The 70,062-nt window shown below is 53.9% G+C and overlaps 1 long non-coding RNA gene across 3 annotated transcripts; it reads left to right on the top strand.

The window, feature by feature from the left end:
* Window positions 1–36,537: 36,537 nt before the first annotated feature.
* On the top strand, window positions 36,538–68,423 carry LOC139704656 (uncharacterized). 3 transcript variants are annotated; one of them, XR_011706517.1, is made up of 7 exons: window positions 36,538–36,624; window positions 39,132–39,212; window positions 39,422–39,989; window positions 40,079–45,944; window positions 46,222–46,373; window positions 54,538–54,620; window positions 68,118–68,423. It is a non-coding gene; the product is annotated as an uncharacterized lncRNA (long non-coding RNA). The 3 variants fall into 3 exon arrangements; XR_011706518.1 differs by having other exon boundaries at window positions 39,422–40,157; XR_011706516.1 differs by having other exon boundaries at window positions 39,422–45,944.
* The last annotated feature ends 1,639 nt before the right edge of the window (window positions 68,424–70,062 follow it).

The following is a 70,062-nucleotide window of genomic DNA, read 5'->3' as shown; positions in this document are numbered from 1 at the left end:
CCTAGCAACCCGAGAGGCCCTGGGTTGGATCCTCAGCACCACATAAAAACAAATAAACAAAATAAAGGTATTGTGTCCAACTACAACTAAAAAAATAAATATTTTTAAAAAAGAAAAAGGAAAAGAAATTGACCCTAGCTGGGCATGGTGGTGCACAACCGTAATCCCCGCAACTCTGAGGCTGAGGCAAGAGCATTGCAAGTTTGAGACCAGTCTGGTCCATTTAGGGAGACCCTGTCTTAAAATAAAAAGTGTTGGAGGTGCAGCTCAAGGGTAGAGTGCCCTGGATTCACTACCCTGAGTGAATCACTATCACTAGTAAAATTCACTATCACCAGTTTAAAAAAAAAAAAATGTTGGCCCTGTCTCCCTCAAGTCTTTCAGCCACGTGGATGTCCACAGTCCTCTGGGCTCGCACCCTCAGCCCCCGCGGGGGGAAGACCAGGAGGCCTACCTCCTGCCTCTTCCCTCCATCTCTGACCGCATCCTCTGAGACCGGCGATTCCTGGAGAATCCACACAGACAGACTCGGTTGTGGCCAAGCCATGTGGTCATGCTGTTGCCACAGGCGTTGGCCAAAATCCTTTCTTAGAAAGCCATGGGCTTGGTGTTCCCCCCGAAGCAAGGCGCCACCCGGCCCAGCCTGACACTGCCTCTCCCTCCCGAGATGCTTCTGGGGTACAGGGGGTCCTGGGGATCCCCGCCGGGATGGCCATAGCAGGGGTCAAGCCAAGGGCACTGCTTGCCTTTAAATGAGCCCACTTTGGTCAACAGATGAGGGCATCTGAGCCAAATCTGGACGAAGCCGGATGCTGCCCATGGGTGCCCATGTTGCTAGCTGGGACAGGCAAAGGCATGAACTTGCAAAGTCTGGGCTTAATTCCTGGCACTCAGAAGTCCACCTCCCTCCTGAGGCTGGTGGCTACTGTGCTAATCAGATAGGCCACAACGGCAATTAGACATGACCGCGTCGGGAGCCCTGCCAGCCCAGCGGCCCAGGGGCTGCCTCAAGCTGCTCCCAGGGTACCAGGTGCTCCTGGATGGTGCCCACCAGCGGGATCCACCCTTGGAGGGAGACTGCTACCCCCGCTTCCATACTCAGGGGTCCCAGGCCAGGAGCCCTGTCCTCATCATGGCACAAATGGAGATAGTGAGGCTGGGCCACACCAAAATGTCCTTTCCTCTGTGCCTGGAGTCTCAGTGGGGCACGGGACACCTCAGTGCTCAGAGGACGCTGTGGGGTGGCTGCTTCTAACACCATGGTCTCCTTTTTCCCTGACCTTTGCCTCTGCTGGCCTAGAGTTTCCCCTGGCATCACCAGGCCCAAGGCCAGTGCCAGGGCTGACCGGTGCCATTCTGGCTGCAGTGAGCATGGTAGTCCACCTCCCAACTGTGTCCCAAGCAGAGCAGATGTCCAGCTCTGGGGACCCCACTCACGGCCCCTTGAGGCCTCCCTTTGGAAGTCCAGGGCTCTGGGCCATGATTTCCCACTTCCCCAGGACCTGCTCTGCAGAAGGGCCCCGGCTCCTTCCAGCACTTTCTCTTCCTCATGAGGCAGAAAAAATTCAGAGTCCCCTCCTGGGGGTCCCTCTCCTGCCTAAGCCTCCCTCAGACCCTCCTGGGTATGCTTGACAGGGTCTCCTCTCCCCTCCTCTCCCCAGACCCTCTCCTCTCCTTCTTTCTGCTTTTGGTTTAAACATAACAGACATCCAGAAAAGTGCTCAAGGCAAACCCGTCAGCTGTGGAGCTTGGCAAGTGGACACACCCATGCCTCAGGAGGGCCACTGGAAGGGTCCTGGGCCAAACCTCCCTCTGCTCCAGCCTGGCCCCACCTGGGGGAACCCTGGGAGTGGGACTGTGAGCTGCAGAGCTACGGTCACAGAAGCAGGAGCAAGTGGGCAGGAGCGGAGGGACTGGGTGCAGGTGGAGCCCTGGCCGGGGTGGGGGTCAGGGCAGGGGATGCTTGGGGCCACTCCAGCATTTGACTTTTTTTTTTTTTAAGGATGTTTAAAAATTGCGCTAAAATACAGTCACATATCATTTAACAGAGGCCACATTTGGAGGCCTGTGTCCTGGGGCACTTTGTGGTTGCATGAGCATTGGAGAGCATACTGGTGGGAACATACTGGTGGATGACCTGATGCATCCCTGGGCTCCGTGGTGGAGCTGGTGGCTTCCTGGCTCTAGACCTGCACAGCACAGCACCGTGCTCAATACTGTGGCAAACGTGACACAATGGGCCGGACACAGTGGTACACACCTCTGCATCTGGAAGGCTGAGGCAGGAGGACTGCAAGTTCAAAGCCAGCCTCAGCAACTGAGCAAGGCCCTAAGTGGCTTAGTGAAAATAAAAAATAAAATAAAATAAAAAAAATATAAAGGGCTGAGGATGTGGCTCAGTGGTTTTGCATCCCTGGGTTCAATCTCCAGTACAAAAACTAAATAAATAAAAAATTTAAAAACTGATGTAATGGCAAATAGCTGAGTATCTAAGCTCAGGAAAGGTATGGTAAAAACACTAGGTGGCTGGGCGGGGTGGAGCCCTGACGTAGATCCTATGAGGCCCTGGGTTCCATCCCCGAGAAAAACAAAAACAACTCCAAACCCAGGCATGGGAGCGGGACTTCTCAGCTCCCTAGCAGTCGATCCTATGGCACCTTCCCACTCGTGGCCATCTGCTGACAGGACCCTCCGTGGGTCAGGCCCGGAACTCAGCATTCCAACATCACCTGAGTCCCAGTCCCAGGGCATTAGGCACCCCCACGCCGTCTGCACCCACGTTCATCTCCACGTTCCACCTCTAGTGGAACCCACCCTGTTGCTCATGAAAGCCCCCAGCCCCTGGCCACCCGCTCTGCTTTCTCCCTCTCTGACTCCTAGTGTCACGGGAGAGGGACTGCTGGCTCTGTCCTCCTGGGTCTGGCTTGCTTTGCTCAGCATCACTGTGTCCTGGCTGAGTGGCATCCCGCTGAGCTACCTACCACGCTCTGCCCAGGCCCCTGCCCACCGCGGATGCTAGGGCTTTCTCCACCTTGGGGGCTGCTGCGAGGCGGCGGGTGAACCAGCATCTGTCAGAGTCCTTGCTGTCTTCTGGGTGGATGCCACCTGAGCATTTTTTTTTTTTTATTGGTTGTTCAACATTACAAAGCTCTTGACATATCATCTTTCACACATTTGATTCAAGTCTTTTTTTTTTTTTAAATTTATTATGAGCATTTTATTTTATGGCTGTGTTTTCTTTCTGGTGCTGGGCATGGAACCCAGGGTGTCCAGCATGCTAGGCAAGTGCTCCACCATGGAGCCATCCCGCTCTCCCACCCGAGCATTTAAAATCACCGAAGAGAACGTCCAAGTTTGCACTTTGGAAAGCCCAGTTAGAGGTTGTCTTGGAGGTGGGTGTGAGGGGCAGACGCTGGAGGCACAGGGCCCCAGGGGGTAGGACCTGGCCAAGCCTTGGCGAGAGACAGTGAGGCCTGCAGTAGGGCAGGGAGAGGGGAGGGACACAGGACAGGGGTCTTTTCTGAGCTGGCCTGGGTCTCTCATTGGCTGTGGACGGTGATGAGAAGAGAAAGTGAAAATGGCCGTGGGCAGCTGGGCCGGCTGAGTGGCCGATAATGACACCATTAGCCCGGATGCAGGGCCCTAGGCCTCCCTTTTTTGGCCGGGAGGAGGGGGATAATGAGTTCCATTTGGCTGATTTAATCATTTCTTCCGCCACGGATTCAACGAACGTTACGTGCTGAGCTCTGGGTTGGGTTCCCAGAACCCGGGGCACAGGGAGAGAGGTGGCTGGCCCCAAGGTGGAGGCGCCTGTAAGCACGTCTAGGGTGCCCTGAGGCGAGGGAGAAGCGGGGAGGGCTGTGGCAGCTCGTGGGCCAGGGGAAGGGGAGAGGGCAGGACAGGGGCCTGCCCCGCGGCAGAGGTGGCCCTGAAGCCTGGGAAGGGCAGGGACCAGCCTTGAGGCAGCAGACCCTGTGCGAGGAGAAGGCGAAGCCAAGCTCCTGCGGCCTCCAAGTCAGGTTGAGGACTTCTGCTTGATGGAGGAGAGAGGGAGCCATTCTTGCAGATGCTGGTGTGCGGGTCCATTTAGGGAGACGAGAGGTGGAGAGCCCAGCCACAGCAGAGGAGAGGACCACCAGCCCCCCAACTCCCCTTTAGAGACTTGACAAGGCAGGATCCTGCCCGCTCAGGACCCTTTACCGTGAAGGGAAAAGGCTCGACAGGAGGCTGCTGCAGCCTCTCCCAGGACTCCTCTCTCTTCTTAGGAGCCCCAGGGGCCTGCCTTCCCCGTCTGCCTGGTGTCGGAACAGAGCAGCAGCAATGGCTGGAAGGCCCGTGGGGCCCCTCCACGAAAGGCCGCAACCATGAATCCAGGCCCTCTGGGAAGGGGCAGCAGAGCAGGGCTCAGAGAGTGGTTAGGAGGGACAGCCGGTGGTTACCGAAGACTGATTGATTACCCAGGGTCCACTGACCCGGAGGATGAGTCTCCAGGAGCCCCCGTGTGCAGGAGGCACACCTGCTCAGGAGCGGGTTTGGACCAGGACTGTGCGAGGTGAGCGGGTGCACCCTGGGCGGTCGGGGATTAGTGTGGATTCAGAACAGGTCAGGTGCCCGGGGGCTTTGTTCAGACCTGTCTGCCTTTGTCCTCTGCCTGCAGAACGCCCCGGCTGCATGAGGTCACTTCAGACGCTCTAAGCTGGAGCAGCTCAAAATTGAATAATTAATTACACTCAGCTCCACTCGCAGGGACTAATTGATGGGAGGCTGCCAGAGGACACCTGGACGGGATTAACTGTGCACAATGAGGGCTGTGGGCAGGTGGTGCGGCCCCCAGGACCCCAGTCTCTGTGTGTGTCTTAATTAAGGCTGACTTGATTTCTCTATTCTTGCTGGAGGTTTGGGGGCAGGCCCTAGCCAGGACCAGGACTGTGTGCAGGCGAAGCACGGGCGTGAGTGCAAGTGCATTGGCCAAGGGCTGGAAGGACACGGGCCGCTGACCACTCAGCTCGTTCTGCTGCATGCCTGCATCCAAATCCGGACAGGTAGTTTCGTGACCTTGGGCAAGTGTGTAGTTGAGCAAGTTGTGCTAATTTGAAGTTTGCCATGATGCACAACTGCATAATAAGGCCCCTGGCCCCTGTTTACTCTGCAGTTCCCTTCTCTCTGTCTCTTTGCAGCTTCCTGATCTTTACAAGTCCAGGAAGCCTCATTCTCTCTCCACTTCCTCAGCCCCACACCCAGAATCAGACCCTAGTTGGGACTTCCAGGCAGCCACTGCAAACCCCAGCGCCAGCTAGTCCATGTGGAGAGCCCTGTCTTCTTGTTTCTGAGGGTGGCCTGGAGCTTGCGAGCGGCTGGGTCATGGGGATGTGCCTGGCCTGGGGTTTTGCTCTTGCCAGGTCCTCAGCTCGTCTTGTTTCCGGCCTGTCCAGCTCCTCTGAGAAACGAGTGTCTGCTTTTGCTGGCCCAGGTGCACCAGGCCTGGCTGGAGGCTGGGAAGGTGGTGGAGGCAGGATGAGGAGGCCAGTGTGGCCTCAGAGGGAGATGGGCTGGAGCCCCCTCGGAGGAGGCGAAGCCCTGGCATCCAGCTCTCCAGCCCTCTCACTTCTGGAACATTCTCCTGCCCCAGGAGCCCAGAGGCTCTGGGGGTGGGAACTACCCCGCAGCATGGGCTTTGCTGTAGCCCAGACCAGATGCCACCAGGGATCTGGCCCTATCCAGTCGTCCAGGCCTGGTGTCCTCTGCCTACTCTGGGGACCCCTGTGGCTCTCCCCACCTTGGTGCTGCCCCGGGGCCTGTCAAGACAACTTCCCTGTTTTTTTTTTTTTTTTGGCAAAAATCAGAGGCAGCTGGATGTGGATTTCTTAAGACAGAGGAGACCACAGAAGGGAGCCTTCCTTCAACTATGTGTCTTTGTCATGATTTGACGCTGGGCGGGGAGAGCATCCTGTTACCCACAGACAATGGGGTCCATTATCCCTCTCTGGGGGGACTTTCAGAGGCATCTGGCCCTGCCGTGCACCCACTTCCAGAAAGAAGGAAGACGCTGAGCCAATCTAAGCAGAGGCCATCCCTGGTCGAGGTCCTCCCTCGTGCCCAGCCCAGCCAGCAGACAGGGGCCTGCTGAGCCCCAGGTCCATGCCCAGCCTTGTGGGGAAGCCAGGGAGCCCTCCAGGCACCCAGTGGGCCCGGCCACGCACCGAGCTGTGGCCTCTCCACTTGGAGGCAAGGATGTGGCCTCGGTGGGCACCAGGCCAGGGAGGACGGGGCATGTGCTCCTGGGACAGTGACTTTATTCCTGAGTAATTTGTTGTTAATCTGTATTTTTTATGTGACAGAAGTGTCCTGTTGTAACAGATTCAAGTGCAGAAGCATGTACACACGCCCCAAAATCATCACTCCTAACCGGTTGCTGTGGCTTCTTCCAAATATTTTTCTGCGTATAGTCATTTAACTAAACATGTACATCCACGCGCTTAGAGTCAACAGATGGCATCAAGTGACGCTTATGTGTCTTCAACTTGCCTTTGCTCCTGATGACATGTGCAGGGCTCCCCACTCCGCGGCCTTCAGTCCATCAAAGGAGTAGTGTCTGGTGCTCCTGAGGGGGTGCGGCCAGCATCCAGACATCTGGCCAACACTGGACAGAGAGGTCGTTGAGAGTTTTCAGATACAATAGTGCCCAGCCCAGAAAGCCCCCAGCCACCCCTTCCATCTGAGCAGATGGAAAGGCATTTGAAATGTTTCTTCTAAAAAGGTCACACCAAGGTGCGCTCCAAGACCAGGTGATTTTTTAAAATCATATAGAAACGGAGCTACGGAATGGCCCCCTAGGCAGAATTCACCCCCTTCTCTGCCCTCGAGGTCCCTGGGGGCCACAAGCGGCTCCTGCTCTGGGGTGAGAGGTCCAGGGTGGCAGGCCCCCCGCAGTCTGGGTCAGAGAGCCCCACCTGGCCATCGGACCTCTCATCTGCCCACACACCCATCGAGGCGACCCTGCTGCGTGCTCTGTACATGTGTTTCCTAAAAGGCCTTTTCAAGTGGGACAACCACCAAGGGCCTGGGGTTTCGGGGGAAACTGCTGCTCACCCTGAGAGAAGAGACCGAAGGCTTCCCCCTCATTTCTTCCCCTGACTGTCCCCTCCCTGAGGCACATCTGTGGGGGGGGCAGCTCCACCTGGCGGGGGTGCCCCAACACTCTCTGGACTTCCCTCCCTGAAAGCATCTGGTTTGGGGGACTCAGATGTCAAGGAGGGCTGAATCCCTCCCTCCCTCCTCCCTCCCCCCTCCCACCTTTTCTCCCCCACTTCCTTCCTTCCTTCCCTCCCTCCCTCCCTCCCTCCTTCCTTCCTTCCTTCTTTCCTTCCTGTCTTTCTTTTCAGAGACACAGATTTATTTAGAAAAGCAGAAACACACTCAAAGGAGAACGCGGCCATCTCTAGAAGGAGAGACAGACAGGGACTGCTTTTCTGCCGGTGCCCAGTCTGGGGAGAGGGAGCCATTGCTGCGCACTGGAATGTGGGAATGGTGGCTGCCTGCCGGGCCATTGGCTGGCCTCTCCGCCTGCCTGCCACCCTAAGAGGGGCCTCAAAACTAGGGTCTTAGCTGCAAGCAGAGGCTCACAGGGCCCTGGCCTTAGATATGGCTCGTGCAGAGGTCAAAGGCCATTCAGGCTCCTTTCTTGCTACTTTGGGTGGGACCAGGGTGGTCTGAGGCAGCCCATGCTGATGGAGGACCAAGCACCCGCCCCACAGAGCACACAGAGGCCCTAGGAATGTTCTCCATCTTGGAGAAGGGCCCTTCTTGACACAGGTTGCCGGGTCCCCTGCCGTGGCCTCTCCACCTGGGAAGCAGAGTGGCCATTTTCTCTTGCACAGGGCCGGCCTTGGGCGCTCTCTCTGCATCTCGTTTTCTGGCTGTTCGTCCCCCACCCTAAAGGGGGGGCAGTCTGTCTTGGGGAGTGTGCACCCCAACACTTCCCAGTGCTCTCACCCTTTGTAAAGGGACAAAGAAATGAACTCAGACCCTGCTACCTCCAGCCCACAGAGAGACCACACTCCCCCCGGCTCCTGTTACATACGCCCCAGTGTCTTGGGCTCCGGCTACCTACAAGCACAAATCTTCCACACCTGCTGCTGAGTGGGGGCACACGGGCATCCCCCTCCAGGGACACAGAGGAGCCATTTCACTAAGGCAGCATGAGTGGTTGGAGGGGGAGGAGAACTTCTTCTTCCTCCATGTCAACAGCCCCCACCGCCCTGGGCAAGCCCAGTCTGGCCCCAGGATCCAACTTTCTTATGTATTTATTTAAACCCTGGCTCATTCCAGAGAGAATCTAAGGCCTCACCATGAATGCCATCTTTGTGTGGCCTTCCAGTGCCACAGGCCAGGAACCCCTGGCAGGCCCGGCTGGAGGTGGGGCCCTGCACAGCCTGTGGCCCAAGTTCTCGCCTGCTCATCTCCTGTGGGACCCCTCCAGTGCCATGCACAGCCCCTCTGGGGCTCCCTGGACCTGGGGGAAAAAAGACCTTGATGAATTCCCCTTATCAGAGGAAAGAAAATGGAAATTCTCTTTAAAGCCTGTGGAAGAGCTGGGTGTGGCTCAGTACAGAGCGCTTGCCTAGCAGGCCCAAGACCCTGGGTTCCATCCCCACCACAAGAAAAGAAAAAAGAAGGCCGCGGCTGAGACTTGGTGCCAGTGGCTTTGGGCACGCAAGACTGCCCGCCTGGGCCTGGCTCCGGGAGAGCGTGACCGCAGGAGAAGGGGCTAGGGGTTCAGGTTTCTCTGCAAGTCCTAAGGGCCCTGGGAGAGGGGCTTGTGCCTGTCTCCAGCCAGCGCAGGGCAGGGGGAGGTTGGAAAGCGTCTGTACCTGTGGGTTCTTTGCCTCACACCTGCCCACATGACCTGGTGTGGCGCCCTATTGCCTCTGCTCCCTCCTGTCTAGGTCCATCACCTTAGTTTCCTGGCTGTCACGGGGATCCAGGAGTGGCCCCGAAGCCCAAGGGCTACCAGAGTTGGTGACTCCTTAGGGCTTAGGGTACATGAACAGGACTCAGCCATCTCTTTAATCATAAGAGAAGGTTTGTGTGTAGCTGGCCCCCAGGAAGGCCAATCCTGGGCCCAGGGAATCATGGCCACTGAGGACCTCTGTGGGGAGGTGGGTCAGGGTCCTGAACAGGCTGCACCCAGGAAAGGCCCTCATACCCTACCCCCAAATGGATGGAAAGGAGGGACCAGACAGCCTTCCCTTCAAAACTTGGCCTCAAATTTCTGAAATGCTCCCGCGCTCAGGCCTGCGGCTCTCCAGGACAATTGTGGGGGTTTCTAAGATCTTCTACATAAAAACAGAACTTCCAGAGACCCCAAATAGGAGATTTCTCCTAGAGATCTTGCACCCCAACATTTTTTGGTCGGAAAATGGAGAGAAGTCTGCAACCATTAGATTTTTTGTTGAGCTTGGTTCTGGCGGGTTATTAATAAAACAAGTCACAATGCAGGTTCCACTGGGGAAGGCTGGGCTGAAACCAGACTCCAGGCATGTACACATTCCAGTCTGCGCCCGGCTCTGCCCTGCTCTCAGTGGCGCCTGTTCCACTTGTGACTGGGGGACATTGGGTGGTCCCGCCACCTGTTGGAAAAGCTCAGATGCTGGTAACCAAAGCAGGGCCTGAAATAGCTTGGGACATGGTACATCACGTTGGCGCTGCTCTTGACCGGCTGCTGCTAGCGGGGCAGCTTTGGTGTGGAGTTTGAAAGGTGGACATTGCTAAACCCCCAGAAAGATCAGCTATGGGTTTGAGACAGAGAAAGACCTGAATTCCAAGACTCTGGGCCCAGGTCAGCCCCTGGGGCCTTGGCACTCCCTTCCACAGAAGGGGGAGGAGACCTTCCTTGCGGGATTTTACAAAGCCCCGGGAATGACATGTGTCAAGACGGTAGCACATAGTCACCAGCTCATCCCCACAGGCCAAGGCCCCCACCCTTCAGCTCCTGCCGCCCCAGCCTGAGATGGAGGACAAATGAGGTCCTGTGGGGGGACTGCAGGTTGGGGTGCTTGTCCAAAGAGTCACATTAGAGCTAAGTTAAAGCCATCAGATTTTCCAGAGAGAGGATCAGCTACTTGGCTGGCTCTCCTGGCCTTGAGGAGGCCACCACTTTAGAAAGGCCTTCCAGAGCTGTCCAGAGGTTATGATCCATGGGCAGAAGGTCAGGGAATGATCACGGTGCCAGTCACCACACCACGGAGCTCCTCAAAGACAGGTTATCAGGTGAGGACATTGTTCCCCTTGTCACTCGCCCACCAGGCGCCAGACATGGGTCTTGAGGTGGGCTGAGTAGTGCCAGCAGGCCGGAGGGCCGCTCCGGGGTCCTGGCCACATTCTAAATGTGCACGAATTCCTGACTCCTAAAATAGCCTAGCACAGGGGACATGGCGCCAGGAAGCTCTTGTTCAACATCTCGGCAGCTGGTGGCTTCGGGCTGAGAATAAGGAACCATTATTAGCCGTTTCTATGGCCCTGGAGGGGACAAATGCGCTGTCCAGATGGAGACAGAACTGAGGAAATGGTCAGATCTGATCTGATCACTGCTGCTAGTGTCGATGGGAGCCCAGCATTGCCAGCCTTAGGTCTCAGTTTCCTAAATATCTTGTACATCTCCTAAGACTCAGGCATAAGGTTGTGCCCAGTGAGCCATCAATAAAGGCCAGGCCCTGTCTCCTGCCAGACTGAGGCCCTGCCTGGCCCCCTGATCCCCAAGTCTGAGAAGGATGAATCATGCATTTTGCTCGGAAACACAGGCGGCGGCAGCTCTGCCCGGGGTACGTCAGCTGGGGACACTTAAAACCAAAGGAGGACAGCGGCTTTAGGCAGAAGTGAATCGCAGGCTTCAGAACCTGGGGTGAACCTGTACACAGTGGGATTCTGGGTGTCCTGGGTGGATTGAAAAAATAAGCCTTGTCTGTGGGCCTTTGGGAATGAGAAAGATGGCGAGTTGGGACGCTCGGAAGGAAGGCGGGTCTCCAGGCCCCACAGAGGGAAGGGCAGAGAACATGAACAGACAGAAACATAAGGCTCAGAGGGCTTAGGGGCCTTGCCCCAAACTCACAGGTAACAAGTAGCTGAGCAGAAATGCAGGGCCAGGCCTGCCTGGCACCTAAGCTCCCCTGATCCGCCATAGGCTTGGGAACAGGAGGGATTAGCCCTTGAGGCTCCCCCAAAACCCTGAGGCTCCTCAGCAGAGGTAGGGCACTGTGGAAGCTATGCATCATGTCCTGGGCTATTTTAGGGACTCTGCTGAGAGCACAGGAATCCAGCACAGGGCCCAGGGGCTAGGACCACCTGTCGGATCCTTCCCGGCTGAAGGCAGGGATAGGTATCCAAGATTGGAAAAAGTCAAGACCATCTCTGCTCCTTCCAATTTTAGACCCACACGTATACTTGACCAGGACACAGGGCTGTTGTGCCAGGCGCTCAACATGTCCTATTTAGGACAGACCCTCGCCCTATGCCCAAGCCAGCACCCTCTCAATCCATCATTAACCGCCACAGCTGACCAGGGGCAGAGCAGCTTTGTTGGACTTATAAGGCATGGAGGAGGGTGGAAAGTTCTTCCACGTCACCATTCTTACAGGCAACGGGCCAGAGTTAGGGTCTGGGGTCTAGATGCCCCTCAGGCAAGAAATTTCAGGAATGGGGGTTCTGGGACCCAGGAAAGTGAAGGGGCAGCTTCTGGCTGGAGCACAGAAGGGCTCCAGGGCGGCCCTTCCTGACCTCCATCTGCCCGCTGAGCATCTCGGGAGCTCTGCTCTGTGTAAGATGGGGCCAAGAACCCACCCTTGCGGCCTCTTGTAGGGATTAACTGATACCCTGGCAGCTCCCCGGCCTGGGCAGGACTGGCTGTGTGAGGCCCCAGCCTGCCCTGCTTCAGCCCTGGGCTGGCTCTGCTGTCCTGACCTGGTCCCATGGGGGAGTGGGGGGGGGGGGCTTCAGGCCTCCAGGCAGCTCAGCAGAAAGACAGTCCTTCAGGAAGGAGTGTTGCGGGAGGCCCCGGCCCCCGCTGCCCATCCAGAGCCCAGCCCCCACCCTGGCTGGAGCCAAAGAGCAGTCGGAGTCAACCTTGACTCTGCAAGACCGTCCCTGTCACTCTCCCCGCAGTCTCTACCCCAGGGCAACTGCCTTTTGGGTGTAAAAATCTCCTTTTGGGGACTGTGCACATTTGTCATCGTCCCCATGCCACCATGTCCCCCTACTCCTGTCCACCCTGTCACCAGTGCCCTCCTGGCAGTTTGGCTGAGCTCCAGTTTGTGTGCTTGTGACTGTCTCTCCCTTGACAACCTCGGATCCCATGACCTGGGTAGCCTCTTGGTTTTCCAGAGCACGTAAGGGGGCCGTCTGCATGGCCCAGCGGAGGGGGGCTCCAGCGGCAGGTCCCGCCCTCCCGGTCAGGCTGGGTGGGCTGTAGATGTATATTTAAGTACATGTATCACTGAAGCTGTGGGCATGCTGGCCAGGGTGGCCCTTGGGGAGGCGGGGAGTCATCTCAGGAATGTGGCTACTGAACTTCCATTTCTGGTCAAGACGGAGTGACTGGGAGTGGATTTGCCCTCCCACGGGAACCACCTAGAACACTAGATGAATCAAGGAAATGGTGATCTTCAAGACCCTAGATGCTGCGGAAAGATGGAAAACAAATGTCAGTCCTGTGATTGCCCCGAGCTCACTTCCTGGGGTGCGATTCCAGGCCTCAGGGAGAGTGGCACCTGGAGGGTTGCTGGGCTCAGGTGACAGTGCAGTATGGTGGGGGACACAGGCACTCGGAACTCTCAGGATGGGGAGAAGGCCACGCAGGAGGAAAACGCCGGGGCTGGGGTTGTGGCTAAGTGGCAGGGCGTTTGCCGAGCAGGTGTGAGGCCCTGGGTTCGATCCTCAGCACCACAGAAAAATAAATAAAAATAAATAAATAAAGGTATCGTGTTCCTTCTCAATAAAAATATTAAGGAAGAAAGAAAACCCTGGGGAACAGCAGGAAGCCCGGTCAGTTGCCTGGCAGAGGACCGGCAATGCCCACAGGGAGAAAACTACCCAAGGCTGTTCAGATCCAGTGATAAAAACCTGTTGGGTGCTGAGGGCTGTGTCTCAGGGGTGGAGCACTTGCTCAGCCAGCAGGCAAAAGGCCCTGGGTTCTGTCCCATGGATTTGAAAGAAAACAAGCAGGCAAAACCAAACCAAAACCAACACAACACAACACAACAACAGCAAAACACTTGTACAACAAAAATTTAAACATCTAGAAAGATTAGTGGTAACAGTGCCCAGGGTTTCTGTGGGTCTGGGAGTGTGTATTTCCGCCAAGTAGCCTGGAAGAGCTCACATTCACAGGGGCGGGTGGAACTCTCAGGCAGGGTTGCCTTAGCTGTGGGAAATACTGGACCCTAGACTGAGGGCTGCTTCCTCTGACTTGCCTCTGAATGATAAAAACCAGACCGGAAAGGATCATATATTTTTTTTTTTTCCAGGTAACTTAACTGTCCCAGAACAAAGCTGGAGCATGTTTATGGAATACAAAGCTATCCAGTACATAAACGATGTGAAATCTGCAATGTCTGGCAGCCAATTAAAGTTTACCAGGCAATCAAAGATGCAAGAATACACAACCCACAATGAGGAGACTAATCAATGGAAAGCAACCCAGAACTTACCCAGATGTTAAAGTGAGCAGAAAAGAACATTGAAACAGTTATTATAGCTGTATCCCATATGTTCAAAAAGTTAAGCAAAGACACGGAAGATATTTAAAAAAACACAAATTGGACTTTTGGAGATGAAAACTACATTGTGTGAGGTGAACATCATAATGGGTGAGGTCACCGGAAGATTAAACATGGCAGAAGGAAAGATTAGTGGAGGGCAGGGGTGCAGCTCAGGGGCAGAGTGCTAGCACAGCCTGTGTGGGGCCCTGGGCTTCGTCCCTAGCACAGGGGGAAAAAGAGTCGAGATTAGTGAAATTGCAGATTTTGCAAAGCATTCAAAATGAAACATACAGAGAAAAAAAAAATCCAAATAACCAAAATACTATCAATGAGTTGTGAAGCAATTTCAATAGTCTAACATGCAGTTAATTGAAAACCCGAAAGAGAGTAGATGGGAGGTGGTGGGCAGAACAGGTATGTGAAGAAATAAGGGCTAAAGTTTTTCTGAATTTGATGAAAACTATAAGCTCTCAGATCCAAGGAACTCAACGAACTCCAAGCACAAGAAAAAAAAAAATTTATACCAATGCACATTACCTTATAATTGAATTGCTCAAAACTGGTAATGGTAAAATCTTAAAGGAACACAGTAGTTATAGAGGAACAAAGATATGGATTAATGCTGATTTCTTGTTAGAAACAACACAAACAAGAAGACAGAGGAGCGGCAATCTTTGAAGTACCGAGAGAAAAGAACTGTCAATCCAGGATTCCATCCCCACTGAAAATATGTTGCAAGAACAAAGGTGAAATGAAGCCTTTTACGGACATACCAGAGCTAAAAGAGTTCACCACCAACAGATCCACACCTCAAGAAATGTCAAGGAAGTCCATCAGGCATAAAGAGGATGGTTTTAGGCAGAAATAGGGACTTTTAACAAAAAAAAAGGAAAAGCACCCCAAACGGCAGCTATGTGGGCAAATGCTCAAGATGGCTTGTGGGTCTTTAAATTTCCTTAAAGCATAATTGATGAGTAAAACAAAAATATTGGCAACTCAGTGTAAAGTTTATGACGTATGTAAAAGTGAAATGTGTAACAATAGCACAGAGATTGGAGGAGAACAGGAAGCCGCCACGTGGGGCTCTTGTGTGGGAGGTGCCCTGGTACATTTCAGAGGGCAGCCTGGGGCCCATTAATGGTGTTCAGCAGACCAAAAAGTGAACAAAACCGAGAGTTATAGCTCATAAGCCCACAGAGGAGACAAACTGGTATAATAAAATACAGCAATTAGTCCCAAGAATGGGAGCGGGAACGGAGAAAAAAAGAACCAGTGGGGAGAATGGGAAACCAAGGGAAAGATGATAGGTCACACTTAACTAAAATCCATGACCACGCGCAGTCGATAAACACCCCATCGACACACAGGCAAGTCCTGATGCTGAGAAGCACACAGGCCAGGTAAAGACGCAAGCAGGTCGAAGGTAGCCGGTGGAAGGAGACACACGGAGCTGACCCTCATCAGGGAGGAAGCTGAGCGGGGGCCGGAGCTCAGTGGTAGAGTGCTTTCCTAGCAAGCCCAAGGTCCTGGGTTCCATCCCTTACGCTAGGCAGGGAAAAGCCAAAAGACTATACTAATACCAGGTCAGTAGTCTGAACAAAGAATATCATCAGTGATAAAATTGTTCATATCATAATGATAAGGGGTCACTAACCAACTGGACACAATAATCCCAAATGTTTGTGTCTCTAACAGAGAGCCTCAGAATATTTGAAGAACTGGCCAGGTGTGGTGACGCACACCTATAATCCAAGTGGCTCTGGAGGCTGAGGCAGGAGGATTGCGAGTTCAAAGCCAGCCTCAGCAACTTAGTGAGCCCTAAGCAACTCAGTGAGACCCTGTCTCTAAATAAAATATAAACAAGGGCTGGGGATGTGGCTCAGTGGCTGAGTGCCGTTAGGTTCAATCCCCAGTACCAGAAAATAATAAATAAAATAAATAAATAAATACATGAAGAACTGCATGGAGAAAATAGCCAAATCTGGAATCACAGACAGATATTCCGTATCTGGCCTCAGTACTTCGTGGAACAAGTAGGTAGAAATGAGCTTGGGTATGGAAGGCCAACACGGGGCTGGCACTGACACTTTAGAGAGCACCTGCCCGCCCCGAGCAGAATGCACAGGGCTTCAGAGTGTGCAGGGACCTTTGTAAGGACAGGTTATATTCTGCTCCATGAAACAAGTCTCAGGATACAAACCATTCGAAGTTTATCCTCTGACCACAGTGGAACTAGTTACCAATCGTAGAAAGATATTTGGGAAATTCCCAAATACTTGAAAATAAAATAGCCCACTTTCAAATAACTCATGACTCAGAGGCATATAAAAAGGAAAGCAGAAGCTATTTTGCATCGAATGCAAATTAAAACACAACTTATCAGAATTGTTTCCTAAGCTGTAGGAAGGCAGAAATTTACAGCAACCAATGCCTAGATTAGAAAAGAACGATCTTAAGTCAATGAGATCCCCCTCCAAATTAATAATCCAGGAAAAGAACAGCAAATTAAGCTCAAAGTCAGCAAAAGAGAGGAAACAATTAAGATTAAAACAGGAATCAGTGAACTACAAAACCAAAATGATAGAGAAAATCAATGAAAACAAAAGCTGATATTTTGGAAGATCGATAAAATGGATACATCTCTAGCCAGGATGATTAGGAAATCGAGAGAGAAAAATGCAAATTAACAATATCAGGAATGAGAGGTAACTTCACTACATATCTCCAGATATTAAGAGGGTAATTAGGGACTATTAGGAACAGCACTATGCCTATAAATTCTATGTCGGAAATCTCATGGAATTGAGCAGAGCAAAGCCACTGGAATTGATGAGTGAGTCTAACAAGACTGCAGGATACGAGATCAATCCAGAGGAATCAATGGTAGTTCTACATACCAGCAGTACACAGTCAGAATTGAAATAAAAATACAATTTACGATAGCATCAGAATGTATTAAGCACAGAGGCACAGATCCGAGAAAGGTGGTAACCACAGAATGTTGTGAGGGAAGGTAAAGGTGTCAACTCAGAGAGAGAGAGAGATGTCTCTGGTGTGTGGGGGACAGGCTCAGTGCTATTAAGATGTCATTTCTCTGCCAATGAGTCTATAGGTCAGCACAATTCCAATTAAAATCCTAGAAGGATTTTCAAAATAGAAATTGATGAACTTATTGTAAGTTGATTCTAAAAATCTCATATGGAAATGTGAAAAACTTCAAAGAACCAAAGTCACTTTGAAAAAGAAGAATGAATCCAACACTGCTTAATTTCAAAACCCTTTATACAGTTACAATAAAACAGATCTGGGGACGTGGCTCAGTGGTAGAGTGTTTGCCTGCCATGGCCGAGGTCTTGGGTTTGATCCCTAGAACCAAAAAAAAAAAAAAAAAAAAAACACAACCCCAGGAAAACAGTGTGCATTTGGTTAAAAAGAGACAAAACAGATCAAAAACAGATCAATGGAGCAGGACAGACAATCCAGAAACAGACCCACATGTATACAGTCCTGATTCTGTACAGAGTGCCAGGGCTATTCAATAAAGAAAAGACAGTCATTTCAAAAAATGCCATTGGTGCAATTCGATATCCATATGCAAAAGAAAAAAAAAAAAAAAAGCAAAGGGCTGAAGTCCTATCATACAGCCCCAAAATGCATCCACAGGAGAAATGTGAACTGGTTTAACGTTTCCTAATCATCACACCATAAAACATCAAGTTGATAAATCGGACTTTATTAAAATTAAAATGTTCTCTTCCAAGAATGCTTTTCCGAGAATGAAAAGGTGAGCCCTAGACTGCAGAAAATATTCGCAATGCATGTGCTTGGAAAATAACTCGCTCCCTAAACACACGCAGTCTTTTAAAGCTTCATCCTAAGAAACAAACACCTCGGTTTTTTAAAATGGGCCAAAGATTGGCTCATCCACTTCACCAGGGAAGATAGCTGGGTGGCAGACGCCGCTGGAAGACAACCTGGCAGTTTTTTAAAAAGTGAGGGGACCCGTCACCACCATTCTGCTCTCGTGGATTATGCATGAGGCAGAAGCACAGATCCACACAAAGCTCGGGCGGGAATCCTCTCACAGCAGCCTCATTGCAACAGCCTCCGACTGTAAACAGCTCCCATGTCCACCAACAGGTGCACAGAAGAGCGCGGGGTCATGTGGTCTCTCCCTGCGGCGGAATTCCACCCAGCAATAAGAAGCAATGAACGGCGGCGGCTACGTAGGTGAGCCCCTACCTAACGGTGCCCGGTGGGAAAAGCCAGGCTGAAAAGAGTACATAACTCCGTTTTCTGAAAACTCTAGAAGATTCCAAGGAGTCCATAGAGAGAGAGCAAATCAGTGGTGGCCTAGGGAAGAGGGTGTTGTAGGCAGGAAAGATGGAGGGGAATGAGCACACTGGGGGGCCTTGGCTACCACCCCATCTTCATCGTGGGAAGTGCCAGTTATGTGAGCTACCACGCAGATCGCCTGGGACAATTTAAACATGTGCAGTTCCGTGCAGGTCCAGTGGCCCTCAGGTCAGAAACAGTAGAGCAACAAAACCTCATCCTCTGTGTTCCTTGGGATGGAGGCAATCAGATCTCTGGTTTTTTAGTGAAAAAAAAAAAACAAAAAAACACAAAACTTTTTGAAACTGGGTGCAGTCGCACATGCCTGAAATCCCAATGGCTCTGGAGGCTGAGGCAGGAGGATCACAAGATCAGAGCCAGCCTCAGCAACTTAGCAAGGCCCTAAGCATCTCAGTAAGACCCTGTCTCAAAATAAAAAGTGAAAAGGGCTGGGGATGTGGCTCTGTGGTTAAGCGCCCCCCGGGTTCAATCCTGGTACCAACAAACAAAAAGACCCACAAAAGCTACTTGAAAGCCTGGGGTTTTAGCTTGGGGTAGAACATGAGCCTGGAAGGCCCTGGGCTCTGGGTCCACCCCTAGGTCCGCAACCAGACAACCAAACAGCATGGAGAGTGGGAGGGACGCTTGGGAGAGGAGTTTTGGGGTTTCAGAACCCCATTCTTTCTCTTCCAAGTGGGCCCATAAACATTGGCTTCATAGGTAGTTATGGCGGGTTGGGGCTTTTGCTTGTGGGGGGCAGCTATTTTCTCAGTGTTCTCTTCTGCCTTGTTTTCTTTTTCTTTTTTATTTATTTTTTTGGTACCGGGGATTTGAAAAATCCCTCAGGGGCATTTAACCACTGAGCCACATCCCCAGCTCTTTTTAATTTTTAATTTTATTTTTTTTGTGGTGCTGGGATTGAACCCAGGGCCTTGTGCATGTGAGGCACGCACTCTACCAGCTGAGCTATATCCCCGGCCCTTTTTTTTTTTTTAATTTTTATTTTGAGACAGTTTCTCACTAAATTACTTAGGGTTTCACTAAATGGCTGAGGCTGGCCTCAAACTTGCAATCCTCCTGCCTCAGCCTTCTGAGTCACTGGGGTCATGGGTATGCACCACCAGGCCTTGCTCTCCAAAGGATGAATGATGTCAGTAAACTTAACTACTCCTGTGGGGCTGTCAAAAGGCCCAAGTGAGCTATGGCTCCTACCTGGCTTGTGCCAGGCTGTTTGGAGGCTGTTGGCACAGGTGGTTTCGGCCCTGTGCCTTGGCTGTGTTCACATAGGACTGGGGAGGCCCCTGGGCCAGGCAGGAGATGAGGAAAGGACCTGTGTCCCGTGAGGCTCAGACAGTGGCCCAGGATGCCAGATGGCTCTCTGTCACCCTGTATGGGGCCTGGGCCAAAGGGGTCTTCCTGGCAGTGTCTGGGCTGCCCTTGGGTGCCCCTGCTGCTGAGAATCTTCCTCAGGGCTCCTCCCTCAGGGCCTGGTCCTACTGTCCTCTAAGAAAGCCCCCAACAACTCTTCTTCCCAAAGTCTTCTCTGTCCAGGGTTGAAGGATCGTCCGTGGGCCAGGGTCGTCCACAGGCCACGGGCCTGCATGATGTGCCCATTACTGGCTGCCCAATGCTCACCTTGGGCCCTGGGGGCTGAATCAGTCGTGGCTGTCAAACCTGCCCCAGAGAACCCAGGAAAGCTGTAGGCAGAGCCACGGCCTGGCCTGGGCACGTGGCCTCCTGCTCCTCCTCGGAAGGGCACCTGTCCCCATAAAGTCAGAGACCTAGGGAGAAGGAGGCGAGGACGTGGGTCTGGGGCTGTGGAGGGGGATCTGGGATGGGGTGGAGGAGAAAGGGAGGGACAGGGTGAGAAGCAGGCCCTGAGAGGAAGGAGTTGTCCCAGGCCTCCCCAGGCTTGTCCTAGCTCCTGACAGCCACGCAGATGGGAAGAACTGGGGTCAGAGCCCCAGGACTTGGGTGTGCTCAGCACCACGGTCTCCTCCTAAGACTAAGGACTTTTGTTTCCTCCTTGGTTGAAAGGGAAAGCGCTCCCCAGACACTGTGAGGCCCAAGTCGACGCCCCTGAGAGCCATTCCAGCGAGTTCCAGACCCAGGAGGGGCCCATCAAGAATCCGTCCCGTCTCTTTGCATTTCAAGAGAGCAGGTTAGCAGGGAGGGTGGGCAAGGTGAGCTGCCTAGAGGGAGGTGCATCCCCCACCCTGAGCCAATGAGGGCCCCCAGCCCCAGATGCATTTGCTCCGCAGAGCTGGCCTGGGAAGGGTGTCTCCCGAGGCACAAAGGTGAATCTGCCATCTGCCCCCTGGTCCTGCCCTCGGATCACGCGGAAAATTGCCATCCTGAGCACGTCCCCGACCCTCTGGAGGAGGCCTTCCCTCCAGGAAGGCCTTTCGTCCCTGCCTCGTCCAGGATACCAGAACCCACCAGCCGCACCGGGTCCGGGAGGCCTGGAGAAGAAGAGGGGTAAGGAGCCCACTTCCGTGGTCACACACCATTGCGTCTGTTGATTTTTGTTTTCTGTTTTGTTCTTCTTTTTTTTAAACAAGAGGCAAGAATTATTCCTGTAATTGTCTTAAAGGTTAAAATATTATGACAGCTCCCTGATTGGGCTGTTGGGAGAATTCAGTGAGCGGGGGCTCCTGGGAGCGGCAGTGAGGCGTTGAGAGTTTTCTGATTGTGCGAGGAGATGGCGGCCCTTCTGCCACGGGCTCCTCTGCCTCGGTGGACCCCCGGGGAACTGTTGGGCCCCTAGGCTCGTCACTTGTCAAATCCTGGCTACTGGCATTCTCCACACACCAGAGCCTCACCCGTCCTCCAGGGAGGCCCTGTTTACATTTTGATGGAACACAGGAGTCCTTTGGGGGCTCAATTCTTATCAGAATGTTCAAGCCGTCTGGACCCCCAGGCTCACGGCCCGGCGAGGATTGGACCCCAGGCCAGCCCACCGCCCCTCTTCTTTGCTGCCCTTCTCAGCCACGTCCCAGGTTCTGTGCTAGGGGCTTTGGGTACCCCGACTTTGCAAACTTGGCAGCACTCGGAGGCCTGGGATGGCCACAAGAGTGGAATCCAACCTGGGTGCTGGCCATAGAGGTCCTCGAGACGCCCCAACTTCCCTGGTTTAGGCACCCAGGATATTGAGGAATCAAAGTTACTTTTAAGTTCGACGAGGCAGGGCCGGGGTGTAGCTAGGCAAGTGCGAGGCCCTGGGGTTCATCCCAGCAGCACCACAAAGCTGTTCGATGACGTAAATGCCACGTCAGACTCCGGAGTTTACCGAGACCCAAGAGCAGCAGCAACTAGACACCAGGGGTCTCTGGAGAGACCCTCATAGCGGTGTGGGAAGGAACCCCTCGACCAAGTCCCGGAGACTGTGTGGAAGATGCTGGGCCCAGAGCTGGGGAGACGTGTGAGCTCCCTCCGCAGCTTGGGCTGGCGTGTCACTGGGGAGAGTGCCAGGCACCGCCTCCAGGCAGGGTGGTCTGTAGCCGAAGGGATGCTCCGGGCTTTTTCTTTGAGAAGGGAAAAGCTCATCGCACTATCTGAAGCCGCAATCAGAATTCACGTTTCCCTCCCTGCTACCCGCTGGGCTAGTGTGAAAGTGTCTGGAACGGTGGGCTTGACCTGGGGAGCAGGGACGCTGTGGGGTGCTAGGAGTCTGGCGCCCGCTTCCTCAGGCACAGCCCTGAGAGATAGGGAATCTGGCTTTAGGGTCTTAGACCTGCAGTGGCCCTGCAGACCGCCCCTTGACACTTAGGGCTCACTCCCCACACTCACTCTTTGAGCAACTAGAAGGACTTCAGTGACCAAAAGTGTGGTTTGGTGGCCTGGGGAGACTGGAAAGGAGAAACATGGAGGTCCCAGGACCCATAGTAATGTCCAAATGTGAGGGTGATTGTGAAAAGTAACAACCTGGTGGTGCCGGGGATCACCGTGGACCCCTTGTTGAGATGCGCCACGCACCTGTGCCGCGGTGCACCCGGTTCCTGCTCTGTGCCGCGGTGCACCGTGGAGCCGTGCCGCGATGTACCACTGCCTCAGTACACCGTGGACCTGTGCTGCAGTGTACTGTGGGGACGTGCCACGGTACACCGTGGACCCGTGCTGTGGCAGTGGGGCCGTGCCGCACTACCGTGCCGCGCCACCATGCCGCGCTGCCCTGTGGAGCTGTGCCGCGGTGTCCCGTGGAGCTGTGCCGCGGTGTCCCGTGGAGCCGTGCCGTGGGTCACCAGCAGAACTTTTCAGCTCACGGCGTGGTGCAGGCTGTCCTATCATTATTCACGGTGTCGCGGTGTCCTGGCTTCCCATTATGGGCTGTGCTCTGGTACCCACACGTGGCTCGAGGTGTCTGGTTAAATTTGGCAGTTTCAGGATCCCCCAAGATCTCCAACAGCTCTGAGCCCAGATTGGGTGGTGAGGTGGCTCAGAAGTAAAGAGGACTTTTATGACCCAGACCTCAAATAGGGGAGGGAACGGCAAAGTTTGCAAAACTGTGTGAGGCATTTCCTCAGCCGTGGTTCACCAGTGGCCTGTGGTTTGCCCTCGGCCCGCGGTTTGCGGCACCGCCGTCCTGTGCATCCACCAGCGAAGCTTGCTGGGTTTCCTCCCTGCTGCAGCTCGGCCTGAGTGTGCTTTCAGTGCACGGCACACCACGTGCTCACCAGCACTCACTGGGGTTCATTCACATCGCTACTCCCCGGAGTGGTGTGCGGGTGTTCCCCACATTGAGGTGATTTTGCCAAAATGACTTTCCTTGCCGACACTGAATGTCCATATCTGCTCTGTGCCTCTCTCACCAGGGAATGGAGGCATTAGAATAATAGCAAGGACTACCCCTCCCCAGGGTGACCTTGGTAAATTATATCCTTACAACAGCTCTTTACACCCTGTTTCTTTAAGAAAAGAAAGACCCAGAGGCTTTCCGGATTCGGGAGGAGCTTCCTTGCTCTTATTATTTTGCAAATGGCTCTCTCTGTCTGAGGCCTGAGCAGCTGGGCTGGTGGAGCACCTTCTCCCCTTGCTGTGCCGTATCCCTCTCTTTTCAGTCCTGGGGTTCAAGGAATTAAGTTTTGGGGTATTTAAGGAGATTTGGCACCTGTGGCTTCACGCTAAGCTACTGGTTGGACCAAGAGAATCGAATCCTACTACCGAGCTGGGATTTGCCAGATGCCACGCACAGATGTCCACGATTCCCGTGGCGGTCCACGGTCGGTGTGTGTGCATGCTCTAATTTGCCACGGACCTCTTTGGCCTCCTGGCTGGTCCTTGCTGAGAGGCAGGTGATTCACGACCATTCATCCCATTGATGGCAACTAACTAAATGGGTCTGGGGATCCTCAGATGTGGTTCCTGCCTGGTATCTTTATGAAATGATGCCAAGGTTAATTTTGTGGCAAACTCTGTGCACCCCCTCGAGTATTTGCTGAAATTGTGCAGTAGAAATTGCTCCAGACCTTCAGCCTAACTTAGGTAAATCGTTACAGGACTGAAAACCCACTTTTGCTAAGAGTGTGCCTGTGACCCCCATTCTTTGGTTGGATGACGTTTGTGGACAAGGCCCAGTCAATGAGTGGGAGATGCCAGGTGGTGTTCCACAGAACCAGAGAACTCAAGTCGCATGTCCTAGCATTGTTGAAGGGAATAAATAAAATACATTTTATGGCCTTGTTCCTGAAAATACTGAGCGTTTTGCTACCAATTTTTCTCAGAAACCACGAAATTCCACGTGGATGGCCACGTTGGCTTTTTTTTTTAACCCAGAGGTGCTTTACCACCGAGCCACGTCCCCACGGTCTTAGTAAGTTGCTTAAGGTGTGAGCCCTAGCCCACGCTGACTTTTTGTCAGGTCTGGGAGGACACAGAAACCAGCGTGGCTTTGCTTGGGTTGCTTCCACGTGGGCGAGGGGGATACAAAGAGCAGCCCACCCCTTAGAGCTGTTCCTTACAGCCTATGCAGGACTGTTCTGTTTCTTTAAGAAGAGAAAAATACTCCGGAGGTGAAAGATCAGTCTGCCTGGAGGCTCTAGGAACCGTGCCGCCCCCCACGTGGCAGCAGCCCTAGCTCTGCAACGACTCTCCCCGGCAGAGGCCCCCCGCACCTGGAGGCTGGGCTGGCCCCCCGCACCTGGAGGCTGCTGTAACCTTCTCTAAAAGAGACTTTCAGGTCTGGGGGCTAGATATTAAATTTGGGGGGCCCTGGGGGAGGTTTGGTGTCTGTACTTCACCCCAAGATTGCTTGGTCCAAGATGCAGGGTGTGCTGCTGGGTAGCTTGAGAAGCAGGCAATGTTTATGCTTCAGGTTCTAATTAGTAATTGCTGTTGGGGTCTGTGAGAAGTGACTTCTCTTGTTAGTCTGAGTCATGCCAGTTGCCCGCGGTCCGCCATTTAACTGCGGTCCGCCAATTACCTATGGTCCACGTTCGCGGCAGACGGCCAGTTGCCTGGCCCGCCAATTACCCGTGGTCCGCCAGCGGCCCACGGCCTGCCAGCTGCCAGGGTCCACCAATTGCCCACGGCCCGCCAGTGGCCCACGGTCTGCCAGTGGCCCGTGGTCTCTCTCCTGTACCATAATTCCGTGGCGCTGTAACTGACCACAGCCTATCTGCCCCCTTTGGCTTCCCAGCCGCACTTTGGCCAGATGCAGTTCTCTGCAATGTAGATTCCTGTGATCACCCCGATTCGTCAAGGTTTGTGATTTCACGGGTCTGTGAGCCTCAGACAACAGGTTATCTCTGGTCCTCCGGCAACTTCACGCATGTCTTTATTTAGTGGAAGACACACAAAACAGCTACTGAAAGGCCTGTGCCCTTCACCTCCCCCACCTGAAAATCTGCATTTCAAGAGAAATCTCAGCCTGTCGACTAGCCCATCCTCCTCCCCGGCTCTCAGTTCCCAGCAGAGAAGCCAGAACCTCAGCCCAGGAAATCCCTGCCGGAGGCGGGTGGGGGTGGTGCAGTTCCAGCCGGGGCGGGCGGCTGCGCACGTCCCCCCTCAGGAAACGGCTCTCCAGAGCTGTCTGCCTGGAGGGGCCCAAGTGTGGTCCTAGCATTGTGTGTGAGGCCGGCTTGGCGTCCGCTGTCTGCAGGTACAGCTGCTTCAATCAGCACACAGGGTCGCGCCACGTGTGGACGCACACGTGGACGCAGATATGTGCACACATATGCTTCTGTTTGGGGCAACTCTATCCCCAGGAGACGGACCTTGATTATTTCCTGGCTCCACGGGTGCTTAGGCTCAAGCCCTGTCTTGTGACAAAAATGACAGCAGATTTTGTCCCATGATTGAAACAAGGAAAGGAAGTGTCTGAGTGATTAGACCCTAGTCTAATTGCCTCTGCCTTTTGATCTTTAGCCTTTGACCTTTGCCAGTGATGCCAGAGACTGTGCAGGACTCTGCATGATAGGGCCCAGCCCCCACGGGATCCCCAGGCCCCAGCACTGGGGGCCCCTTGTCCCTTCTACTCAAGCCAGTGACTTTCCTGAGAACAGCAAGGAGAAAGGCCTGAGTGACGACGACGAACGTGGCCAAGTCTCTGGACCTCTTCGAACCTGGGGGTGGGCATCTGTAACAGTGGGAAATGGAAACTTTGTTGGGTAGGATTTGGAGACAAAAGGAAGACCCCAATACCAAATTACAGTTCCCCCAAATCGTAATAAATAGTAAAAAGCAGCTCTGTATGGTTTTCTAGGACCCCAGAAAAATCCCTCCTCTGGTCCTGATGGGAAGTAGGCTCCTTTCTATGCCCCTGGAAGCCACGTGGAAACCGCCTCGCAGGGTGGTGTCTATTGAGCCCTCAAAGTGAATGCAACAAGTCCCCCACTCCGGGGAGAGGGTGGTCTTGGGTCCTGGTGGCTGCTCCCTGCTGGGGAGGTTCTGTTCCTTTAAGAAGGGGAAGAATTCTCCTGCACTTGAATTTTCAGGCCCCCCATCAGGTCTTGCAAGTTTGCAAATGATTGTGTCTGTGGTGGGGGATGGGTGAGGCCAAGAGCCTGCCCAGCCCCTGCCCTGCACAGCCTTGAGGACTCAGGAAGGGACTTGAGGTCTCTGAGTTTCAGAGGAGGCTCAGTACTGGCATAGTCTTCCCCAAGGGGCACTTCTTAGTGGCGGACCTTGCTACTCTGAGCTGGTGTAGAGAGGGCTTTGGGGTGCACACGTGTGTGACGGTGTCTTTGAAAATAGGGCCAACTGCGAATGAGTGATTGCAAACCATCTCTGAGCCTTGAGTGGTGCAGTAATGTGGCTGGGGCTAAGTGGCTTGCCAGTTTGCCACGCTGTGGCGTGCGTGGCAAGACCTTCATGGCTGCCACAGGGCCACGTGGCCCTGAGATTGATGGCGGCACAGGTGATGGTGTTTTGGTGTGCACGATGACACACAGTGTGCCCTCAGCACTGTGGGCCAGGTGCCCTCCTGCACCTGGGGCCACCACACGACCACACCACAGGACCATGGCCTTGTGTCTGGGACAGTGATGACGTGGTGTGCTCCACCAGGGCTTCAGGACGTTGTGCTCCTCCTGGGTGTGTGCTGGAGATTGGGCCTTTATTCCAGGGTCAACTTGAGCGGTGATTTCTCCATCACCCACAAGCTAAGTAAACCAGGGGACGATGGCCTGGGGGGCTTCACAACGCCCCTTTCCTGAGCTAGGAGGGTGGGTAGGTCTCATTTCATCTAGAGTGGCATTCCGGGGTTGGAAAGTGTGTTAGTGAAACACCAGCTTTCTTTGTGGTTCTGTTATCAGGGTGGCCAAGAACCGAGTTCAGTGGGCTGAACCTCTGTGGTGCCCTCCCCATGGGCAAAGACCATGGGAAAGTGGTGACCCCAACTCGACAGGGAGATGTGTGTCTTGCTAGCCATCTCCATGCCTCAGTCTCCTCATCTGTGAAGCAAATGCTTATTCCTTGGGTGACAATGAAATGGGCCACGGCTGAGTGTACACTCCTGGGACTTTGCTAGGTCTACGCTAGGTGCTCTTTTCAGTTTGCCGACAGACCAGGCCAGGCCAGAAACAGTGGTGCTTCGCATCTTCACACACCGTGCTCCCCCTTCTGCAGGGATCATTTCTAGAGAGGAAATGGCTGAACTGAGACTCGTGTGCACTTAAACATTTGGTCTATGTTGCCAGATGGCCCTCCTGAGAAGTCAAGCCCGTTTAGACTGCAGACATAATATAAAGTCAATGAGAGCCGCTGCATGGGGTGGGGTGGGGTTTTAATGGTATATCTCTGAATAGTTGAGCAAAAGTATCCAGATCTTAAAAAATAAGACAAAAGGCTGCAGACATTCAACGTGGTTCACATGAAGCCGGTACCCTCTTTGCTCTCTGTCAGTGTCCTACAGAGTGAGGCTGCCCCTGGGCCCCAGCCTCCTGCCTGGAGGTTGGGGTTGAGAGATGGATATTCACCAAGCTCAACCTGGCCGAGCCTGGGTCTAAAGCAAAGCCTGGTGGCAGAGTGAGAATTTTGGTGGGATGGATGGGAGCTTTTGCTTTATTTAAAGGGAACTTGCGTTCCCGTGTGAAGATCTTGATCTCAGGGAATATGGCTTGGCCTCCGTGTTCTGTTCAGCATAGACTTGCACTTGGGGGGTTGCTGGGCGGCCTGAGCTGAGATCCTGGTTCAGAGGCCCCGCCCAGCCTGCCAGGAATGCGGCTGTGGGAAGAGGCCATCCTGCCTGACTCCCGGGCCTCTGCAGCAGATGTTGGAATCATTCAATCTTGTTTCTGCCTCTCACCACCTCCCCCAGTGTTGGAGCGGCGGGCACAGCCTTACCTCCGCCATCTGGAAGCATGGTGCTGACTTCTGCCAGGCACCCCATGGCCCCGAACCACACAGCCAAGGGCAGCCTGAGTGGGGACCCTTGCAGAAGAACAGCACCAAGAGGGGTCTGTGTGTTCCTACAGCAAGCGCTCGATCACCTCAGTCCTTTTGTCCTCTGCCATCCTCCTCTCCCCACTGCCTGTGCCCACTCTCAGCCGGGCTTTCTTTCCAGCCTGGTGGGAGAGAGAAGCCTGCACAAGGGCCCCGGCCATTTCCCGACTTCCCCCGTGGGCCTCCTCAGAGTTCTCCACACCAGGGTCCTGACTTGGGCAGGGAAAAGGCCAGCTGGGCAGGGTGTGTGTGGGCCCTGCAGGGAGCCCCAGAGCTGGGGCTGGGACATACACTGAAGCCTTTCAAGGATAGCTCTGCTGGGCAGCGGACAGTTTTGCTTGGATCTCTGAGGCGGCCACGTGGCCATACGTCCAACGTTCTGAGATGCCTGTGCCCTGAGCCAGCCAGAAAGTGACTTACAGCGGAAAACAGGATTCGAATGACTTCTGCTCTGGGGAGGCCCCTCAGTATAAACAGAGAGAATTTCTGGGAAATGTACATAAAGCCAGGCTTTCGGGAAAGGACGTGGGCCCAGGTTCCTGATACTCCCACCCCGGCCAAGATGCCAGCCTTTCATGGGCATCCCAGCCCCCTACTGGGCTCGCCCTCCTGGTTAAATGACAATTTCCCACTTGTTGATTCACCTCCTGGGGAGGTGGGTTGCGCTCACTTACAGAGGCTGGACGGAGCCAGCTGCCCACCTGAGATCTAGCAGAGGCACTCAGAGCAGAGCCCTGCGCACAGTAGGAGCACGGACATCTTTCTGTTGGCCCTGAGCATTTTTTTTGGGGGGGTGGGGGTGCTGTCCCATTCTCTGTCATCTTATCCCAGACACCTAGAGTAGGGGGCCTCCACCCTCAGTGAGTTCCTTGAGCTGAATGAGGAAGGCACTGTATTCTCCTTTAAAGTTGACTGACTATGCAAAAGTGAACTGTGAAAAAGCTCAGCTGGTGGATTTAGGGGCAGCCTGTTCTGAGGGTGCCAGTCCTGGCTCAGTGATTGGCTCAGAGAGAGCCTCTACTTCTCCAGCTGCCAGGGACGCTGACCATGGGAGTCCATTTTCACATGGATAATGCAGGAGTTTTTTGTTTGTTTGTTTGTTTTTGTGTTTTAAGTCTATTTTTATTCTGTGTTCAGAGCAAACTGGTGGCATGAATATTAATTTTCATCTTTTTGCAGAGGGGACACCCAGGCTCAGCCAAATGAAGCAGCATCCTCAGAGAGTAGGTCCGACCTTATTGACCTACCTGCCCTGGGGCAGGGTTGGGAGCTGGTGGGAGTGGGGCAGCCTTCCGGAGGCGGCCTGTGTTTGCTCAGTGCTATCGTCAGATGCGAGGGCAGCTCCGTTTACCCAAAGGCAGGCGCCTTTAAACTCATCCTTTCCGCAAACACCTAAAGGGTATGTTGAACATTGAAGTCGTGTCTCAGAGGGCGCGGCGTTTGCACAGCATAAACCTGGGCATCTTAGCAGACAGGGGCAAAGCACAGAGACCCCAAGTGACCTGTGGCATTCTGGAATGACCCTCAGCACCCCTCAGTCAGGCCTAGTGGCCCAGGGTGGTCAAGTCACGCCACCTGGGAGGACATGCAGCTTTGGGTGGGCTGCAAGATGTGTCTGCAGGATAGCAATAAACACATGTGTGTCCGAGGTCAGCATGGAAGGAGAGAGGGCTAGCTTTGGACTCTTGGCCACTGTCCTGACCCTGGGATTCCAGGCAGGGATGGTGGTGGAGGGCCCAGAGGCGCACAGTTCTTGTTCTTGACTGCCAGGCCCAGATGTGTCATTCCATCCAGGAGGGCTTGGTAAAGATTCCATGCTCTGCATCCTTGGAGGGAAAGGGGGCACCTCTGGATTGCCCTCCCTGGAGGCAGCATCTTGGGCTATCTGCCTGAGCTAGAAAGGTGGCACTTGGGTCAGTGGGGTTCTGGGTACCCAAGCACTGCTCTGAGGGCTTCAGACACATACCTCAACAGCTCTGGAGGACAGCACTGATCATGCCCATTGTACAGATGGGGAAGCCCAGGTCCACAGAGCTGGCAAGGAACTCAGCCAAAGTCGAGCTGCTACTCACTGAGGTCATCAGAATGCCCACCAGCTTGCCTGATCTCAGGGCCTGAGTTCTCACCCACCCGTCTTTTGTTTTGTTTTCAGTTTTGGGAATCGCTGCTCAAAACCAGGGCCTCAAGCCGTCTGAGCAACGTGGCACTGCACCGCTGAGCACGCCCCAGACCTGGGACTTCTGTTCCCATCTGGAAGATGTTTTCCCACTGAGCTTACAGACTTTCTTGCAGACCCCAGGCTCTGGGACAAGAGGAGGTCCTAACTAGGAAGAGAGTCTAGCCACACACTTCTGGTGGGTGGCTATGGTAGGTGGCCACTGAGAGTCCACCAGGCTGAGCTGAAGAGCCTGGGTGGGGAGGCTGCTTCTCCTTTCTCTCCAGGACGGTGGAGGCTGGCAGGGCCCATCCCCAGACTGCAGGCTGGAGCAGTTTTGCACAGGCAATTTGGAGAGAAAGACCTTGGAAGTCATCCCACCGATGTTTGAAGGGAAGGGAACTGTCAGGGACAGGGCACGGATGATACTGTTTGCTCATTGACCTAGCTGGTATGTAGGATTAACTTTTTAAAAAATTATAACAGCGCTGGGTGCGGTGCTGTGCACCATTAGTCCCTGCTACTCATGAGGCTGAGGCAGGAAGATGGCTACGGCCCAGGAATTTGAAGACTGGGCAACATAGAGTAACCTCATCTCAGAGAAAAAAAAAGTATGGGTATATATACGTTTTTTATATATGAAAACTGTATAATATATATATATATATATATATATATATATATAATATGCATACACGAAATACACTTATGCTTCTTAGAAAGTCATTGCTAACAACGTGGGAAACGGCAAGGTCTCTTCGCTCAGCCTCCTGGCATTCAGCTGTGGATACGGGGTGTGTGTAACTAACTGAGTGGGTTCAGTGGACACACATTCTTTCCCCCATTTAGTCTCTGATGAGGGAGGCAGTTAACCCCATTGTATGGATGGAGGTTCAGAGAAGTTCAGCAACCACCCCAACAGTTACACAGGTAGCCAGTGAATTTACGCCTGGATCTGACCTCATGATCTCAGGTCTGAACCCTGAGCCGCTAGGCAGGACTGCTGGTCTACCTGCATACTGGGAAGAAAATCAGTGATGGACATTGGCCACCTTGAGCTTCTTCGAATCAGGTATGTGGCTTGTTGTCACCAACTCCAGCAGCGGGCCCTGCTATAGTGTAGCCCCCGCTGCTGTGCTCATGCTGCCCTTGGTGTGTTTCTTAGTCCCTTTCAGTGCCAGGATAGGCCTCTCTATGCCCAGGGTCTCTAAAGGCCATCTCCCAGCATCCTGGACTCTCACAGGTGTCTTCTGTTTAGCTTTGAGACGTGGCTGTCACCGGGTGTGGCTCAGAGAGGCTGCCTGTGGGCTCTGGAGGGATCTGGATCCTGAATGTTTAAACGGAAAGGGTGCCCGGCCCCGGCCCCCTTCATTTTGACAGTAAGACATTTCTAGTCTTTGGTGAAATGTATTAGAAACACAAACATCTTCTCCGGGAGCCTCTTGGGTGGGGTGGCAGTTTTTCAACCGTCAGCAATCTTTTAGTTTTTTTTAAAAAAAAAAGGCAGAGCAAACTTTCCAGTCCTGTTCTACCTGGAATACATTTTCTCCCCCAGGGGCCCCTCCTCAGACCTGGGCTGCTCTCTGTCAACACAGTGAAAGCCACCCCCCTCCCTAGCCGCAGGCAGTTGAATGAAGCAGTTCTTTGCTCCACCGAAGGAAATATTTCCATGGAGTGGGGCCAAGAAAACCCCTAGCTTGAATCCGGGGCTGGCCCCTGCCCAAGGCCAGGGGGGCTGGGGTGCTAAGGGAGAATAGGGCAGCGTGGCCACCTTTCCCTAGAGTGAAGATGTCACTTCTAAAATCTAACCCAGTGCCACGGCCTGTCCCCCCTAGGCCCCATGCCTTGTGTTCCTCTAGTTCCCTCCTGTAACATTCACTTTTCTTGCTCTTGTGGGCTAGAAATCACTTAGGGCGGGTTTAAGAGCTCCTTTCTGAAAGTGGGGCACAGTAGCGTGGCTACACCCCCCATACCACTGCCCACCACCCACCGGTGAACTCCTGTGTTCAGTAGGTGCCTTGTGCTGTGTAGAACATGAAGCCTGAGTCCCTTGATTTTTATTTACTTATGAGAAAAAATATTTTATAATCAAAGTCTTTAAGGAAGAGCTGAAATGTGAAATGACCGGTCTTCTTGAACTGCTGCATTAAAAGAGAGAGAGAGAAAAAAAAAAAAGCATATCGTGGAAATGACACATGCCACTATGGAAATTCATAAAAGTAGAAGGACAAAGAAAAACCACCCGAATCCACTCCCCAGAACAACTAGGGGGGCCATTTTGGAAGTGCTGCCTTCCAGCTCTTTCCACCGGCCCTCATTAGGAAAAGTATCCCTGAAGAACTGGCCACCCTCTCCCCACAGCATGCACACGGCCGAGTCAGGCGGAAAAGGGCAACTGCTTATTGTTGAACATTTACTCAAACATATGTGCAGCCGCCTCCTGGGAAGTCAGCTTCGTCCTTGGCCTTCTGCAGGAGGCGCTGAACTTTATTAATTTTTTTTTTTTTTTTTTTTAGGTTCTGCCATTTGCAAACTTCTCTGTGCCGAGTAGCGACTGCACCCAACTCAGGGAGTAGAGCGCTTCTGACTCTAGGGAGCTGGGGTCGGTGTGCTTTCTACAACAGCCAGCTCCAGGACCCCAGAAGAGGAGATTGTCGCGTGATCTTTTCCTTTAAATCTTGCACTGTTTGGTGCTCAGTCTTGCACGTTGTGGGAAGCACAGTGGATCTATTTGGCAGTGCCAGACTCTGTCCCCCAACTGCCCCCAAACAAACAAAACTACCTAATAGCCTCATGGGAATCAGGGGAAGACCCCCTGTGCACGCTGCAGCTTCTCTAACTTTGGTTTAGGTTTTTCTATAGTGGAATGGGGGTGAGGGGGGGACAGTTCAAGGATGTGGGGTCCTGGAGGTTTGAATTGCCAGAGGCTGGCGAGGGAACTCAAGTGTAGGATTGCAGCAGCAGGCCTGGTACTAAAGCAGATTCAGCTGTGGCTGCAGCCACCCAGGGCAGAAGAGTGCGCTAAGAGATCTTTGGGGAACACTAATGTTTTAAGGGACTTGGAAGACAGGGAGACTGCTTAGAGAGGCAGGCACTCAAGTGTGCTGTTTTGCAATAGCCCTCAGTACGGTTTTTGAGAAGAGAGTGCATTTACCCATGCCTGGGAGATGAAAAAGAGGACCTTGTATTCATTTCCTGGCTGAGTCTTAGGACATTTGTACACTTGCCCACAAGTGCGTACATGTGGATAGATTGCTCACACTGCTTTTGAGGGTTCCCAAGTATGAATTAAAAAAAGAAGAAAAATGTGTGCTCTGAATTAGATCTATGTTGGGGTGGGGAGGAAGAAGAGGAAGAAGTAGGAGGACCAGAAGCAAACTAAGCCCTGTGTCTGGGACACTGGCTCTCCTCCAGGACTGCGGGAGAGCTGGGTTTCAGCATGTACAGAGAGAAAGTGCTCAATTTCTCAAACCTGGATTTCCTTGTCTGTTTTCTCCTAAGATATGAATCTGAGCCCTCAAATGTCCTTTTTGAGCAGGGCAAGCATGTACAGCGTTGCCCAGATCGAGAAACAGTTCAGATCCAAATATTACCATAGGTCTGGCTTCTTCAAGAATTTCTTCCATTTCTTTGGACCAATAAATATTTAAAAAGTTAAATTTTGAGCTCCAGAAAAGCCAACAAAAATATTTTAAACATATGGATTTTTTTTTTTTTTTAAATTGTGGTTAAACCACGCTCGGTGGAGATTAGTTTACAACAGTCTTTTCTTTCTCTCTTTGCTTTTTTTTTTTTTTTTCTATCTTCTTTCTTTCTTTTAGGAAGCCAGAAGGATAAACATGTTGCCATGGAGTTCTGTTTAAAATAAAATACAATGGAAAGAAAAGAGCATGATGAAGTAACCACATGGACTGCAGGATACACCTGATACTAATTACTGTCATGCAGAATGTTCTGGAAGACATTTGACTCGCCTGATGTATACATTCAAATCAAGCAAAGCAGGACTGGAAGGCTCCTTGGGGACCCTCTTGTCCAACTCTTTCCTTTTTCCAGATGAGGAAATAGGGGCCCAGAGAGGGGAAGGGCCTGGACCTCAGCCTCCCTGCTAGGAGGAGCAGAGCTGAGATCCAAACCCGTGGTTCTTTTCTCAGGAACATAATTTCCAGGGTCTTTGTGGCCTGTAGATAAGGCCTTGGAGCAGAGGGGTGGGGTTTGCCATCAGACTCTAAGGAGCAAACTTAGGGGCCTGGGGACCCAGTAAAAAAGCAAAGAGGCCAACTTCACATCCGCAGGCCTAACAACTTTTCTCACGGGTACCAGGCCTTGAGGAGAGAAACTGGATACTGAGTGTCAGAAGGTTTCTCCTTCTAGGGCCCCCACAGGGGCACCCCAACTGAGACTGGGGCTCCCTCTAAAACGTCACCTCGTGTTCTTTGGGGGTTGCAGGGATGATGCCAGGGGCAATGCGTCTAAGACGGCCTCCAAGGAGGCCTCCAAGGACCCCAAGTGCGTGGCTACTGATGCTCTCTGGTGGCCGCCTGGGCTCCCACGCACAGCGCGATAGCGAGCCCCCGTGACGCTGAGCACCCCTCGCCTCTGCCCCCAGAGGCTAGCAACCGGGCCTGCTGGCGCCTGATTGGCCACGGGGGCCTGACGACAGGGGCTTCTGGATGCTGATTGGCTTCAGCCAGCTCCGGCTGTTTCCTAGCTATTAATACCGTGGCTAATAAACGTTCTCTGTTGACTGGGGTGCTTGGAGCCATGATTTTTTGAAATGTTCTTGACGTATGCAGCTGGTGTGGGCCTTTCTGTCTCGCCAGTGCTGCTTGCGGGGCTCCTGTATCTGGGGCTTTTTGCATGTCCCGCAAGCTGAAAATGGGGTATTTTCTTCCTCCCCCATTGTCTGACACACTCTGGTAGCTCTTCACGATGCCCCACAAAGTCCCAAATCCTTATTTTCCCAACAGTTCGTGGAATCACATGTAAATGAGCCCCCTCGCCTAAGGATTTTGAGTCTCTGGAGACCTGATGGTCAGTTTTCTCCTCCCGGGACAGTAGCCTTACTCCCTCACAGCCCACTCCTAGGATTGCTGGGCATGAGAGGCTCACCCTGAAGTATCATGAAACCCCCAACGAAGTGCCGGAGAGCTTTTTAAACTTGATACTCCCCGTATGGCCTCCTCTGCTTTCCCCTTTGGGGTCCATCACTCATTCTCACCCCTTTCTGTCATCACGCGCCTTCCTTGTCCTCCCGGCTGCCACCCACCTGTCACCCTAAGATAGATCCTTAGTTCCTTTCAACAGCATTTTGACCTTTGCAAGAGGACATTTTGATTGACGGCACTGCCCACTTTGCCACTCGGGCCGGGCAGAGGGGCTGAAGGGGCCACCTGTTAAGGATTAACTCTCATGTGCCAAGTCCCGGAGCACAAGGCTATGCAGTTATGCTCCTCAGCAACATGTGTCACTGCCTGTTTTCCTGAGCCACCCCCCCCCACCGCCCGCTGCGGCTGCTGCGGCCGGGGGGTGGGGTGGGGGGCTCTTTCAAAGTGTATGTGTTGTGAAATCACCCCAATTTTGGGGGGGCACCACAGACATCGCCACATAGGACTCTTCCTTGCCAAAAAGTAGTTTTCTTAGTGGGACACGGCTCAAATCTACATTCTCATTACAACCCTGGTCCGCAGGGTGGGGGGGGGAAGGAGAAGGCACCCCCTTACTAAGTGGAAGAAATAAACCCTTGAAAGGGGAAGGGACGTTGCAGGGTTCTGGGTATATCCGTTTTAAGCGGCAGAACCCGGGACGGAAAAACCAGGTTTTCCTGACTTCAAGATGCTATGCTGAGTCTCCTATGTCAAAGATAACGCATCAGAAATAGGGTGAGCTAGAAGGGGGTGACGGCCGCAGGTTTACATTTGGGAACCAGTTATCTTACCCTCAGGCTTTTTATTTTCCAGAACAATAAGCAAAAAGCATCATTTTCTTTCCCTAAGCCCGCATCCTCTGATCGATGTTCCGAAATAGCCAGGTGTGTGATCTGCTGGCCCCGGGACCCTACCTCTAGCCTCAGCTTCTCTAAGGACCACCATCCCTTCGGGTGATTTCCCCATAAATTGTGAATACAAATCATCCTCTTTTGCCCGATTAGGGCTCATGTAGGGGAGAAGCCCCAGCGACCACAGGGTGTTGGTCATGGCGGCCAGGGGCACTGCGGCAGAATTTTTTCCTCCGTCTTTGCTGCAATCTGGGTGCGGCTAGAGCAATTTGTCATAGAATCTGGGGGGCTCATTTTTCCGGCCAATCACTTTTAGAGAAATGAGCGCATTGCAGCAGAATGCGCTGACGTCAGAGACCACCCCTTCTGCGCCTCCATATAAACCCCACCCAGCCAGCCCCTAGCGCAGACCGCGGAGAGCTGAGATGGAGCGCGCCTTGGCTTGCTAGCCCAAGGCTGCAGCTCCTCCGAAGAGCCGGGGCGCCCACGCGAGAATCCCTCACTTGGTAAGTGGTTGGCCATCCTTGCCTACAAGGATGTGCAAAAGGAAGAGGCCATCCCCTTCTAGGTTGGGCTCTGTCCTCCTGGACATGCCGAAGGACCGATGCTGGGACCTTCTCCTGAAGGCGGCCACTTTGCCTGGTCCCCAAGCATGCATTGGATATGAAATCCTGTCAGGAAGGGAATCTCGAGGCACATTTTCCTGGGGGGACATCAGGGTCCGTTTCTTGTCCAGTCGCTGAGGATAGCTTGAGTGGCAGGGACTCTGACGCAGATGAGCGGGGGAAATCAGATCAATCTCCTTTTGGAACCAGTGTGCCGCAGTCACGGGGGTCCAAAAACACCGATATTCGGGTTCGAAGCCGCCTTTAGAATCGCCTTAATAGTGGGAGATATGGCGGCGATGCCTTCTGCATGCCCTATGAATTAGGAGGGGAAGGGCCGAAGAGAAGGGTCTTGGGAGCACATTCCCCCCTAGTCTTTAGCTGGGTTATTGGTGGACCATGGGCGTGAGGGTGAGAGGTTCCTATTTGCCAGGGACTCTGAATCCAAGTATCCAGGTTTAGTGCAGAGCCGACTCCATGTAAAGAAGAGAGTAAAAAAAAATCTGTAAACCACATCTGGTTCTACCCTAAACAGCCACTTTAACAGTGGAGAGAGAGGGTGCCCAAGCACAAACCTGCCAGGAGTCCCCTAGAACCAGTTGCGTAGAGAAGGGGGGTTGAGGGGAGGGTCACGAAATTGAGGTACAGGTAGAATAGAAACAGGAGGTGAGCTGGAATAGAGAGAAAGCTGTGTGCTTGCATCTAGGAAGAGGGAAGGGAGAAATTCAGAAAAGGGGGTGTGTTGGGGGGGGGTCTGGGTGCTGAGAGCTGGGAATTGGGGCCCGGGTCTTGTCAGCATTGCGCGTGGAGTGATGGTCGCTGGAAGATTCTTACATGTTGTGGGTTCTTGACTTTGGTAAAGTCGTATTTTGCCGTTTCCTTTGTCCCTGTTAAGCCCCCAAGTCGCCCCCTCCCCATCTTGGGCTGGCGGGCTGTGGGGGGGCGCAAGCGGGCTGCTACGTGGCAGGTTTCTGGAAGGTTTTCTTGTTGGCCGCAAGAGGGCGCTGGTGGCACTGCGGAATTTTGGGGGGCGGGGTGGGGAGGGGAGGTGGCCTTTGTTCTCCTACTGGAGGGGGTCGGGTGCAGGATTTGCTAGAAGATTCTGAGTTCATGAACATAGGGGGAGATGTTCTGAGAACCTCAGGTTCCGCGCGGAGCGCCTGCAGGATTCTCAGAGATGCCCTCTGCGGCACTGGTTGTGTGACTTAGGGTGTCTTGGAAGAGCGTGGACGCAGATTAGTTTATTTTTATGGCTCTTGGTTTCTGGGGTCTTAGGAAGGTGTGGCGCAGTTGAGCAGATGACGAGACTGTAGAAGAGTTAATTAGGCGCCATAATGCGGGGTCTTGATTCTTGCGTGGCTCAGGAAGAAGGCAAGATTTTGGGGCGGGGGGAGGGTTGTCGCTGCTGGCAGCGAAGGCGGGAGAGCCAGGGTGGTCGTCTTAGGCTGCGTCGTGTGTCTCTAGACCTCAAAAATGAGTGAAAACGTTGTATCGAAAACTGGGCCTTTTAAATTTTAATTAATTAATTTGTTTAATTGGACCGAAGGTTGGAGGCGAGATTTCTGTACCTTTCAAAAGTGGAATCGTGCTCTGAGAAGCCCCTTATGGCGGGGTCTTCTAGATGCCTTTCCCTCTCTCTGGTGCGAGGGGACCCCTGTGGTAGGGGGCGTTTGAGACCCTCTGGATACATGCGTGTGTGTGCTCCCCGATGTCTATAGGTGCATTCTGGCTGACGGTGACTTGGAGAGGCGTTCTGGGGACATGGCGGCCCTATGCGATGGGCTGAGTGCGTGGTGCCCCTCCAGGCCTGAGACCTGTTGGGCGTCCCCCGCCCACCTACGCCAGCCTGGCTCTGAGGCAGCTGCTCGCGGGCGGGGGCGCCGCAGGTGGCTGTGCTGTTGGGCTCTGAGTGCGGGCCGCGCGCCCCCTAGCGGTCTCTGTGTGCAAATGGCTCGCGGCCTGCTAGACCTGGCTTTGAGTTGCGCAGGCGCACACAGTTAACACTTGTGCCTTGTCAATCAAGTAATCCTTACCCCCTCCCTTTGCTCTCCTCCCCCTCCCACTTCTTTCCCTCCTCCCTCTTCCGTTTCTCCTCCCCCACCTCCCCCTCCCGTTTCTTCTCTCCCTCCTCCCTCTCCCATTTCTCCTCTTACCTTCTCCCCCCTCCCTGGCTCATGTCGTCATCCTTCCTTTCTCCTCCCCTTGTCCCTCCCTCCTCCTCCCTCCCCCTCCCTCCCCCTCCTCCCTCCACCCCCCTCCCCTTTCCCTCCTCCCTCCACACCCCCCCTCCTCCCCTTTCCCACTCCTTCCCTTTCCCTCCAATTGCCCCCTCCTTCTCTATGCTGTTCCAGTGCTGGCCGTTAGGGGTCATCAAGATGGTTTCTAATCTGCCCCCTCCCATGCCACAGGGTCTCTCTTCAGGGATGACATCATCGGTTCACCCCTTCTTCTTCAAGGACCACCTTCTCCGATGTCAAGCTGCTGCCAAGGTGCCTGCCACTCACCTCCATCTTGCGGTGCCGCAGTCCTGCTGTGGGGTTTTGTACACAACATGGCCGACAGAAGCCCACGGCAGGCCACCCTGCTTGTCCACCCCCAGACCCATTACCATTAAACACAATTTAAAATGTTAACCAATTAGTTCTAACTCTAATTATTAATTAACTTAATTGCAACTCATATCTCTGATCATTTGCAGAGAGCACCATGAGTGTGGACTCCTCGATCCCACCAGCATACGAAGCAGCCTCCAGGAGACACCAAGACCAGGACGCCGTGGGATGAAGAGGACCAGAGCCCACCCTCTGCTGACCCTTCCGGCTAAAGACTTAAACCAATGCCCTAGTGAGGGGGCATTGGCGGGTAGCCCCTGCCTGTGCTTGAGCTCCTGTGTGGGTGCTTTCCTGGGCCTTCTGCCTGTGTTCACCTGCCAGCCACCTGGAGTGCTTCCCTCCCCAGGGGGTGTCGGTCTTTTTATGCCGACTGTGTCATTGACCTTATGATGTCCTGTGTGGAAGGATCCCTTTGGGAACTTCTCAGGAGGGGGACCTGGGCCAAGAGCTTGACGTGCCTCATGGGCAACTCGGGACCCCTGGTGGGCTTGTGGAATGAGCATGCGCCTGACCCACCGAAGGCATGCCCCGCCTGTTTCGAGGTCTTCCTGTCCTTTTCTAGGGAATGGGGATGATAGGAGCAACCTCCTAGGGCCGTTGTGAGAATTAAATGATCCAGAGAAGCCTGGGGCCGGACCGGGTGTGGAGGAGGTGGTCAGTAAATGTTTGTTGAAAGAGTTTGGCAGGTCAGCCTCTTCCCATGCCACTCATTTGCCTCACTCATGTTATTTATTCTCCAACAGACTCCCGGCAGCCCCCATGCCTGGGGCTCTCCTTGCATCATGCAGGGGCTCCACTAACATGGCCATCGGGCGGACTTGAGTAAGAACACCAATCGTGCATGCGGCCATTTCCAGGGCACTTTCTAAGTAGAGTGATGTTACTCCTAGGTGACATGTGGGTGCAGTAAGCCGCTGAGGTTCTAGGAGGACACAGGTGGTATTGACATAGTTTTAGAAAGTTAGGTAAGAAGGAGAACTCTGAGAGTCCAGCCCCGTGTCCCACAGAATAGGTTTACATAAGGAAATGGGGGAGAGGAGAAGGTAAGTATATTGCCACATTGCTAGCAAGAGAAGGGGTCACAGTTGGATCCTGGATGCCACTGTAGCTGCCCCTGGTCCCCCTGTTGCCCCCAGCCCAGAGTTCTAAGAGCCTTTCTTTAATTTCAAATCAAACATTCCACCAGGGCACAGTCTGTCTGAAACCCCAGCTGCCCAGGGTGGTCTTAGAGGTCCTGGTGGCCCCAATGCTGGTACCATGTGCTGGCTTCACCTCTTAATAATAGTGTGACCTTAAAACAAGTCGCTTAACTTCTCCAAGTTTCAGTTCCTTTCATGGACTAAATGGGGATTTAAGGAAAAAAACCCACCCTCGTCTACCTACCCCACAGGGTGCTTTTGAAGACTAAATGACGTAAGGCCTGTGAAAGTGCTTTGTAAACCGGCAGGACACTGTCACACAGGCGGCCCTTGGGGCTCACTGCTGCCCAGCCCTCTCCCCCCCAGTCATCAGGGAGCACCCAGTAGGTGCTGGGTGTGTTCACGCTTAGTCAATAAAGTACAGAATAACTAAAAACAGAATTAGTTCAACAAACATTTTCTGAAACACTGACAATATGCCCAGCGCACCAGGCTAGGCGTGGGGTACAAAGATATGAAAACAGTCTCTTGGAAGCTAATTGGGGTCCTCATTTGACCACCACTTTCTTTGGTCCCCTTTTAAGCCAACCAGTTTGGTCCGGACAAGACAAAAACCATTCTGGGTTGCTTTAGAGAAGCCCAGCTTGGCTGGACAATAGCCCCCAGGCATCTGAAAGGGGCTGATTGGATTATGTGGCAAATGGAGGTGGAAGGATGACTTGGAAGGTGACAAATGAGGTGGGCGGAGACCCTCTTTGAGTTAATTCAGGCTATTAGGAGGGAACCTTTTGTCTTCCAGAGACTGGCAGGAGCTTTTACCACTGGTTTTTACATCCTTAATGTTTAAGAAGAATAATTTATGGTCAGCGAAAATCCAGGCCCTGGCGAGATAGATGATTCAAGTGAGCTGTAAAATCCAGGGTCCTGCTGTCAGTGAGTGACAATAGTGGACGTTCATGTCCCCTGTTTTGCAACCATCCATTCATTTGATCCTCACAACACCCTGTCCTGACCCAGGACTGGCCTGTCACCTCCCAGGGAAGCAGAGGCTGTCAAGTGGCTCCTCCCATTGGGTCTCCCCTGCACCCGTCGGTGCCCCATTGCCTCTGAGGGTCCAGCAGTAGATGTGCACCTGTCTCAGGCCTGTCCTCCACCACCTCGGTGGCCCCTCTGGTTTTCTGACTTGGCTCTCTGCAGCCTGGAGCCCCAGGCCCCTCCTGGCCTTCCTTCTGGCCACTCCAGTGTCTGTCTTTCCTTCGCAGCCCAGCTTCTCCAAAGACCTGTCTACACTCGCTGCTTTCCTTCCTCACCTCCATTTCCTCTTCAGCCCACTGCTTCCTGACCCGCTCTGCTCCGTCCAGCGCCTCTCCCTCAGGTAAAGACTTCTGTGGCTTAACTCTTGACACCTTTCTGGCTCATGGACACACAGACACTTCTCCTCTCCTCACATGGATGGCTCTGTGCCTCCGGCCCACTGTTTACACACTCTCCCTGTGGCTTCACGGGGACACTTGCTCTGGCCTCCCTTGCTCCTATCTCCGGGAGCCCAGGCCTCCTGACTTCAGAAACCTGCCTCTTGCCTTGCTGCCTTGGCCCTGGGTTCGAGTCCCAGTTCAGCCAACGAGGGCTGGGACAGTGGGCTAAGTCCGCTCTCCCGAGACTCCTTATCTCAGTTGCAAAACAGGGTTGACACCTTTACCTTTCCAGGTGAGGTGGACTAGGCTGCAGGTAAGTGCCAGACACTACTAGCCGAGGGAGGGACTTGAAGCAAAGTCAGCAGAGCCTTTGGGGAGAAAATGCAATTAGAGCCCCTGCTAGGTTTTCTTAAAAGTTAAGTTCCCACGGGGAGAGCCAAAGACAGGAAAGAAAGGGAGAGGGAGGGGGCCGGAGAGAAAGAAGAAACCAACAATTTAGAAAAGGCATTAAAGACAAAAAGGTAGGAAGTGGAGACTTAGGAAATATTAACCCCCCCAAAAAACTCATCCAGGAGAAGCTTTCCTCTGAGGTCAGGTTGGGCTGGAAGAAAGGAAACAGGAGGAAGCTTTTAAATCGATTATCCCAATGACAAATTCCAGGAAGCTTTCAAATCAAATAGCCCCATTTTGGGTTTTTAACTCCTTCATCGAGTTTAACCTCTTTGCCTCCTGTCCCCTCCCCGCCGCCCCCGACTGGTGATTAAATCCCTAGGTACAGGGTACGGCCATGGGGCCATGAGCGAGGGGCCAGCAGAAAAGAGCCTCCCCGCCCCTCAGCTGGGTTTCCAGTGTTGTTCCACCTTCCGCCCTTTCCCTTAATGAACACAGGGCTAATCTTAGGCCTTGTCGAAGGAAGAGCCCGCAGACGCTAATGAGGTAGCTGCTGGATTCCAGTGTGGGCCTCAGGAGGAGCCTTCTTTGTCTGCGAAGGAAACACACTGATTTCCATAATGAGGTGAACCGGCGTCCGCAGGGCAGGGGCCACGCAAGTTCTTAAGCCACACTTCTAATTTTGGTGCCACGAGTGACGTTCCTTTTGCTCCTCATTTAAGTCTTTGCCTCTGTCATAGTGCAAGGTCCATGGGGGGGTGGGGGGAGTTGAAGGTAGCTAGGGAACAGGGCTGCACACAGGCTGTGAGGTTCAGGGGCTGCATCCCATCCAGCACACACACCTAACAGGCCAGGCCACTTGTCCCCCTCAACAGCAGGGGCCTGGGGCAACACCAGGAGTCAGTGTTCAACCCTGGCACACACTTCACTTGTGTTAGGCCCCACTGAGAATTTACCTGATGAGCAGGTGGCAGTAGAGTTCCAAGTCAGAGGTGTCAAGCACCCAAGCCTGCTCCCTCTAGGCTGAGAGGCAGAGGGACACGGGCCCCAAGAGAGGGTGCAGTGTGTCACACTGGTGAGACTGGGGTTCAGAGAGCTGGTGCCTCTCAGATTCTATCCGCCAAGTGCTAGGGGAAGGTTACAGCTTGACCTGAGGCTGGTGCTGGAGCCCAGTGGCGGACCCGTGGTTCCATCCCCAGGTCCTGCATCTCAGGGTAGTCGGTCCCCTTGCACTTAGTGTCCCACCCCATTCTGAACCCCAGAGCTCATCGATATCTCTAGAACAGGTACATCCTCAGCAGGAAATTCACGCTGTTTGTCCCAAGTTGGGCTCATTTCTCACCCCAAGGCAGATCAATCAAGATCAGATCACTCCAATTAAACTTTAGGCTCAAGCCACACCGTCAGGGAACTGGAAGAACAACTAGAGAAGCGGGAGGGTTAGAGCAGGAGAAGGTCATCAGTTAAAACCTCAAGGGGCCTCCTCATGGACCTTCACAGGCTGAAGGTTCTGGGGCATTGTGGGTCAGCACTGACTCTCTTTCCAAGTCGCAGAACCAGCTCTGACCCGCACCCCAGGAGAGCAATATGGAGGAACGGCAGTGGTCCCCAGAGACCAAAGCCAGAGGCGCTCCTTCCCCTCCTGTGGAGGTGGGATGCAGTTGTCCACCCTCCCCAGAGAGGTGCTGAGACAGGACAGGGACAAGGGCTGAGGCCTCTGAGAGTGGCATCACATACCCACTCCCTTTCAGCCCCCACTGGAGAGCAGAAGCCGCAGCTGGCCATGTTGCCGGAGAGAGGGGTTTTAACTCTGCTCCCTGGGGCTCCTCCTCACCTGCAGGTCTAGAGTGATCATTAAGCGATAGCCCTAAAGCCACCAGGAATATTTAGCCCCTGTAGATACTTCAGACTGGGGGGTGGGGTGGAGGACATTCATCATCCAAGGTCCTTGGGGTTTTGAGACCCCTGAAACCTCAACAGCCTGAACATGGGGATACTGGGCCCCAGTCACGCCCCACTTGGAAGCTATTTAGGTCTCTGGTACCCAGGCTGTCCTCTTAAGCTTTTCTGTGACCACGCAGAAGGATCTGAACCAACTGTCCCCCTGAGTGTGGTGGGGGAGGCGCCCTTTTTATCTGTCTCTTTGTTTCCCGAGGGTTCTTTGCAGCCCTGAGTTGACACGGTTCCCCCTTTCCTAATCCAGGGGTCCAGGCTGGCTTCAGAGTTGGTCCACACACCTGAGTCCACTGCTGACTTTGTGTGTGTCCATCTAGTCCATTCCGAGTGCTCAGGAGACAATGAGGCCTAGAGGGGCTGGGCAGAGCGCCCCCCCCCCCCCCAGTTCTGAGAGTTGCTGTTTTTCTGCTTTCACTGCCTCCCCCCCCTTTGTTCTCTCTTGCTCTCTCTCTCCCTTCCGACCCCTCCCTCACCAGTTCCAACTCTGGCCCTCTAGAGTGCCCTAGGCCTGCCCCCCCTCCTTTGGGTGCCCAAGCACCAGCCTGGCATTAGTGGGGCTCAGTAAGAGTATGTGGGATGTCTGTTTGGACAGGTGAGTGAATGAAAGGGCTGGACCCCCCACCCGAGCAGCACAGGGGGCCCTGCGGAATCCTAGGTTAAAGGGTGGAGGGCGGTTTTGTGTTAGGGGAGTGGGTAGCTTCCTGCCCCAGCCCTCATTGAAGGGGCCTTGCTGGCCGAGCCTGCATCCACTCACGCGTTCATGCCGTCATTCAACAGTTGATCCTAACTGAGCGTGCCCATGGCCCCGGCCCTGAACTTGGCACCTGTCACCTAGCAAGTCCCTTGATGGCCTCCACTTCCCCTGGGAGGGCGGGCCGGGGGGTTGTCTAGGAGTTGGAGCAGTAGGCTCCAGCCCTGTAGAGGGCAGCTGGAGGGCGCAGCTTGTGTCTGTGGCTTTTCAGGCCCCCAAGGGCCTGCCCCCCTGCCTCCCCCATCCCACAAAAGTGTGGATGGCTGTTGTGGACTGTGGTCCTGAAGCTCTCAGCCCAGGTGGCTGCATAGGGATGGCTGCAGCATGTGTCCCTAGCCTCTGGCCACACAGGTCTCCCTCTTGGATTGGGGTCTGTGAGTCGGACCTCTCCGTCCTCTAGATTCCTTCCTCCCCTGGGGCTCAGTCCAGCTTTTTAGGCCCCTCGCTGCTGGCTGGGGCCTGTGTCCTCCTAGAGGACATAGGGCTGGGGACCTCCAGGAGCGTGTGCAGGCTCTGCGCTGCGCAGCTCCTACCTGCTTTTCTTACCTGGTGGCTCCTCTGCTGGTTTCCCAGGGTCCAGGTTGGTTACCCACCTGGCACTCTGCTTGCTGTAGCCTGTTGCCACGATGCCCAGCCTGCACTGTTACCCTCCCTGCTTCAGTCTGGCCTCTGCCCGACATGCTGGTGTTCCTTAACTTCACATCTGTGGCCACCTGGCCTGCCTGCTGCCCTCAGCCCTGCCACCAAGGCCAGATGCCACTCTCCAGCCCACTCAGAGCTCTCTCAGTTTCCAACAGGTTCCTGGTTCCCGTGGGACGAGCCTGCTGGAGTCTCCATCTCATGCCACCACCCTCAGAGGCTACCTCCTGTGAGCCTAGCCTAGTCTGAGTGACCCCGGGCTGTAGCTGAACTTACACATCCCATCCTGCTGGCCCCAGAGACCCCCGTTTCCTGCCTGGTGGGTGTGTCCCCAGCCTGCCCATATTGCTGTCAGGTTCCCAGGAGTCCTGAGTTCAGCCCTGCCAGGCCCCTAGCTGACCATGTGGTGTTGGTTTTGGGGTGGCCACCTGGGCCTTTGGTGTCCCCCCTGCACCTTTTCCTTCACGGCTCATCCACAGTAGCCGCCGCAGTCCACTGAGAAGCGCGTTGCAGGCGAGACGTCCTCCCGGTGTCTTGGCTGTCTGGTTTTCCTGGGACGCTTCTCTCGAATAACTCTGATCTCCCCCTCCCCCAAGCCGGACTCATCCATTGTGGACTGCGTGGGACCATGGCCGAGTTGGCTGAAGATCGTGGATGGACGTGCGGAGGACCCCCACCCCACCCCGGGACTCACCACCGGACCGGACCCTTCTTCTCTATGTGCCTCTGGCCTCCTTCCAGGATTGGGGTGAGTTGTTTCTCGCCGTGTCAACACACGATCTTGTTAGGGTCAGCTCACACAGCCTCAGTTCAGGGACATAAACACCTAGCCAGGGCAGGTAACATGCCAACCTTACACATCGAGCTGGGGGTGGCTGGGGCCTGAAGCTGCCTGGAACAGAGACCTTGCCACGCCAAGCCAGCGAGTGTGGGCCCACTCCTTTCATGGTGACCGCCAGCGACTGCCAGCCAGGGACGGTAAGTGGGGAGCATCCAACACTGGCCAGGTACACAGTAGAAGCTCAATAAAGCTTAGCTGACACATTCGTGCACATTAGTGCAAGGCGGCACGGAGCCTCTACCCTGGCCCAGCCCTGTGGAGCCTGTGGGCCTACTCAGGGACATGGAAGGGGCCCTTCTGCTCCTGCTCGAAGACATTTCTCGCCGCCAGCCATGGCAACGTCGCTGCCTGTGAGAACACTGTGGTGTCACACACGGGGCTTTGATAATGTCCTTTAATCAAATGGTGGTTTTGAGTGAGTCCTTCCTTTGGCCCCCTTTCCTCACCCCTGAAATTGCAATGAGACGGAATGTTTTTGTTTTAAAAAAAAATCAGTGATGGTGGAGGGAGGAGCAAGCGAGGATTAGAGGTGGCAACCACTCAGGGTGTGTCCTTTGTGTGTGTGGTTCACTTATTCAAGATGCACCAGTGCCGCCGAGAGCTCGGGATCGGGCTGTCCTGGGGGGCATGGGAGTCTGGTGGGTGACCTGGGAGGTCTCCCCCTGCTTGGGCTCGGGCTGCCATGGGGGGTGAAGGCACATCCTGAGCCTCAAGTGGGCCCAGCACTGTCCTTGTCCCAGCTGACACCCCCTTGATGTCCCAGCCAGAGCCTCTGTGAACAGAATTCCAAGCCAGGCCCCTGACTGACTCCAGTTCCCCCAGATGCGGCAGCCTGTGTGCGCCCTGCCCCTCCCAGGGAGGCTCTGCTCGTGCACGCAGCTTCCATAATGTTCTTTCATCAAACAGAGGATTCAGAGACGTCTGCTCTGCACCCTGCCCTTCTCCCCTGGAATTGAAATGGGAAGGGGATATTATTTTTAAACCAAACCCGTTCGCACAGGCAGAGGGGCACAGGTACCAGAAGTGGGGGCCATGTGTGGTCTGCTTGTTTTTGCTCTCTGGAGAGCCCGCAGGCTGCAGGGAGGCGGGAGCTGTGTGCCTAGGGCATCAGGAAGGCTCTGCCCTGTGACATTTACTCCACAGCTGGCATTTGCTGAGCCACCTGCAAACACAGTGACGTGGAGAGGAGGCCCGGGAGAAGAGCTTTGCACAGGGCAGGATGCGGGGCTCCTGGGGGCTTATCATATCCGGAGCTTAGAAGACGTGTCCTCGTGGCTGGGCCGAGCCAAATGCCCGTGGCTTCGAGCCTCTTTCCTCAGAGAGGGCTCAGGACTCTCGCAAGGTGGACTGAGCAAAAAAGGTGAAGGCAAAGTGAAGGCAAGGCCAAAGTCCCCTCTGCAGGCTCACCCTGACAGCCCCCTGCCTCCCAGGAGTTTGGAATAGTCTCAGTCCTTGGGCTGAGTTATATTCTAGGTCCTTGTGAAGGTCAAGTCCCAGGCAAACATGTATTTTGGGGGGGGGGTTTGTGTGTCATTAGGTGAACAATAAATTAAGAATATACCAAGTTCTCAAAGAAGTTGAAACTAATGTGAACCGTCAGCCTGGCAGAGACTCATCCTGCTCTTGCAGGAGGCTAAGGGTTGAGGGAAATGAACATTTTTGATTCTTTTTTGATGGATTGGCCAATCCCTGAGCCCAGCACTCATAATAAGGGGGTAGAAATGAGGACCTGACCATCTAGGCAGCGAGGCACAGAGGACCCTGGTGGGAGGGTGATGGTGTCTCTGGTCATTTGTCATTGTGCTAAAGAGTCCCCCAGGGTCCACCTCTAGCAGGCTCTTCCTGGTGGGCACAGATACCTGGGAATAGATGGGGGTCTTGTCTGGAAGCTGGCCCTCCTCTCCCACCTGCCCTCTGTGGGTGGATGGGAAAGGAAAGCCAGGGTTTAGCTAAGGGACACGGTGGCCCCACTCAGCCCCTCCCCCTCCCACCTGCGAGTTGCTTGTTGAGTTTCAGGGCCCCAACCTCAGGCCTCCTGGGGCGTGAGTCAACCTCCAAACCTATTTCCAAGTACTTTTCTCCAAATAATGTCAAAACCTGGCAAGACTCAAGGGCAACAGGATGCATGTGTTTCTTATTCATTCATTTACATGAAGTAACTTAAATGTGTTTTTTATGAGCAATCTGACTTCCAGAAAGAATAAAGGGGGGAAAAAAAAAAAAGATCTACCCATCCTTTAATGAGCTTGCTAATGAATTTTTCCTTGAAAAGAGGAGCAGAGACTTGCACAGAAGGGGGATGTGGAGGGAGACAAATGGAGGTTGCAAAGGGTTAAAGGGCAGCAGACAATGTCGGACAGTGTAGAAGCTGCACTGGGAAACTTGGGGGCACTGGGAACACGTTGTTCTCTTTAGGAGACTGGAATTTAAATGGTTGTCAATGAGACCCAAGAACTAGTTCCCCCTCCCCTCGCTGCTTTGAACCCTGTCCCCTCTCCCGAAGGAGGAACAAGGAAGTTGAATCTGGTCCCGATCCCTGGCTTGAGCAGATAGAAAATTCTGGAAGGGTTGAACTTTTCTGGACGAGGCCATCTCAAGTGTGGGGCTCCCAGCTAGAGAGCCAGGGACCTTCCAGTAGGAAGGGCATTCATTGTGATACCCAGATGGTTCAGAGAGGCGGTTCCAAGCCTGTTGTTGGCAGGACCTTGGGGAAGCAGGGCTCCCGGGGTCTGGGGTTCACAGAGGTGGCACTTCCCCCCAGTGTGGGGTACATCAGAGGCAGGGAAGGTCAAGTGAGGGACCCACTGAGGGGCCTGCCCTGCTGGCATCTCCTGGGGCACCCTGGGGCCCAGCACCCAGGAGGCCCATCTCTGAGGTGGTCATGGGTCCTGGAATTTCTAGTGCCTCTGGGTCCTCCCTTTACCCAGGCTTCTCAAAACAAGGTCTCCAGACATGTCTGCCTTTGTCTTTGTAGCTCCCAGGTCCTGGTGACTGTGGCGGGCTGGTGCGGAGGGCAGGTGCCTGATGACTGAGGCCGAGCGGGCTGTGTGTGGGAGAGGAGTTAATTAAGGAGAGGACGCTGGCTGAGGGATAGTCATGACTTTCTTAATTGCTCTCCAATTTCTTTGGGCTTAAGAAAAAAATGCAGATGGTCTGGGAGTTCTTAACTCGGCAGCCGGGCGGGGAGGGGGCTCCTTCCACCTTTTGCTTGGCTTCTCTTTACACAGTGAATAGGGTCTTTGGCAGGGGCTTAAGGAGGAGACTCTTAGCCTGGGAGCTCCCAGGGCTGCTCGGATGGAAACAAAGGCGCAGGCAGAAAGGAACGGGGGCGCCCAGTGGAGAGGAGCCACCTGGGGATAATCAGGCGGGTGCCACAGAGTTTTCCCAGGTCCTGTGAATGCACGCTGGCCACGGAAGGTGCCCTTTCTTCAGATGAAAAGAAGACCTCAGTTCCCTTCCCCGAGATTTAGTGTGTGTCTGTGTGGGGGCCCTTGTCCCTGTGTGTGTCGGGTCCAAAGGACCAGACAGAGACCCACGCTGCACGGTGACCTGCTTCATCAGCCAGCCTGTTCTCACTTTCTGGTTTTAGGGTTTGATTTGTGCAAGTTTTTTTGGGGAAGAAAAGTTGCAATGGCTATAACTGTAAACAAGAGTTTGATCAAACTGGGCCTGAAGCCCAAAAGACAGCCACAGAGACAGAATGGGGCTGAGGAGACAGAACTCCGGAATGGAAAGTTGGGGAAGGAGGACAGTCAGAGGGGCCAAAGGCTGACTGCATGTCTGTGCTGGCCACCGGGGATCGCAGCTGTGCGGCTCTTCCGCCTCCTGGTCCTTCCTTCAGTCACCCCAGCAGGTTCAGAAATTAGGGCTGGGGGCTCTGAAGCCCACGGTGCAGGTGTGTGTGGTTAGGGAGGACCAGAGGCAGAGCCAGGGTGGCCCCTGGGGTTGCTGGGCTGGGGAGAAGCTGTGTGTAACAGCCGTGCCCACAAGCTCTGAGGGTCTGGGCCACTCCACGCAACCAGTAGCAAGATCTCCACCGTAAAAGGAAGAAGGGTTGGGTCTCACTGTGGCCAGTGTGACTGGGGAACTTGCTAGTTTCTGGGTCTCAGTTTCCCCATCTGTAAAACGGAGCCGCAGCCACAATCTGTAAGTCAGAAGCAGCTCAGGATGTTGGTGTTGGAGAGTCAAGACCCTGCTTCACCAGTGGAGGGAGCATAGGGTCCTGGGTGTCCAGTTTGGGTCCCCACCAGCCTCCTAGCAAGGCACATTCCCCTGTTTGGGACTTGTCAGGTGGTCTGAGGAGAGAGTTAGAAATGGGGGGACTCAGGGTCAGGCAGTGGCACCTTCCAGAGACCTGGGTACCACCTGTGCTCAGACCTGATGATGGGTGTGACCTTAGGCCCTGTCTCCAGCCCTCTGGGCCTCAATTTTCCCATCTAGAAAGTGGGGGGATACAGGCCTGTGGTCATCTGAGGGCTCTTGGAGTTCTGTTGGACTCCATGGTGGTTAGATGTGGTTTGTGTGCATGACCACTGAGTCTTTAGGGTCACAGGGACCTGGGAGCCTTCTGGTTTTACTGCCGTCCCACTTCAGAGGTGAGGGGGCCAGAGACCTCACATGATGAGCTGGCAGCAGACCCTGGGTGGGGAGCCTTCCGCTGGCCACCAGCTCCTGCTTGACCAGTGGTCATGGTTCACGGCCACCAGCTAGTTTTTTGCCAGCCTTTTGAGGACACAGACCTCACTGTAGGTCAGAGACTGGGTGTAGGCAAGGCCCAGGGCCCCCCCAGATCCTACGTGCAGGGCCCCCGTGTTAGGAGCACTGTTGTAAACACACGGGCTGCTGGCCAGCCTTGGGCACCTTTTTTGGGCTGTAGAGTGGCTTTGGTCCCAGGAGAGTGTGGTCGCTAGCTGCACTGTCCCCACTGCCCACCTTGCGCCTTTTGATCAGGAGACCCTTGTCAAAACCCCACTCAGCTGAGAACTTTCTGAGAAAGCCATCAGCCTGGAAACTTCTGGAAAGGGGATGGGCACCCCCCCCCCCCCCACCCGGGGCTGCCCGGCTCAGGCAGCTTTGCAGAGGCCTCCGGCTCTCAGTGCTGCTTCAGCCTATGGTAATAAGTTGCTTGCAGGCCTTCAGGCAGGCCTGCGCCGGTCATTACCATGGTGGGCTGGAGCTTTTGTTTTGTGACCTTGGTTGCTACAATACCTGAGCTGAAATGAGGAATCAAAAAATTGCCAGCTTCAATTAGCCCGGCAGACTGCATTTCCCAAGGCTGCCTCAGCCTCTATCCATTAACGGTAAACATGCGCCAAATAGGCCCTAATTCTCTCTAATTGCCCACTCCTGAAGCAGAGAGGTGAAATTCCAGGAAGAGGCATATGTAAACATCCTCTGTAACCCGACCAACTAAAATTAGAGGGCTGATGGGGGCCCGGCGCAGAGAGGGGACACGATTTCAAAAGATGTCCCAATTACCGCTCCCTTTTTTCATAAATGGCCCCATAATGTCCAGGGCCCCAGTCTCACAAAGGTACAGGAAATTAGCTCTGCAAAGGGCTTACATTTGTCAGGGGAAGTTAGACAAGGGTGGCATTTACTCAACAGGTAGGAAGTCCACGGTGGGAGCAGGGCTGGCTATTTGTATAACCACAGGCTCTCTTTCTTAAAATCAACATTTTAATAAAAATAACCCTTTTACGTCTTTCTCTGCTCAAAACATCCATAAGATACTTGTACCAAAGACACGCCAGATCAATTAGGTCCTGTTTGCCTCTAGAGGGGTAACTTTACAGCTGAAGATGCAGAGGGGGGCTGTAGTCGTGATGAGCCAGGGGCAGGAGGGTGTGCTCCCAGTGTCCCCCGGTGCTTTGGCCATGAGCTCAGTGCACGCACTCATGAACATTTCGATCGAATGCTCGTGACAGTTTGTCCCTCTGGACTCTGTGAGGGGGCCTTGTTTTTCCTTTGGTTCCAGACAGTGACTCATCTCTGCAGCTTTTCTGACTGTTAAGATCCCAGCCCAGCACCACATTATTAATACGCCAAGCAGACCGGAGCTGGTACACGCAGTTTTAAATCCAAGGCACGACTCTGCCTGGGCTGCGTCCTAGCCGAGGAGCCTGGGGTCTGTATGCAGAGTTAATTAAGGACAGTCGGGAGCGCTGAGGGTCCATGGGGGTCTCTGGAACAGACACGGGAAAAAACCCAGATGCCTTGAGCTGCTTCTGATTTTCCTTCTTTTATAAAAAAACGAAACAGAACCAAACAAGCAATGAACCAAGGGTCCGGGTCTACTCCCGGGGGAGGTGGCAGTGCCTTTGGTCTTGCGGTACGTTCTTGGTCTGCAGTCCACTGGCACCTTAGGACTGTGGTTATGATGGGCCGCCGCCCGGCCGTGCTCGGGCCCAGGGGGAGGTCTGGACTACCTCATGATAGGTGGTCCTGAGCTTCCAGATAAGCAGAGCCTGCCTGGGCCCCTCAGGGTTGCCGCTGCCTTATTTACGAACACGCATTTTTAAGACTTTCTCTTGGTTATCCGATGCCCCAGTTGTGGGAAGCCATGTTTGGGAGCATAGGCCAGGGAAGGAGTTGTAGGAAGGTTTGGAAGCAAGAGCTGATGGGGTTTTGGATGTCCCAGCTGGGGGTGGGGAGGACGTGGTGGCAGGGTGTTCCCAGTGACTGAGGTCAGGATACAGACAGGTAGCTGGAGAGCAGTTCTTCCTTCTTTAGGGTACCTGGGGGGCCAGTGAGGCAGGCATCTGGCAGCCTGCACCAGGGGTCTTGGGGACCTGTGGTTTCGTGATGTCATGGACTGGTACCACTCAGGTTCCCCATAGCAGCCCATGTCCACCCATTGCTTTTCTGTCTCCCAGGTGGCCTTGGGTACCTCCCCACCGGGCCCCAGCCTTTATCTGTATCTCACCTGGAAAATAGTCCCCAGATATGTTTTCTAATGTGTTTTCTGCTCCAATCCCCAGCCCCCCACCCTCCATTGTCTAGACCCCCTTTCTGCCATTCACCAGTCTACCTTTACCAAACTCTAGTCTTCCCCCCCCCTTCTTTCTTTTTTATCTTTTCTTTTTCAGTCCTGGGGATTGAACCCAGAGCCTCGTGCATGTTAGGCAAGTGCTCCACCAACCAAGGTCGACTCGATCCCCGGCCCTTGGTTCTTTTTTTCCCCATGTATTATTATTATTATTATTTTGTAGTTATAGATGGACAGCATGCCTTTATTTTATTCATTTATCTTTATGTGGTGCTGAGGATCATACCCAGTGCTTCATGCATACCAGGCAAGCACTCTGTCACTGAGCTACAGCCCCAGCCCCCCATATATGTTTCTTTTTTCTTTTTTAAAGAGAGAGAATTTTTTAATATTTATTCTTAGTTTTCGGTGGACACAACATCTTTATTTTATTTGTATGTGGTGCTGAGGCTCGAACCCAGCGCCCTACGCATGCCAGGCGAGCGCGCTACTGCTTGAGCCACATCCCCAGCCCCCCATATATGATTCTTGAGTGGAGGCCACAGCTGTGTATTTGGGGCTCGCTCTGTATAGGACATTTGTGGATTCTGACAGTTTTACAATGGCACGTGACACCATTGCTGATCTCACTCTTGGAATTGAAGCTTGAGGCAAAAACTTGCAGTCAAGACTTGGTGCCCCCCGGTCAGGGTGTCCCTTGAGGCTTGTTAGTGTGTCCACCATGGTTCAAGTGGGGATGTCTGCCTGGGCACCCTGGAATCACCTCATCCTTTGAAGTATGTGCCCGTTAAAAATCCTGCACCCTTGGTAGCCCTGTAGGTGTCCGCTCGTCCCCAACTGCACGGTGGCCTTTGGTTTCTGCACAGCAGCCCTGAGCCCTAGGCTGCACCCACCGAAGGGCTCTGCACCTGCCTGTCCACCCTGCAGACAGCTGGGGGATGAGTGGGCTCCCAGGAGAGTGAGCTTCTTGAGGTTGGGGAGCCCCTACTTCAGGCCTGCGCTGTCCCCCGCTGACCCGCCGCTCTTCCTGCCACCTCTTGCTCCACGGGGTCTTGTCCATGACAGGGTGCTTTCTCCTTCTAGCTGAGACCCTCACCTGAAATCCAGCGTGGGAAAGGACCCCAGCGCCCCGGACACAGCACCCCAGCACCTTCCAGCCCTGAATCGTAAGTTGTCAGAGTATAATGAGCACATTTGTGGCCGTGTGGCCCTCAGGGGAGGGAGGGCTGCTGCCAAGAGCACTCTGCCAGGCAAGCTGGTGGCCGGCGCCTGGGGTAGGGGGTGCCCGGTGAGTGAAGCCGGGTGCCGAGCTGGGCTCGGGTTTTGAGACGAGAGCCCCCGGCCCCCTTGTGTTGTTTCTACAGCAAAAAAAAAAAAAAGATTCTATAGACAGCTTCAAGTGTGGGACCCCCAAAGAATTTCTCCTTTCTCACTCCTCTAAATGAATGGCCCTTTCATCACCGAGTCTCCCTTTGGCTCTTATGGTGCAGGGCAGACTAGGATGGAAGTGCCCTTGTGAGCCAGGGGCCCTTCACAGGGCCAAGGAGAAAATGCAGGCCCAGGGACCAGCCTCTCAATTGGGCTTCGAGCTCCAATGACCTGCGTTCACCCCCTCGAAATGTCTGGAACACATAATGGGCAGGTTTTCTGTCTTCAAAGTTTCCGGCTAAACCTCTTCAAGTTCTTTATTGTTTGGGACTGAGACACTCAGCGATGGTAATAGGGAGTTTCTTTTGTATTTGCCTTGAAAGGCCAAAATATTTGTATATTGCTACAGACAAAGCCACCTATTTAAAAGTGAACCCTGTGTCCGTCGTTTCCCACCGCGAGACTATGTACCATGTGTGTGTCTATGTACTCTGGGGTCTTGAAACAGGTTTCTCATGGGGATGGCCATTCATGGGGTCCAGGGGGGCAGAGCGGGAAGCGCCTGCCCTCCCAAGGGGGTCTGGGGAATGGGGGTTGTAACCTTGGCTCGGCCCCCAGTAGGTCTAGGATGTGAGCCCTGGGAGAATCTTAACAGTAAACTAGCATTTGTCTGTCTCTGCTGTGCATCTGCCATTCATGTGTGTCTCTGAACTGTGGGTTTGTGACTGTGGTGGCTAAGTTGCAGGAGGAAGCAGGAAGTCCTAAGAGGAGTGAGTGTTTTCAGTTTCTTGTTGGGATGTTGTCACACTGTGTAACAAGTGATTAGATGGATGAGTGAATGGAAGGGGCAAGGTGTGAGGGGACCAACAAGTGGCAGGCCAGGAAGTATGCGTGGACCATGCAACCTGCTGCCCCAAGGTCAACACATAGATCCATACAACATTGGATCCGATCCGTAAGTAGGGAGGGTCAAACACGAGCTAGTATTTGTGCAAATACACAAATGCCAAAACAAAAGAAGGAAAGAAAAAAAATGATGGAAATGTGGACAGGTGAACAGGAACAGTAGAAATGGGTGCCCCCAGGTGACAGGTGAGACGGGTCTGAGGGGGTTTGAGTCACCCAGTGCTGGGAAATGAGCTCTGCTAGATGGAAGGAGAAAAAGAAAATATAGATAAGCTACGACCCTAAGAAAAAAAATGTCACAAATGTTAAGTATAGAAACATGGATGGGCAAATCAACAAAGATATAAAAGGAGGTGATGCTGGAGTCATGGAGATTCAATACAATAAGTGTCAGGGCCGCAGTGAAACAATAAGTATCTAAATGAACCAGTCAGTGAGTGTCGAAAGAAAGGGCCTCGTGTAGTGGCACACATCTGTAATCCCCGCAGCTCAGAAGGCCGAGGCAGGAGAATCACGAGTTCAAAGCCAGCCTTGGTAACTTAGTGAGACCGTGTCTCAAATAAAAAATAAAAAGGTCTGGGGATGTGGCTTAGTGGTTAGGCACCCCTGGGTTCAGTTCCCAGTGCCAAAATAAAAAATAAACAGGATGAGGGCCTGGAGAGGGTGTTGTTGTATTTGGTTCCCGCACCCCACTGAGCACCCCAGCTCCATGGGAGTGAGAGAAGGGACAGAGAGAAGGGCCAAAAGGTTATAGCTATGAAATGGAGAAACGGGTGGGTCCATGAGAGGGGCTTGGCTTGGGCTAGGAGTCCAACTCTGAGCGCCTAATTCCACTAGTAGAAGATTACATGCAGCCTAAAGAGAAGGAAGGAAAGGAGAGGAGACGGCGCTGCATGGGCCGCGGAGGGTGTGTGCAGGTGTCCTCCTGACCCCGCCGTCCACGCAGCGCTCTGCCCTGCATCTTCCTTGCCTACTCTGATTCATGTCAAAGAATGAGAGAATGCAAGAAAGAGGGGGGAGAGGCACAAAGAAACATGGAAGGACATGTACAAATTACGTACAAATTAGCTGCAAAAGAAGAAAGAGAACGTATTTATTAACAAGTAAATAGACGCACAGAGGCAGGAGAGAAAGCCAGGCCAGGATGAAAGGCTGCGGGGACCGAGCACACTGGTTAATTGACATCAGTGCTTCTGAGACGGACAAGGACCCACCGACCAAGAGACAGTTCAAAGCGAAAATATGTCGGGGAGGACTTCAGTGGGGCCAGGGAGGTGGGCCCATTAACCGCAGATATTATGTATCCAATTACGTGCACCTGTCATCAAGAAGTGCAGAATAAGTATTTAAACAGAGAGAGAGACTGAATAGATGCACGAATGCACGAATGAATGAATGAGAAAAAAAGATCTGCGGCTGGTGGGTAGCTCAGTGGTAGGATAGCTGGTCTGCTGGGTCCCCTCCCCAGCATCGCAAAACCGACGCACACACATACGAACAAATTGTGGTCCAAATGGTCCAAGCCAGAGGCTGCGAGAAGGAATCGATGCAGGTGTTAGCACCAGATCACAAGAAAAAGAGCCAGAAAAAGGGGGAAGATGTAGGAAAAAAATTAAAATAGACACACAGAAGAGAAGGCCCTTGCTGGATAAGTACTTAAATATTATGAGTAAATGTTATTAAACGTAGAGAAAGAGTAACAGCGGAGGTTCCTCAGTAAAAGAGCAAATATCAGAAAGAACGTAGTGAGGAGTGGCTGGGCCCTGCTCGTGATTAATCCCCTCTGCACACGAGCCTCTCACAGATACAAGAATGCAAAAGGGAGAAAGAGGAGGGATGTGGAAAATTGTGACAAGATGGATGCAGGCAATGAATCCACCGATCGCATAAACAAATGCACATGAATACATGAGAGGGAGCCTCGCAAGCACAAGAAATGAGAAGGCAGCAAGAATTATGACACATTTCCCCACTGGGCCCCTGAGATAGGTAAATAAATCCTAGACCAAATCACCAGTACAAGGAATTTACGAACAAAAGAAAGCCCCACGTGGCCCGGTGTGGAGAAGGCCCTGGGAACCTCGGACGTGGCTAATCCAATTCTGTGCACCTGAGGTCCATAAATAAAAGAATAAATATTGAAGTAAAAGAGTGACAGAAAGAATGAATGGACACATGAATGACGGAATTAGAAATGGAAATGTTGGGAATAGCCCGGAAGGAGCGACCCAGGGGAGTTGGCTCATCTCCTTTGCGCACCTGAGGTCCCTAGGCATGACAGAGGCAAGAGAGAGAGTGTCAAAGAGAGAAGGAAGGGCGAGGTGGAGCCAGATGAAGGGAAAGGGAGGTAAAGGGACCAATAAAATAGGCCACCAGTACGTGGGTGTATCTGGAAGAGGGAGATCTGTTAGGGTTAGTAATGAGGTTGTCGTTAATCCTTAAGATGGATGAGATAATTCAGACCCAGACCCAGGTTCCCAGGGGGAGGGAGAAAGAGAGAAGAAGAAGAAAAAAAAAAGAAGCCAAAAAAAAAAAGGTAATAAACCAAAGTGATAAATGGGTAATTAAGAGAGAGTGCGTGAAAGGGGATTATGAGTTCACACGCATACTCCTTAAATAGATAAATACATTACACCTTCACAGAACACACGAAAAATAAAGGACCAGGCTGGTCTTAAAGAGGGCTGCACCTTCCACCACGGTAATAAAATGTGTGCAGTTGAGGCCCATCAGTGAAAGGATAAATACTTAAATGGAAAAGGTGACTGAATGCGGGGGAGAAAGATCGCAAATGCAAGTAAATACCAGGGCCGGAGAGATGCTGCTTCCGCACATCAGGTCGTGGCTGATGCAGTTAATGTTCACAGGAGACTAATAGGTAAAAGCGTTTCCCAACAAGAGTCAGGAAGGACAAATGGATGCATAAATAGAAAGCGAGGGAATGCACGAAAATTGAGAAATGGAGCTTCGTGGATCAAGGATGAGGGCGTCCTAGGTGGGTCTTGATTGGTCCGATTCTGTACACTGAGTTTATGAAAAATGAGAGACTCTAAGGAAGAGAGAAAGAAAGGGAGAAAGATGAATTAAAAGTGAGGAATAAAAATAAAATATGAATAAACAAATGGGGCTTGTGAAGAGAGGACAACCTCCATGACCCGGGGTTCTGCTGGGTTTAAAGCTGCCCCTGTGGAGGGCCATAAACAAAGAACTCGGCTCCGAGCACAGGCAGAGTGAATGATGGGGGAAGAGTGGTAGGGGTGGAGGAAGACAGGTGTGCAGAAGGAGAGAGGGCAGCAGAGACCCCCAGTTCTTGTGCCCACCAGTTCTGTTGCCTGGCCAGGTGAATGGGTGGCTGCACGAGGGATGGCTGTTGCGGTGTCCTGGCTTGATCACCTGTGGTTTCCCTGGCTGGAGGACTTGGCTCAGGAGGGCCTGGCCTTGGGTGCGGTGCCATGTGTCGGTTGTGTGGGCCATTTCGCTTCCTCATCTTGTCCTGGGTTTCCTTGAGTGGTCTTGCGATGGCCTCAGCTCCCCCTACATGGGCTGGGGACGGGGGCACATGCTTGTCTCTGCCCACTGTTCCATTTGCAATCCTGGGTAGGCAGGAAGGGTTTCTCAGGCCCTGGGCCCTGCAGAAAGTTGCAAGAACAAGGGGTGTTAAGCCCAGGAGGCATCTTGGCCCCTCCCTGGGCAGGGGTCACCTGTGAGCTCCCTGTGGGGGAGGCTTTGCCCACCAGGGGGCAGCAGAGGTAGGGAGCCGGAGGCCCTGGGTGGAGCTTGGGCTGTCCTGGCTGTGACTGCTGGCCACCACCAGGGGCTCACACAGGAGAAGCCAAGGGAGTGTCCAGGCACATCTGAGGAGGGTGGCCCAGTAGCCCAGGGAACCAGGAGCCCTGGGAGAAGCACCAGGACTTTGTTCTTGCGACTCTGCAGTGTGCCAGCAGGGCACCTCCCTTCTCAACCCTCAGCCCACGTGTGCAGACACGGTCCTGGGTCCTGGGCCCAGACGTGGCATTCCTGGAGCCTGTTTCAAGGCCTTTCTTTTCGGCGATTTATCCTGTACTCTGTTCTCTGGTGGAAAGTGTCTTTGCACTCTGTGTTGAAACTGCCTTCTCAGGCTCATCCCCGGGGCTGCGGGGGACACCTGGAGAATCGTCTGTCCTGACATATCCCCCCAGGGAGTCCCCTTTCTCTGTAGTGGACAAGATCTGTGCACTCATGTGATGTGCCTGGATTTGTCTGCAGAAAGAAGGACCAAAATCCCCTTGACTTGCCAATTCATATTTGGGTCATTAGAAACTTTCTTACCAAGTGCCCAGAGCAAGCAGAGATTACCTTAGCTGGACCCAGGGAGCACGTGTACACCAGGGGAGCGGGGAGGAGCCACATGGCTGGTGGCAGGTGGGCTCCAGAGGGTTTGTAGAGCGGTGGGAAAGGGCCTGGCGTAGTCCAGTGGCGGGAGGTCTGAGCGAGGGGGTGGCGTGGGGCACGGGCAAAGCTTGAGGCAGGTAGATGGGTGAAGACGTTCAGAAGAGGGGTGAGGAAGATGAGGGACTTCTCAGCTCCTAGCACAGGCCCTGATGGATGACAACGGTCTTTAGAACATGGAGGACATGGAATTCACGTGTCAGAAGCCACCTTCTGTGCCCCCAGCACCACGTGTCTGGGCCACGTGAGCAGCTCGCGTGGCCCTGACGTGGGGCTAGGGCCGCAGGGGTCTGCTGGCCTCCTCTTTCAGAATCTGGGGGCTCTGGTCTCTACCTCGACTGGCTGGAACCTGGAGGTGCACCTATCATTCTAGGACACCTGCTGAATGGGTTTCTGAAGATCTCCAGACGAGCCCAGGTGTCACTGTGGGATGGGGAACAGGTGGGAGGGGCTCAGGACAGGAAGAAACCAGGGGGTCTTTGGTGTGAACCCTCGTTCATGTATTTAGAAGCCAGCGGAGGCTCAGAAGACTGCAAGTTTGGGGTGCAGAGGGAAGCAGGAGGGGGGGCCACAGCTGTGCACCAGGAGGAGATGGGAAGGACAGGGGCTAGGGCAGGGGCAGGTCTCTAGGAGAGCTGGCTGTTCACATTGTTAAAAAAGGGACTCTTTTTTTTTTTGGTACCAGGGATTGAGCCACACCCCCTGCCCTGTTTTATATTTTAAGTTGCTTAGGGCCTCACAAAGATGCTAAGGCTGGCTTTGAACTTGTGATCCTTCTGCCTCAGCCCCTGGAGTCACTGGGATTACAAGTGTGGCCACTGTATCTGGGCTGTCCAAGGGGCCCTGAGGGGCCATTCTGAGTGGACACCATGGACATACTTAACCCCTAGGGGTGGGTGGGAGCCCATAGGGCCTTTGACTCCCTAGTTTTAAATCCTGGATTTCAAAGTTGGCAGGGCTCAGAGACCAGGGTGGAGTGATCTGCACGTGCTCTCTGGGCCAGGATCCTGGGCCTCTTGCATGATCAGGGCTGGTTTCAACTTTATAAAGCAGGGAAAAATTTGTCCTGATTGACATTTGCGTGCACCCCACCCATGACTTTCCCTGGTGACGTCAGGGGCTGCTACTCTCCTTGGTCTCCCCCTGTGACTCCCAGTCCCTCCTTGGGACAGGTGCGCCGAGTTACTGATGTTCCTAGTGTGCAGCTGTGGATGGCATGTGACCCAGAGGGAGGGAACCACGGCTCAACCCCTCTGTCCCCTCTCATGCCATGCTTTCTTTTTGCTCTTCAGATTCATGTCTGATGGCCACACTTTTTTTTTAAATGAACATTTTTTTATGAGCATGCGTCCTTTAAACCAACCTGATTGCCACTGTTCACCACACACTCTCCCCCACTGCGTCCTGTCTGTACCCCTCCCTATTCTGCCATCCACACTTTTCTTTGTTCATCAGCTTCATGACCTCCCTGCAATGGACCCCTTTGAGTGGCTGTGGTGTCATTTGTAAATCCACCCTGCTTTTGTCATGCATAAATCATCTCTTTTTTTTTTAATCTTGCAAATTATGTCACAACTAACAGCTGAGCACACCCACTTTTTTTGTTCATCCTTGTGAAGCACCTTCTCACCCCCAGAAATTATCATTGCTTCATTAACTGTCAGCGTCTCCTGCTAGACTGTGAGCCCCTTAAGGGCAAGGAGCTTGTTGAATTGATCTTTGTGTCTCCAGTGCCCGACAGGTAGACTCTAAATAGACGTTGGATGAGCGGGTGGAAATGTGGTGGAAATTCGGGTGAGCGAGTGGGTGATTGGCAGGTAGGAGAGGATGGAGGATGTGCGCTTGGGTGGATCAGTGAATGAACGGATGAGTTTTCTATGGTGGAGCTATTTGAATGAGAGCCTAGGGATTTTTGTGTGAATATTGATTACTTTTAGAAGGCTTCCGGCGAGTTACAATGTTTAGCAATGTATTAGCATTTTCTAAAGGTATCTGCTGGGTTTTCTCTGTTAAGAAGTGCTTTGGTATCGTTTTAACTTGCTCTGAATACTAATGACGGTTTTCTACCTATGCTTATTAACAACCTGTATCTTCTCTTCTGTGAACTGTTTGTCCAAGTCCATTGGGTCATGGCTTTCTGAAGAGACAGGTCAAGGGTGTCCTGTGGGTGTAGGGAGCCTCTCTGTCACTGGAGGTGTCCAAGGAGTTTCCAGGCAAGGCGCAGGGTAGTTTTAGGGAGTTCCCATCATGATGTGGGGCGGCCAAGCTGGCCTCTCAGGTCAGTTTGACTTTAGGAATTACTTTCCCCTGAAAAATGGGTGGTGGGGACAGGGACACCTTTCTCTGGTGGGTGGGGACATACAAAATTGCATTCCCTAAATGTGCTGTGCCCATCGTGGCTTGTCAACTCTGGTCTCACCCTCTGGAGCTCTGTGGGTGGGCAGTAGTACCTTTCTGACTCCCCTGGGGTCTAGGTGACATGCCCAGTACCTTGTACAGTCAGGGTGGGCTTTTGTACCTGCCCAGTAACCTCCCCTGTTGTTCCTCCAGCGGGGCCTCTTTCCCCTTAGAGAGTTGGGTTCCCATGTCCTGTGACGTGCCAGCCAACATCCCTGAGTCCTGGCCCGCACAGTTGGCATCCCTGGTGGCATCGGGGTTCTAAGTTCTAGGTCAGAACTGGTAGAGAATCTTCTTCGATTCCCCCCAGGTACGATTCTATCCCCTAATCTGAGGAGTGCCATGGACCTTACACTCTCCTGGATATCCCCTGGCCTCCTACCTCAAAGTTAGCCAGGGTCATGGCCACCTGGGGAGGGCACAGGACCTGAGGAGGGCTTTCCTCCAACCCCCTGTCCCCAGCAGAGAGCCACTGCCACCTGCCCCTCTACTATAGCACTCAGCGCCGTCTGCCTGCGTCTGAACCCTCACCCATGTGTACCTTGGCATCAAAGCTTGGGAGGCCAGGGCGACTCTCACCATGACCTCCACCCACTGCCCCTCCATGCCTTCGGCCTGTGTGTCTCGGCTGGTGCTTTGGCCTTCCCCCTCCTGAGAGCAGAGCCTTTCCCTGTGGGGCGGGCCGTGCCGTGCCATGGGCTGTGGTCATGACGCCAACACCCTTCTTCGTACCTTCCCCCTTGGGGTCACTGCTCTGAGCACGTCCCGGCTGGGTCTCATCCTCCACGGTCACTCCCATGGCCTCTTCCCATGGTGCTTTTCCATGCATCACACACTGCGACTGTGGTCCAGGGTCAGGGTCTAGAGTGGCGCAGGGGCTGAGCCCTCCCGACCCAAATGGAGATGGTCCCCTCCACCCCGGGCCTCTCCTTGCCTGGCGCATGGTCCCTGCCATGAGCTTTGCCTCCAGCCTGTGGCTTATTACACCAGATGGCAGTGGTTGTAACTCATCCGTCATTACTTCATCCCTCCATCCAGCACTCACACTCAGTGAACATGTTAAAAAACCAGCTGGTGCTATACTAGAGTCGGCTCCCGAGGTCTCGAGAGAGAAGGTGCCATATCTGTGTGTCCGAAACCAGGCAACCTCTTGATTCATCTCAGACTTCTGGATCTGAGCTCTGTCTGGAGGTCGATTGTTCTCTACAGCTTGTTCCTTACAAAACTAGGCTGATTAGTAATCAGCAGACTGTTCCCCGAGTCTGTTTCCTAAGAGGCCAGAGGGAGAGCTGAGGCCTGCTGTGGGCACTGGTGCAGGCATTTAAGGCACTAAGAAGCTCTGATCTTTGGCATCGGCCTCTGAGAGCTCTTCCTGCCCGTTCTGAGATTAGCTAATGCTCACCTCCATTTGGAAAAAATGACAGGAGTATTGTTCCTGTAGGAGGCTGGGATCGTGCTGTAGGCAGGGGTCCACACAGAGCAGTCTGTTGGCAGCCCTGGGCACACGAGGCACAGGCCCTTATCACATCCTGAACTTAGCCCCCAGTGTCGGGCACTTCTCAGTCAGTGCGCCCTCTGCTCCCACCAGCTGGGGGGAGCGCAAGGCTTGGGGCCACACCTAAGACTGAGCATGACTCCTTGCATTGGGGACGAGCGGAAGCGTGGGAAGCCAGGACCCCGGAGCTGGACAAATTGTGTGGTTTAAACTTTCTGTGAGAGTCTGAGTCTTGTGGGGGACCATGGTACCCACCTCGCAGGGCTGTTGTGAGGACCTGTGTAACTGCAGTTGTGATTGTGATTCTGGAAGGGTGGTCTGCATGCCCCCGGGGATATGCCAGAGGAGGGGGGAGGGGGCGTCTCATTCTGGCAGCTTAGTTTAGTAGGCAATTATCATTTTCACCCTGCAGGGCCTATTGGGGGTACAGTGCTACATTTGTATGACATTTTAAGGTGAAATAGGAGTGATTTTGATGGGAACTTTCAGGCCAGGGGCTGGGGGCTCTGGGTGGTACCTCTGGCTCCCCGGGGGTGTGCATTCACGCCCACCTCTGTGAAGGGTGGGAAGGGTCTGGCTGTGCTTTCTGGTTGCTTGAGCTGTGCCTCTGCGTCTGGCCTGTGGTCAGCACCTCCTTATGTCCTTCTCCAAAAGCCCCTCCCCAGGTGCCCTAGGCACTGGGCAGCCTCTTGCCCTTCACTCTGTGCCTTTCCCCTCTGGCAACATTTGGGCTCAAAGGCCAGCCGTCGGGGTGCCTGACGCAGAGCCTGGCCAGTGGCAGGGCTCCCCTTCCCTCGTTGAGTGGATGGACAGCTAACGAAGCTGTAACCAATCCCAGGTGGCGGATGTTTATAACCTCTACTGTATTTTGCTCTTAATTAACCTGTTTACAATTGTTACATTGTATCTTGCCGACTTTTGTCCGCCGCGTGTTGTTTGAAAACCAGGATTCTTGTTTCAGCTATCATGCAATGAAACTTGAGCTGTTAGCTGTCTGAAAGGAGTCTGTGTTTTATGTTAGAAAGAGCCCAGATGTTGGAAGCTGGCAGGTCTCAGGGCCACTGAAGTCCCTGTGTAGCATTGATTCTGTCAGCTTTGCCCCTCTGACCCTGGGTCTCCTTTTCTCCAAGGCGTGTGTCAGGAGAAAGCCTACCTCACAGGGTTGTTGTGAGGGCCACGGGCCTGGTGCTCTGAGACCGTGCTGTGCGCAGGCTGGCTTTCATCAGGAAGGGTCACATGCTGAGGGTGGCCTCGAGAGGCCCAGCGATGCCTTCATTAGTTGTAGGTGAATAAAAAGTCAGCATCGGCCTCGGGGCCTTAGGCTGTATTTCCAACAGTTGACGGCCGTGCGGGCGACCAGTGTTTTAGCCACATGGGCCAGAGTAAATGTTTGATTGAGTGATGGCTCTTCCCTCTCCTGCTCTCCCTCCTGGGCTGCTGCCGTAGGTGCAGGCTGGCTGGCCACTCTGCTTCGGCTGCCGCGAGAGGACTGTCTGCTGGGTGCCCCCTCTGCAAACACCTGTGTGTGCCCCCTGGCTTAGCTGGTTAGGGAGGGATAGTGGGGGCACCTTAGAGAGGACGAGGAGCTTTGGTGGCATCTCTGGGGGGCCAAAGATCTTGTCCTTTAGTGGAAAGGCCTGTGTTTCTAACCTTCTACAGTCCTTTCCTGTAAAGGATTCAGTCTCTAGCACCCTACATAGCCTGCCACCAAGCTCAGGACTTCCACACACTTCTCCCTCCTGCCCCTGGGGTGTGGGCCCATTTTATTGGTGAGCAAACTGAGAGCCAGGGACAGCTGGGTGTCTGAGCTAGGACCCAACAGCCTCGTGTGAAGAGCTCTTTTGATGTCTCTGAACGTGGCCTCCCGGTTCCTCTGTCTCACTCTGCCCACCCCCAGCAAGTGTGCCCGCATCCCTGTCCCCGTGGTGTGCCTGTCCCTGGCACAGTGACGTGGGAGGGGTACGGAGGCCATGGCCCTCCAGGAAGCCTGGTTAGACATGGAGAGGGGGCCACTGCCCCCAGGGGCCTCTCGGCCTCCCTGTTGAATTCCCGCCCCGGCCCCCTTCACAGGACCCTCCCTCTCCCTCCTTTCGCCTCTGGCTTTCTTGGCCTTGGTGGTCAGCCTGGCCTCCTTCGTGGCCCTTGGTCTTGTCAGCCTGGCCTCCTCTGGCAGAAGCCTGGGCTCCTGTGGTTACGTCTGTCCTCCGCGCTGTTGTCCCTCTGTGCCCGCCGTGCCCCCACCGGGGGGCTGAGTGTGCCCTTGTGGTGCAGCCTTCGGAGTCTGCACCCTGTCCTCCCCTGTCCTCGGTGACGGAGGCCTTGCCTCTGTGCTCCCAAGAGTCCCCCAGTAGGAACAGGTAGTCAGGTCCCTCTTCCCAGGAGCTTTGTCTGTGTATAGGTGTCTGTTCCAACAGGCTTGGGCTCCCTGCAGGCCAGGCCTGTGTGCCACCCAGGGTGGGACACTGTCAGGTACCTCCTGTCCCCTTGAGATGAGCAGGTGGGAGATCAGGGGCTCAGAGAGGTCAGAGGTAAGTGTGTGACCCGACCCCACCCCGCCGAGGCCGCATCTCCAACCCTGCAGCCCTGCTTTCTGCGCTGAGAGGTGCTTAATGGTTGCTCACTGACAGGAGGGCAGGTCTGAATGTGTGTGAAGAGTGGCACGGACCGAATGGCTGAGGCACATGACTTTGTTTAAGAGGAAGAGGTCTGTTTTCTGGGCAGAGACTCAGCAGAAGCCCTCAGGGTCTCTGCTTGAGGCCTCAGCCTGGGGGAGCTGGTAGCCCCTTGAGGTCTCTCCTGTTGGAAATATGATTTTGGAAATATTCGTATCTAGAATAAAATCTCATCTGACCTGAAATGTCCTGGTTAGTGTCGTGGCCTGAGTGATTCTGACGTGACACTTGCCGAGTGCCAGGTTGTAGGGCCCACTTGGCCATGCCTGTATCCTCTCTGACCCATTGGAAACCTTTGCCCTGGCAAAGGGAAGCTCTTCCACCTGAAAAGTCTTTGTCCCCACCACTGGTGACAATCAGCTTTGTCTTGTGAGACCTATGCCAAGTTTGGGTAGCCAGCCATCCCAGATGGGGAGGGTAGAAGTGATTGGACCCCAGACCTTGATTTCTTTTCTCTGTGCAGGGGCACGTGCCTGGGTGGGGCTCCTGGGGTCTTGTCCATTGGGCTCTGGTCCTTGGGTTTCATTTGCCAGCTGAGTGCTCTTGGGCAGGTTCCTTGGACTGTCCTGAGCCTTATTTGCCCACCTGTGGAAGTGGCACTGGAGGGCCATTCCTGCTCAGGGGAAGGCGGTGAGCTCCAAGAGCACCAGGTCTGCGCCATGTTGTACACCACCCTTGGGCTTGGGAGAACCAGGGTCTAGGTTTGAGGCCCCCCTAGCTATGTGGTTTTGAGTGTGTTTGCTCATCTGTAACATGGAAATTGTCACACCTATGTGGCACTGTTATTGTAGGCTTCAGTGAAATTGTGAAATAATGCTGTGTTACCTGGCACATAGGTGCCTTCAGCCTTGTCGTCCTGGGGCGCCTGGCTCTGAGGACCTGGCCACAGCACCCTGCCATCTGTGGGTGTGTGGAAAAGCTTGCTGTATACCCGGAAACTCTGCTGGTCCACATGGTGCAATAATGGGGGGCTGGGGAGCAGCACCTGGCCAGCTCTGGGGAGACAGAGATGGAGGAAAGAGTTTTTCTTTTAAACAGCGGGATGCAACAGGTTAGGAGGGAGAGGTGGAGGCAGAAGTGGGAGGATCATGGAGAAGTCTTAGAAGGCCCCACAGGAGGGCTGAGGACTGTGGGAGGCTGAGCAGGTAACATGTTGGGTGGCAGAACCACCGGGCACAGCTTTGAGGAAAGCTGAGAGGTCCTGATTCTGGGCTAGCGAGCACAGCAGCTGGTGGCTGGGTGCTGCCCCTACCCCCATGGCTGCCCAGAAGTGGGGCCTTCTCCCCATGTGGCCAGGCGTCCTCTCCTGCCTCCCCGAGCCTGCCTGTCTGCATGAGAACTGTGTCAGCCGGTGGGACTGGGAACAGGTAGACTTCATCTGCACCTGTCTCTCTCAGCCTCCACAGCCACGGGGACGCCCTGCACACCTTCCCACGGGACAGGCCGGACCACGACTCTGGACCGGGGCCTCCCCTTGAGTAGAGACCCACTCTGTGACTGATGGACTGCACTGACCTGGGGGTCACGCACGTGGGCTTGACCCCCAGTCACTCCCCACGAACCCTGAGACTTGGGGGAACTGCTGAGCTTCCAGTGTCCACATGTGAAGTGGGCTGGGACACCTACCTCACAGGGCTGTTGTGAGGCTCTGCATGATGTGGTTCAGAAGCACAGGGCTTGCCACGCCCCCGTGCGCTCAATAAATGCCTCTTGTCTTCACAAAGGCGGTGGTGGATGTTCTGCTGATATGAGCAGGGGTGACTGTCAGGCAGTCTGTGGGCTTTCTTTGCAGCCTGGTGGGGGAGGGCAGGGAGCCGGCTCCAATTCCAGAACAGGCTTGTGTCCTGCCCAAGGGCGACAGGAGGCACTGAAGCAAAGCAGGCCTCACAGAGGTCTCGAGCTTGGGGCTTTCAGAGGATTCACCCTTGTCAGGACCCCCTTCTTCTCACGCTCTTAGCAAGCCAGGTTTCTAGAATGGACTGCAGCCGGAGGTGGAGGAGTCTGACTTTGGAGCCCAGAGGGCTCATTGTTCAGGTCTCTGGATCCCCGGAGAAGATTCTTCTCCATTGCGATGACTCCTCTTCCTCCTTCTGTGTTCCCCAGGGCCAACCTGATGGGATCCTGGGCCAATATTCATTCTACAAAATGGCTCCTGCACAGGGCTCTGTGTGGGTCACAGAGGAAGAGCCTCTCATTCGCCCCTGACAAGCCAGCAGGCATGTTGGCTGAGCTTGGGGAGGTGAGCCTGTCACCACCACCTGAGTCCCATGTAGCTGGGGCTGAGTGGGAGCAGAGGGAGCAGGGGGAGGGGGCACTGGACGTGACCAGGTAGAGCCTGGCTTTGCTGGAGCAGACGACACGGACACCTGCCCAGTCAGGAGGGAGAGGCTGCCCACCGTTGCCACCAACAACACCGCTGCCACCACGGCCACCGCTGCCACCATGGCCACTGCTGTCACCAGCACCGATACCACTACCACCACCGCCACCACCATGGCCACCACCACACTGCTGCTACCACTGTTGCCACCATCATCTCCCACCCCGTTCCCCTCCTCCTCTTCCTTCAGCCTCTTCCTCTTCCTCTTCTTCCTTTTCCTCATTCCTCCTCCTTTCTTCCCTTCTCCCTCTTCTCTTTCTTCTACCGTCTCCCTCATTTCTCTTTTACTTCCTTCCCCTTCTTTTTATTTGTCTTCTTTCTCTCTCCTCTTCCTTCCTCCTCCTTTCTCAATCCCCTCCTCCTCCTCCTCTTCCCTCCTCCCCTCCTCCTCCTCTTCCCTCCTCCCCTCCTCCTCCTCTTCCCTCCTCCCCTCCTCCTCCTCTTCCCTCCTCACCTCCTCCTCCTCTTCCCTCCTCTCCTCCTCCTCCTCTTCCCTCCTCCCCTCCTCCTCCTCTTCCCTCCTCCCCTCCTCCTCCTCTTCCCTCCTCCTCCTCCTCCTCCTCTTCCCTCCTCTCCTCCTCCTCCTCTTCCCTCCTTTCCCTCCTCCTCCTCCTCTTCCCTCCTCCCCTCCTCCTCCTCCTCTTCCCTCCTCCCCTCCTCCTCCTCTTCCCTCCTCTCCTCCTCCTCCTCCTCTTCCCTCCTCCCCTCCTACTCCTCTTCCCTCCTCTCCTCCTCCTCCTCTTCCCTCCTTTCCCTCCTCCTCCTCCTCTTCCCTCCTCCCCTCCTCCTCCTCTTCCCTCCTTTCCCTCCTCCTCCTCCTCTTCCCTCCTTTCCCTCCTCCTCCTCCTCTTCCCTCCTCCCCTCCTCCTCCTCTTCCCTCCTCCCCTCCTCCTCCTCTTCCCTCCTCCCCTCCTCCTCCTCTTCCCTCCTCTCCTCCTCCTCCTCCTCTTCCCTCCTCTCCT

The sequence above is a fragment of the Marmota flaviventris genome, chromosome 2, assembly GCF_047511675.1.
Source record: "Marmota flaviventris isolate mMarFla1 chromosome 2, mMarFla1.hap1, whole genome shotgun sequence".
Lineage (NCBI taxonomy): Eukaryota > Metazoa > Chordata > Mammalia > Rodentia > Sciuridae > Marmota > Marmota flaviventris.
This window is presented reverse-complemented; position numbering and strand designations above follow the sequence as displayed.